This window comes from Sceloporus undulatus, chromosome 2 (genome assembly GCF_019175285.1).
Source record: "Sceloporus undulatus isolate JIND9_A2432 ecotype Alabama chromosome 2, SceUnd_v1.1, whole genome shotgun sequence".
NCBI lineage: Eukaryota > Metazoa > Chordata > Lepidosauria > Squamata > Phrynosomatidae > Sceloporus > Sceloporus undulatus.
The window spans coordinates 194,018,637-194,081,721 of NC_056523.1; the positions used below are offsets into that span (position 1 = coordinate 194,018,637).

Here is a 63,085-nt window from a genome sequence, read left to right on the forward strand (position 1 = left end):
CAGGCCAGGCTAACAATACAACGGGTCCTTGTTATACGCTGGGGTTTGGTTCCAAGATCCTTCGTGGATAACAAAATCCGTGGATGCTCAAGTCCCATTAAATATAATGACATTGCAAAATGGTGTCCCTTATAACAAATGGAAAATCAAGGTTTGATATCTGAAAATGCCAGCCACAGATGCTGGCGAAACATCAGGAATAAACTCTTTTAGAACATCACCACATAGCCCAAAAAAACCCACAAAAAACTATGGATGCCAGCCATGAAAGCCTTCAACTTCACATCAGAAAAAGGGAAAGCAGATAAGCCTACTTCGCCAATGGCTCCCAGTGTGCTAAATAAGCACAGAGGTACAGGTCTGACCACCAAAATGACAATTACAAGAAAAGTAGAGGCTGACCAAAGTAATCCATGGATAGATTTTGGAGGAAGACTTCATGTGGCCTCTAGAAGATTCAAAATGCTTTTGTTTACTTCTGCAAGACTTCCTTGACTTGACGGTTTCATTTCACATGTTTACGTTGTTAATTTTGAATGAAAAGTTTGCTGAAACATGTTGATCTGCTCTTTTTGCATGTGGTGCGGGAACCTATCCCTGTGGTTTCTGTGTTATTTCTGGCTCTAGTACCACATTTTCTATTAAAGCGGTGCCTCCCAGGAATGCATCAGCTTCCTCAACTGAGTTATACCTGTATTGACCTGCCCTACTTTCTTGAGTGAGGAGACATTCCAGGGAAAGCGCTTCTGGCTCCACACATACCTTTGGATAAGGAAAAGCAAGAGAGCCTGAGATCTTTATAAAATTCTATATACCTTGCAAATACTAAGGCAGAGCATTTTAGCTAGCAAAGCGACACTCCTACAGTCTGCATCTGCTTTACAGAAATAATGCAGTCTGACACTGCTTTAACTGCCATAGCTCAGTGCTACTGAGTCCTGGGATTTGTGGTTTGTTGTAGCACCAGAACTCCCTGACAGAAAAGGACACAAAACTACAAATCCCAGAATTCCATATAATTGAGCCATGGTAGCTAAAGTGCTGTCAAACTGTATTATTTCTGCAGTGTGTAGGCAGCATCAGAAAGCAGAAAACCTGCTCAGAAAAATCAAGCCTATTTCATTGATATTTCATGTTCGGTGTCAAGTCATCGCTATCTGTCAGTTTCTCAGTTCAACCTGCAGCATGAACTTGATTCCATTTCCAAACCCTGCCACTTCCCTTTTTTCACATTCTACAAGAGCTTTAGGCTGTGCATGATGTGTGAACACCCTGTGACCCTCCGGTTGTTGGACTGCAGGTCCCAGCATTCTTTGCCAGCTACAGGGTGGCATGATTCTGACCCCTTCACTAGAATATTCTTCAAAAAATAGGTGTCGGAGATGTGGCCCAGGAAGGTTTTGAAAAGAGTATGGATAAGGTAAGTATGCTTTCTTTTACAGTGCAAGAGTTCTCAGCTATCAGCAGGACATTTTCTGCCATTAGTTTCTATTAATGGTGCATTACTCAAGCATTGTAAACCATTTAAAAGCCATTAGCCTAACAAAGCATGATCACTCAGAATTCAGAGCACTATTTTCTATAGGTTTTTTTTGGGGTTTTCCATACCCAGCCTCACTGCCAGTCACCTTCATTTTTTATTAACAGTGTAATTTTTAAAATGTTTGCAAACTTGGACAGATCAGATTGTGGCATGAAATAAAGCTGGAGTTGCAAAGAACCTTTCTGTTTGCTATCATTTTTTGTTTGCGGGGAAGATATTTGCCCAGCTACCAATAAATTTTAATTCTAGAAATTACAGATGATTTCAATGAGTAGCCATTCCTTCTCTACCAGTGAATATGAAAAAAAAAGAAAAATGAAAAACAGGAAAGTTTTTTATGTGAGTGTATCACTCTACATTTGTCTTCTCCCTATGGCTACTGGGGGTCTGCTAGATGTTGTTGGACTGCATCTCCCAGCAGCCCTTGCCAATATAGCTAATAATGAAGGGTGATGGAAGTGACAGTCCACCAAAATCTGCCCACACCTGCCCTAGGCAGGCATATTTTTCAATCCATAGTTTAGAAATGTTACTTTTTGGGACTCCCATTTCCAGAATTCAACATTCAGCCGGCTGGGGAGAACGACTAATCCCCCAAATACTCAAACTCTGGAAATCATTGGCTGAAAGCACCTGGAAGGCAAGAGCAAATCATTTTTCACAAAACACTTTCACCAAATAACTCAGGCCCTGTATAGACAGGCCAAAATAAAGCTGCTTTGGGTCGCTTTGGAGGTATACTATTTAAATTATCCTTAGGACTGGAACGTGGCTTTGGTGTGGCTTCTGGACTCTTAGGAGGCATACATCATTAAAACAACATACCTCCAAAGTGACCCGAAGCAGCTTTATTTTGGCCTGTCTGTACCGTGCCAAAGAGACATTTTGCATTAAGTCTCAAGTTCTAGAGGGGCTAGAGATTTGTTACTTCCAAAACAAAGAAAAGCTTGCAATCCACACCTGCTAACAATGTAAACAGTAACTGGATGGCATAGCTAGAATTTCCATAAAACCCAAGAAGTAGGTGAAGGTTTTAGGCCGCGGTCTGCAGAGTCTTGTGACTATGTTAGAAGATAGTTGGCATATCACCCCAGAACCTAGAAATGTTTTGGTTTTTTTAGGCTATGGCTCCCCAAAAGGTGAGGTTTTTTAGTTTTAAAAGTAACTTTTCCAGGATCTGGATAACCTATCTGCTTTGTCCTCTGAAAGGAAACACCCCTGGCTTCTCATTTTCCTTTCCTCCCATGGAGCGTCTAAGCTTTCAATGAATGCCAGCATATAATAGGATAATAATAGATAATAGCTACCCTGGAGTCCTGGTAACTGATACCCTCTGAAGAGCATCCCATGAACTCATATGGTGCCAGTCTGTTCACTAGGCTGGAGCACACACCAGCTACAAACTGTGTTTTGTGGAGCTCTTGCCTCTAAGGATAAAACATTGCAGACAGCAGGGCAAGCAGTAAAGGAAGAAAGAAGCCCAGGGACTCAAAAGCTTCTCATCTGGAACAATAAACCACCCCTAGTTCCTGACATTCATTCTCTTATTTCAGACCTGGTAGCATTCTGCTTTGCTTTTCATGTTCATCCTCAAAAGTCTGAAAGTCCCCATGCACCGGGATAAAAAATTGTGTGGCCCTTCAGATGTTTCTGACTACAACTCACAGCATTCTTCACCATTGGATGTGCTAGCTAGGGCTGATGGGTGTTACAGTCCAACAATATCTGGAGGGCTCCATAAGTCCCACCTCAGCTGAACACAGTATTTTGAACAAAAATCCATCCGTGATACCTTTATTGGCCAACCGAAATGCACAATATACTTGGCCAATAAAGGTATCACTGATGGATTTTTGTTTATATTTGTTAAATGGCCAACACAGCTACCATTTTCAAACCGTGGATGCTTGAATCCATGTATAAAAAATTCATGTATAAGAAAGGCCGACTGTATACAAAGGTTAAAAGCATAGCATGCCTTGTGACCCAGACTGGAGCGCAGCTTTGGTGCAGCTTCTGGCCTCTTAAGATCCATGTGTCATTTAAACAGCATACCTCCAAAGTGACTTTATAAGCAGCTTTATTTTGGCCTGTCTGCTCAGGCCCTATGATTTCCTTAAAACGATCCAGCTTCAAACCCATAGTCATGCAACCGACTTCTTTTAACAAACCTTAAGTTAGCATTACTATGTGATGTGGAATTCAGATGACATGATAAATCAGATCAGGACAAAGCTGGCTTGGAACTCCCAGTACCCCTTGCCACTAGCTGTGGCTGATGGGAGTTACTGTGTGACAACATCAGGAGGCCTGCACTCTGACCACCTCATTGCTAAACTATGGTTAACCTAAAGAGGACGCTTTCAGTCTCTTCCTGACATCTGCACCATCCACCAGAAGATGGATGCAAACCTGAGGTGTATTTGTCTTAATGTTTTAGTATAACTTATCACTGAATGTAGCCAACATCTAATTTTTAACTATAGGCTACTAATCCTGTGCATGGCAATTTATGAGTAAACACTAATGAAAGCCACTGTGGTACAACAGATGGAGATCTGGAGACTTGGAAATCTCCACTGAACCATGTCAGTCACCTTCTCTGAGCCTGTCTTACCTCACAGGGCTGCTGTTGTAAGGATAGGGGGGAAAGAGGGGGTTTTGCCCTGAATATTTTGGAGAAAATGTAGGATATAAGTGTAGTAACTCTATATACTCATACATAAGTCTAGAAATTTAGGTTAAAAAATTGACCCAAAAACCTGAATCGACTTATCCATGGGTCACTGTAAGTACTATATTATATATATATATATATATATATATATATATATATGGTGAAAGGCAAGAGTTTAATCAGCTCTGGAAACACTGACCCCCTTCTACTTTCTCATCCATCCAGCTTTTAGTATCAGCACTTTGGCATTGTTTTCCCTTGCTTCGTCCTTTACAACCTTCATTACATGCCCCTAAGTTTTACCCTCGACATGGTTCATATCAAAATCCCTAACTTTGGTCCCCAAAACCTGCCTTTGACTTATACATGGGGTCAGCTTATAGTCGCATATATACTGTAATAAGGAATAAATCATATCCACATTTTCCCAAACACTGGGGTCCAGGTAATAAATAATGATAATAAATAATATTTTATTTATATTCCGCTTCTCCCTACAGATTGAGGTGGGTTACAATAACACATAAATAACAATAAAATACATAATACTTACCCGCAGCCCCCTCCCTACCTTAAAAACACACACCTGGAATCCTATATAGGACAAACGACTGCGGAATAAATTAAAATGGCAAGTAGAGGTAAGATACAGATCTCCCTAAGCATGGAGGGTATTTGCTCACCCCCCCTTTTCATCAACAGGGGAACAGGCTCTCCTTCCAAAAAGCACAAATATTTCTGGCTGAACTACAAAGCCGTTCTGGGTCCATGTACCACTTCCTAGTGCCAGGCTGGCACACACAGCTCTACCAGCCAAAAGGACCAGGTAAGGGCACTGCTGTATGGTTGGTGGGGAAGTCAGAGTAAGATGGCAGTCCAGCTTGCTTCTGGACTAAAAAAGACAAATTGGGAGCAACAGCCAAGGGATCTCAAGGGACCTTTGATCCAAGGGGCTGCCAGATCCCTTAGAATCATAGAATGATAGTGCTGGAAAAGACCCCAAGGGCCATCCAGTCCAACCCCATTCTGCCATGCAGGAACTCTCAATCAAAGCAACCCTGACAGATGGCCAGCCAGACTCTGTTTAAACACCTCCAAGGAGGGAGACCTTGGCTCACGCTCCTAACCTTTCTCTTTCAGGCGAGGGATCTTGCAACCCTTTGGAGCATGGCTGAAAGAGAGAAATTGGGAGCACCAAGCAAGGGATCTGAAGGGATCTTTGATCCAATGGGCTGCAAGATCCCTTGGCTCATGCTCCCAACCTCTCTCTTTCAGGCAAGGGATCTAGCAGCCCCTTGGAGCCTGGCTGAAAGAGAGAAATTGGGAGCAACAGCCAAGGGATCTCAAGGGATCTGAAGGGATCTTTGATGCTCCCAACTTCTCTCTTTCAGCCAAAAGATCTGACAGCCCCTTGGAGCCTATCAGTGTCCCCATCTTCTTTCTTTCAGTGAGGCTCCAAGGGGCTGCAAGAAGCACTCACTGATGCCCAAAGCATGAAAGCCTTGATTCCTTGGCAGCATAGCTGTATTGCCCCCAAAGGGTGAAGCAAACATCCCTGCCTCTGAGCATGTGCAGAGGGCCTTGGCTTGGCTGCAGGAAGGGAGGGGAGGGCTGGTTGGCGCCTGCGCAGTGTCTCCCTTCCTTTGGCCCTGCCCTTCCCCATTTAAGGCGCAGCAGAGGAGCAGGCAGCCAGCAAGAGCTTCCAGAAGGAGATTCGGATCGGATCCAGGAAAAAGAAGAAGCAGCCACCATGAGGGAGATCGTCCATTTGCAAGCCGGCCAGTGCGGCAACCAGATCGGGGCCAAGGTTAGGGATGGGGGCACAATCCATGCCCTAAGTAAAGTTTTGTTTTATTTGGGGGGAGGGAGGTTCCTCTGGTCTCTTCCCAGCAACCTTCCTGGCTTCCCTCCATGGAAGAAATCCTTTTTTTTTTTTGTAAAAAAAAAATTGGATTGCAACTCTCATCATCCTCTGCCAGCCTTGTAAGGGGATGCTGGGAGTTGCAGTAGGGCACAAAAAAGGCACTCTCAGGGACTCTTAGCGCCATCTTGTTGGGAGACGTGGCAGAAGGAGTAGTAAAGATGGAAGCCATCCTGGCTGGGGATGGTGGGTGTTGTGTAGCTGTGCGTTGTTGTGTTGAGATTTGTGTCCTCCTTGTTGCCAACTCTGACCCAGGATGCTTGGATTTTGGATCATGGCTGCCCGGGATCCAGAAGTGGGGATCGATCCTTTTTTTTGCTTTCCTGAGGATTGTTGTGTTTGTGTGTTTTTGTGTCGACGACACACACTGGGTGCCTCTCTCTCTGCAATGCGGCCGCCAACATGGCTCCTTGGCGAAGACATAAATCCCAGCCAGTGGGGGGAGGATGGGAAGGGCAGTCCCTCTCTCCCTGCAGCCCAGTGGGACTAGATTTCTAGAGATCTGGGAAGAAGATCCTCCCTCCCATGGCTGCACACCTTGGTTGGAGATCCACTAGTCTAAACCCAGGAAGAAAGCATGGAAGAGAAGCCTGGTGGAGGCACCTTATATGGGATAGGGCTGTGCTGAGCTAGGCATCTGGAGATGGTGGGCTTTGAGTGACTAGGGACCCAGGCTGGCAAAGCTGAAAGATTTCCTCTTTAAAATAAAGCCTTGGTTGAACATCTTCCCCGTAGATCTTCCCAGGAGTAGGAAGGGGCCAGGATTAAAACAGGTTTAACTCCTTCATTCCACAGAACAAATGAAATGCATTAATTTAATTGCCCCTCACCCAAAAAGGACAGCTTGCTCACATTCAAGTGGTCAGAAGTTACATTTAATTAATTATTAATATTATGAATAATGATATTTTTGATATTCATTCCATACTTGTCCGCCTGGCCCTTTCCTCAAGAGCAAGCTGAGCAGCAGAGGAGCACTGCAAGTGCCCACTCATCCTCTCCACCTTGCCTTCTTTCCTCAGGAGAAAGCCAAGCAGCAGAGGAGCCTTGTAGGATAAGTATTTGCCCACCCTCCTCCTCCACTGCAGTCCAGTCTCCTCTGCTCAGGAGAAAGCTGGATGGTGAAGGAGCCTTGCTTGGCAAGCATTTGCCCACCTTCCTCCTCCTCTGCTGCCTGGCCTTCTCCTCAGGAGAAGGCTGAGCAGCAGAGGAGCCTTGAAATCATTCCACATCCACCCAAAATCCTTTGGCGGGCTGCATGTGGCCTCCCCTTGGCCATATGTTGCACAGGCCTGCCATAGAGCATGGATAGGACAGGGCTGCAGCCACACAGGGGAAATAATCCAGGGTGCCACAACCAACTGCCATTCCCAGATTTCCATAGCCATGAGCCAGGGCAGTTAAAGTGGTGTCAACCCGGATTATTCCCCCAGTGTGGATGCAGCCTAGAAATCCAAACTCCCTGTAAGGCAGGCTGTTTTGTCCTCTAGGAAGCTGACCCAGCCCTGGATTCCTTCTTGTCAATGCAGCCTGGGCTTGTCAAGAGAACATCAAGAACATCTGTGGGGCTCTTATCTCATGTGCAGCGGAGGGAGGTGCGCAGAAAGGTGGCCCATGGAAGAGATTCCTCCCTTGGAGCCATTTTGTTCCCCTCCCCACTCTCCTAGGTCCCTCATTTCCACCGTCTGTCTAGGAGGCATTCCAAAACGTCCTCCTTTTTTAGCAGGATGAAGAAGCGTGGGTTTATATTCCAACAAGTCTCTTTTTTCTCTAAGGTCCTCCATTTTGTGGGGCCTTGTCCTCTCCTCCTGAAGGTTAGGTCACCCTGCCTTCATGAGGTCCAAGTTCTGAGATGCTTCTTGGACTGTGTCCAGTTTCATAAACACCCCTAAAAATTGTCACCTTGACTAACAAGTTTAGTTTCCTTAACTGGGCCAGTTTCTCTAACTTGCCATTGATTTTTCTGGCTTGGGCACCTCCCTTGCTGCTTGAACATGATGATGGTTTATAATCAACAATGCACAACATCAGTTAAAATGCACTGATTAAAACATGAACAGATTGAAAGAACAAATAAGACTTTGGTCCAAAATACATGGCAAAAATGATCCAGTTTGAGATGGCTGAGTGCTAGGGAATCCTGGGAATTGTAGTTTATTGTGGCACCAGAGCTCTCTAACAGAGAAGGCTAAATGTCTCACAAAGCTACCATTACCAGAATTACATAGCATTTAGCCAGGACAGTTGAAGCGGTCTCAGACTGGATCATTCCTCCAGTATGTTTTGGACCATAGACATTTTAAAAGAGTCCACAGTTAAGATTCAGCATCGAAATTCACAATTTAAAAATCATCTGGATAAGCCTGCTGGAAGAGACACGTCTTTAATGGTCCTTTAAATTCGGACAGCATCTTCAGCTGTGGAATCTTCCAGCAGGTCATTCCACAGTCGAGGGGTGGCTGAAGAAAAAGTCCTCTAGCTGACCTGACTGTTGCCAACCTAGTCCTGGCTGACTGGAGTAAATGTCCACCACGGGATCCAAGAACCTCTTAGTCCTGGGGTGCCTTCTCTGTTGCCAACAAGCCTCAAAGATATTCCCCAGAATATTTTACCAAAATCCCCAGACTTCCCCAATGTTTACTGGAATATTCAGTTAAAATCCCCGGAAAGAAATTAATTAAATTCCCCAGATTCCAAGGAAATTGGCAACTCTTCACCTGAACTCTGTTGAAAGGGATGCTGCATGTTTGCACATTTCTGATAGGGCCCACGTCATACTGCTTTAGAAAGACCTGACTTGGTGCAGTTTCCTGGCTGTATCCACAGAACTCCTGGCATGGCCTAGAACCAGTCCTGTTAGGAAAGAGATGCTGCCTCTCACTCTTCTGGTCAGAGATGCAGCACACCTTATCCTCCCCTACAGAGATGGCCCACCCTTGTTAGTAATTCAGAGCCTAGCCATTGAAAGGGCAAGGAGTGGATCTGTGGGTAGCACAGGCTGATGCCTCTCCCTGTGGATCGAACTCTTACTCCAAAGCTGCTCCTCTTGAGTTCCACCATCACTCTGTAATTCAGGTTATCTTCCATCTGGTAAGACTAACCCAAACCATCTGATTCTCAGTACTGTACTAGCGTCCAAACCACACTGCAGAAATAATCCATGTTGACACTGCTTCAACTGCCCTGACTCAATGCTAGGGAATCTGGTCATTTTGTGAGCCATTTAGCCTTCTCTGTCAGAGAGTGCTGGTGCCCCAAAAATTACAGATCCCAGGATTCCCTAGCACTGGGCCAGGGCAGTTAAAGTGGTGTAAAACTGGAATATTTCTGCAGTGTGTTTTGGACCTAGGCCAGTTTGAGGCACACAGAGGCCTAGTTGTGTCTCTTAAGACTGGAGGTAGGCTTCCTTATAGAAAATCTTTTCCTCCATGCAAAAGAATAAAATCAGGGAGAAAGTCTCCTGCCAAGAGTTTTTATTCTTGGTTGCCTTCCCCCCCCCTTTCCCTTGTGTGAGTCTCCACCTGCTGCCTGACACTGCTTGATCCCTTCGGTGAGAGCCGAGGCCTGAGTCACCACTGCCAAGTTCAGCTTTCTTGTGTTTGATCCCTCTCCCTCCCTTGCTGAATGCTCAGTCTATGAATAACCCAGAGCTGCTAAAATGGCAGGGAATGGGAGAAGGAGAGCCTGGACAGTTGGGCTTCTGCTTTTGGAGACTCTTCTAGCCTGATATGGCCATTACAGTACCCAGTGTCTGTTAAGACTGACCACTTGCATTTGACTGGCAGCTGCCTTGCTGCAATGCCCTCCTAGGGTTATGTAGCGGTTCTCCGGCATAAGACAGCAGTTGGTCTCCTCCCCACCCTCTGCTTTGCCTTCTTGTCTTAAAACATCTGCCAGACTTTGTAGATAAACCGAGTGGGGATCTGAAGGCATTAATAATGTTAAAAATCGGGACAGTTTAAAAAAAAAAATCACAGGAAGAGCTTAAAAAGACTTATCTGCTCAGCATGCTTGGGTGGAGGCAAACGCCTCTGCAGACATAATATGCTTCCTTGGGGACTGAGGATTCATCCTGACCTTGAGATGCGGGGCAGTTTGCAGCCGCAGAAAGGGAGAATTCAGTCGCTGCATGTTGGTCTTTGGTATCCGATGACTGGGGTTTGGTTCTAGCAACCCATGGATACCAAAATTTGTGGATGCTCAAGACCCATTAAATGCAGTAGCATAGTAAAATGGTGTCCTTTATAGAAAATGACAAAACTAAAGTTTGCCTTTAGGAATGTATATGTTTTAAAAAAAACATTTTCAAGCCATGGATGGTTGAATCCATGGATAAAGAATCTGTGGTTACAGAGGCTGACTGTACTATATTCACACTCCTTTGCCCACTGTGCCAGGCAGTCCAGAACCAAGCTGGCACTAGTAGTAACCTCACCCTTTTTATGGTAATAAGATCTGGCTAGCTGTCCTCTCATTTATACTTCTCCTGCAAAACAAAGGCAGCAGCTGCACTCTCCCAGCCAGGGGTTTAAGATGTACATGGCTCTGTGTCCTTCACCCTCTCTTTCTCTCACTCACTCACATGCTCACACACAGTCTTAAAGGTCCGTCTTCTTGAGCCTGGCCTAAAGGATACTAAATAGATGTCTCTCAAGGTTGATCAAAATAGGATTGTTTTGAGGCACTGCCACCAGGAGATGGATGGGGGTGGCTCAAGAACTACTATATATAGTCATGTATAAGTCTAAAAATTTTACTCAAAAAACTGATCCAAAAAACCTGAGTCAACTTATCCATGGGTTGATGTAAGCACTGTATTTTAACTCTTATTTTTTTAAAAAGGAACCATCTCCTGATGAAAAGAAAGAATGTAATCTATCCTGGAAACACTGACCCTGCTCTCTGTCATCTATCTAGTTTTTAGTATGAGCACAGTTATGCCTGCTGGAATTTTGTAACTTCTTTGGCAGTGTTTTCCTTTGCTTCATCTTTTAGATCCTTTGTCACATGCACCTAAGTTTTACTCGACATATCTACAGGTCATGTCAAAATCCATAATTTTGGCCCTAAAACTTGCCCTCGACTTGAACATGAAGTTGACTTATAGTCGAGTATAAGCAGGAGTTATCAGAGCTAGCAGGGAAAGGATTTCAAAGACAGGGGAAACTAAGAGTTTAATCCCTAAAAAGTGGAAAGGAATTCTTTGGTAAAAACAAGAACAAAATCCACTTGTCCCCTAAATTCTAAAGGGCAGAAGGGTGAAGAAAGCAGATTTTTTTGAGATTGCTCAGTGAAAACTTCTTGCAGCAGCTAAGCCCCTTCTTCCTGGAGCTGGCGAGTGCCGAGGGAAAGCTGATCAGCCATCTTTGCTGGATTCTTTCAACAGATCAGGTGCCCAGACAAGCGGAAGCCTGCTCTCTGTGCTAGATATGCCACTGCGGTGTTTGTCTCTCCTTCCTGGCTTGGCTGCTTTCTCCGAAGGGTGTGCGCCTGGGTGCATGTGCAAGAGGAGGTTAAAGTAGACAAGGGCTTTGGCATCCCCACCCTTCAGCCTCTCCTTCTCTTCCACTCCACAGGCGTTGGGTATAAATAGAATATGCCACTCAGGCTGCTCCTGTTCCTGCAGCAGCATGAGGCGGGCAGAGACTGACACAGACAGTGACGACTCCATTTTAAACTACCGTGTCTTTCAGAAGGCATTGAGAAATGGCTGGGGACTGGTGCCCTGCCTACTGATGGTGGGAGGTGGGTATGATGTGATGGGGAAATGCAGAGAGCCCCATTTGTGGACCTTCTGATGTTAAGGCAAGGTAAAATATCATCCCTTTGGGGCTTTAATAGGAACAGCTTATTGTCAGGGCAGAATCTGATACTGGTGGGAAGAAGGGAAACCTGTAGTGGGATAGATTTCTGGAAGCAAGTGTAAGATGCCAAGTTCTGTCCCCACCTTTGGGAAAGAAGTGTTACATTTGCTTAATATTTGGCAGTTGTTGTTATTGGGCACCGTCAAGCTTTTTCTGACTTGCGGCAACCCTAATCATGGGGTTTTCTTGGCAAGATTTGTGCAGAGGAGATTTGCTCAATGTAGTGTAGTAAAAGCGTATGTATCAAAAGCACCTCTATTCTCTTGGGAATCTGTACAACTGTCTAAAAAGGAAGGAAGAAGGAATCTAACAACATTTAAATCAGTCTTAAAGGTGCTGCTACATTCTTTCCCCCTCCTTTTCATGCAACAAATTTACAGTTGCCAGCGAAAATTACAATTATGCAAGGCAGGTTGCCATTTTCATAGTTCATAATTTAAGATGGGATTGGATGGGGATGGGGGCAGCAGAATATATGTTTTTTCTTAAAAGGGCAGTCCTACCCCATAAAGTAAGGACTCTCTGATCCACAGCCCAGCTTTTGGAGCACTGTATTGTAGTAGCGTTCTCTAGGTGACTAGGTCAGTTTGAGATTTTCCTGCTCTCTGTAGCCACTGTGTGACTAAAAAGTGAACACTGCTTTTTCTTGTATGGGAACCTACAGAAGGAGTTTTTGCAAGTGCATGCTGAGTTTACTCAGCAGGTGGCTAATATTAGCATGGTTTTTCTGAGGCCTCCCTTCACTTTCTGTACAACCCTGGACTCTGGGTTCTCTTGGGTAGTCTAGATCCAGGTGATCTGCGTTCATACAGTCACATGCAGTGACATAACTGGAGGGGAGGAGAACAGGGAGCAATTTGGTGGTAAAACAGAGCTGAGGTCCTTCACTTGCAGCTGATTTCTTGGGGCTAAAATTATTATATTACACTAGAAATATTATATCATGTTATATTAATACTAAGAAGTGTAATTTACTTAACACTAAAGGGGGGTTATACAAAACTCTCCAGGCATGGGCAGGTGAGTAGGTGTGTAAATCCAACAGCACACTGCACAGCACTTCTCTGGATGCACGCAAGTGTAAATCTTCACACGTGGAGAACTCATTCTCACACAAGTCTCCACTAAATTTACATTGAGGCAGTGCTGCTCATAGCAGTGGTCTGCAAACTGACTCTGGTCCATGAGCCATCAGCTCTTGGCCATCTGTGCCAACTTTCCAGCAAACCATATGGGCACAATAATATGGCACAAACATAGCAGTCCCTGCCACATCAGACAGCTTGAGCATCAGGTAGATGAGGGTGATCCCACTGAAAACCCTTGCTTCTGAGATGGTATAAAAACATCTAGAATTAGCTTTCCAGTGGGCCATTGACTCATGCAAGTGTTGTTACTTCCATTTGTGGGCATTGTGGCATGGCAAATAGATAGAGATTAGGTATGAGGTAGAGATTAGGGGTGTGTATTTACAGATGTGTTCCAGATAGATGCTCTGCCTATTGAAAACCACCTTGATGAACTAGACTACCTGCAGAGAGCGGTGGGAGACATTTTAGTTAAGGAGAAAATGACTGGCCTTTTTTTTTTTCTCCATGCTGGCAAAGCTGCAGCTCCACCCCACCTTGAAGGATATTGAGGCTGACACTCATAACAGGATGATGGGGCAGGCAAGATGATCTGTGAGCACAGACACTATGGAACTACTATCCTACAATTACTATTATTATTATTATTAGTAGTAGTAGTAGTAGTAGTATTACATACCAGTTTTCTTCAAAAATGGGAGTCAAGGCAGCTTACAATTTAAAAACAATACAGCTAAAACATACAAGGAAGTGAATATCAAAATATGATTAAACTGTGTGACACTATTAAAATGATTTAGAATTAGCACATAAAAAGATAAAATGTCATTAAAAGATTAAAAGCAATTTAAACAATTCACTATCAAACAATACAGCATTAATGCATTATTTCAATGCTTTTCATTTTTAAATCTTCCTGAATAAAAAAGACAACAAGGAAAGGGCCATTCTGGCATCCCTGTGAACAGAGTTCCAGAGCCTAGGGGTAGCCACCAAGAAGGCCCTCTCTTGTGTCCGCACCAATCATGCTTGTGATGGTGGTTGGACTAAGAGAAGAGATCTCCTGAGGATCTCAGAGCCCTTTCTGGCTCAAACAGGGAAATACCGTCTGTAAGATGGCCTGAATGAATCCCACTGAAATGGATCAGTGGTGCTGTTACATAGCTCCTGTCCATTTCTTTGGTGTCTGGACTCACCAGTAACATGGGTTTTCTGCCTTGGATGCCAGAATAATCTAATAATGGCTGCGGTTACCAAGATAAGTGGAGCTCAATGAGTGATATACAGTACAGACAGCTCTTTGCTAGGCTGGTGCCCACCACATGCTTTAAGACCATAACTCCAAGCATGTTCATCCAGCATGGCTGTTGGCTAACACATCTGGAAGATACCAGTTTGGGGAAAGATTGATATTGGGCACCATCTCTCAGTATTAGGCTGATGCTTTTGAAAAGCCCTGGCTTGGAGGTGATAGAGAAAACTAGCATTAGTTCTGTGATGGTCATTGTCTTTTGCAAGTGTTGTCACTTCCAGTGGTGGTATCTCAATATTATCCATGTGGTATTATATGTATATCACATTCCTCATGTATTCCTCAACACCATTCCTCTCGGTATCATTTCTGTAGCTTCAGAACTACAGATGGTCACTTTACTGTGGACTAAGCCTGACTTTGGCCACTAGAGCCAATGGAAGAATCTGTTGCTTAGAAACATGCCGCATACAGGTAGCCCTGGATATGCCCAGGCTCATCTGCCTCATTGCAGGTCTGTCTTTTATAGTCTGGCACTGGTACCTGCCATTTGGACCAAAGGGTGGCTGTGAATCACCTTGTCTTGTTTGTGCTCGATTGCCTTGGTCTACCTGTTCCCAGGTGAAGTTGTTGCACCTAGATATGTGCTCCAGTCTGTGGATCAAATGTCTAAAAACCTAGACTGCAGAGCTGTAATCTTCTGGATTAAAATTGGAGATATATTTCAATCTTGCAAAAAAAAAATAAGTGTTTTCTTACTTGGATTACAGAACAATGGGCAGATATCCTTTCTCTCTGGGGTTGCAGGATAGTTCAGTTGATGTTACCAAACCATCCTCCCTCCCCTCAACTGAGGCTCAGAGACAGCAGGTGCTTTCAAAGCAATGGCCATGCCTCTGAGGTTCTGCCTCCTTCAATTCTGGTGAGGTGCCGTGCAGGTTGCATTGAGGAATCCCAATGAGTATCATCTCACAGGAAAAATAACACTGCAGTACCTGTTTATTGGAAGGTGCCAGGAGGCTAACCCACCATGCTTTTTAAAGATTCTAAAATACCATAAAGTGTTCTTAAATGCTTGTCCTCTAAATCCAGTCTAAACCACTGGTGGCAAGAGCTGTGAGAATGCCAGACCAGCAATAAGCTGTTTTATGTTAAACCCAGCCCTTTGTGGCTAAAGGCACCACTTAAGCACTAAAGGAAGGAAGGAAGTTGCCCTGACTCAGCTAATGATTTGGTACTGTGTTCCTTCCCATTAGCATCTACTGAAGCACAGAGGCCCAAGCATCCACTCATGTGTGTTCTGGTAATGTTGCCCTCTCTGTTAATCATCCATATAATGGAAAGGACCTTCTATGACTTCTGATCTTTTCAGCAGTGTGTAGCAGGCCTCTTGCATACTTATTCCCTGCGGCACTGACTTCAGAGTGTAACTTCAGCTTCCCAAAAAACACCAGCCAATATGGATGGTGATGGGAAATATAATGGAAAGTTGTAGTCCAAAATATATGGAAAGCCAGAGGTCTCCATCTCTGGAATACAGTATACAGCAGCTAGGTCTCCGTTATGCAACTACTACTCTGGGCATATTTTAGCTATGTTGAAGCCCACATAGTTCTTGCATAACGGAGACCTAGCTGCTGTATATTCCAGAGATGGAGAACCTCTGGCTTTCCAGACATACCCATCAATGATGTGGATTTTCTGTTCTGAAGAACAGAACTAGAACATTTTCCAGAAAATTTCCCAAATAATTTCCTAAGTAATATTATCTGTTTTAGCATGCCTGGTTTATATATTCAAACATTTTTCAAAGCTTTATGTGGAGGTTATTTTATTGAAATACTTGCAATAGTTTGAAGAGAATACCATATACGCTCATTATCACATTTAGTCTTATCTACTTGTACTCCTGACTAAGAAGCAAATGATTTAGTGAAATAGAATTAAACTTAGCAGCATGTTCATTTGTTAATCTATTGCTCTGAGAACTAGGGATTCTCAGTGCCTGTCTCCTTAGAAGAATAACTAGAACAAGGCATCAGAACATTTCCTGGAAAATGTTCCATCTTGGAAAGTTATCTGTGGATAGCCTACAAGGAAGTTTCCACACAAACCATTGAAGGCCTCTGAGTAAACAGTAACAAACCACAGATGCAGGTGTATCATGTATGATGCAGGTATATCATGTAAATAAAAATACAGTAGCTAAGTCAACTATGTACAGCTGTTTATATACATATTGAACGAAGTGCTGTTAAGGAAGTTTTTTTCTATTGATTTTTTTTCTATTGCATATACATAGTTGAATTAGATGCTTTTTATTCACATGATATTTGTATTTGAGGGGAAATACCCACCTCATATCTCTGCCATCTGCTCAGGCCTTGCTGTGTCTTGTTGATTTCATTAGTCAGTCCATTGGGTCCTCTATCTCAATAATGGCTAAAGACAAGCCCTAACTGCCAAAAGGGAAATCAGTAGCATTGCGCTAAAACATGCTATCGGCAAAAGAGCCCCTGCTTCCACTTTTGTAGGCCTCCACTTCACTTGTAGCTCCAAGCATCTTAGTCAGGGTGAGTTGTCTACTAGTTGTACTTCTTACTCCTTCTTTTGCTTTATTTCTGGCCCAGAGATGGTGGGTGCAAGGTCTCAGGATAATAGCTGCTTTGTAGAAAACTTTGTGCCTGTTTGCATGAACATCCTAAGGTGGTGGTTGCTTTATTGCTAAGACCATGGTCCTTATGGGGAAAATGTAGCACCAAACATCTAGAGGGCACCCCATTGCCTACCCCTGCCTTAAGGTTCTCTGTATCTGGATCCATAAAAACAGCCTAATTTTAAAAATGTGTTGAGGGGTACCTTTTTTCTCACAGCTGCAAAACCCCAGAAACTAAGGCGCGTTACAGACCACCCTAAAGCAAGCAGTCTGCCGCCACCGTCATTAACTACACCGAGAAGCCCCAGTGGCCAGTCCGCGAGGCTTCCCGGCGCAGCTAAAAAGGAGTGCCAAAATGGCGCTCCTTTTTGGCCCCTGGAAATGGCGCCGTGAGGCGCGCACTCACGGCATCACTTCCGCCGCGCCACATCCGGACGCTGTGCATCCGAGACATCAAAATGGCGCTTCCCGTGTGGACGGCAACCGCCATTTAGTACACGCTCCGCGCGTACTAGACTCGGGCCATGAGGAAGGTAAGACCCTTCCTAACCCTAGCACGCCCCTTTGTAACCTTAGCACGTGCAGAGCGCGTGCTAAATTGCCGTTTATAACGTGCCTAAGCTTACTTTGGTTGAACAGCAGATGTTGGAATCAAAATGGACTATAACTTCCAGAGCAACCCAACCAGCATGGTTATGCTGGTGAGGGGAAGCTCTAGGAAAAAGTGAAGTGAGGTCTCCCAACTCTTTAGTTGGCCTTTTTCTGACTGTCTTCTTTAGCACATTTTTTTCTGGCTGATGGTTGGCCTGCAAGCCCAGGTAGCTTCTAGTGACAGAATAAATGGACTTTTGAAAGCAGCTGCACCTATACCAGATAGTGACTTGATCTCTTGGTTCAAATGACTGTGTGATGACAACTTGCTGAGTTTCCAAAGTAGGGCTGCTTCCTGGGTTACTTTTAAGACATGGGTGTGGTTTCAGCAGTTAAATCATGTGCCTGAAATATGACATGAGGAAGGATATCATATTACTTCTGAATAAAGCACCGTGTGCACAGAGCTGTAGTAAGGGTGTATCTGCCTTGTGCAAAACAGGCAAGCAGAGAAGTGCTAATGCTGTCAGCAGCTGTATGTGTTGAAATTCTGGTCTCTCTAACAGTCTGTCTGAACATGCATAAAAGAATATGATATTTAGGGAACATAGTAAGTGCCTTTACACAGTGTAAGGCTCTTGGTTCCACTAGCACAGTACTGGGGGCACTTACTAACAGCAGCTACCCAGAGTTTCAGATGAGCATCTTTCTCAGTTCTAACCTGAACGTTGCAATCTTCTACTTGCTTACCTTTGAGCCCTCCTCATAATTAGATTGTGTCAATTGGTGCAATGCATATGGGTGCTTGAATATGTCCCATAGGAGATGCCTTATGAATAAGTTAATCGGTCCATTTGGCCTAGGGGTGATGGAAACATGGCATCCAGTAGCTCTCCTAATTCCCCCCCAAACCAAAATATTTACAAGCAAAAACAAAACAAAACAAAAAACAGAACATTGTTTCTGGTGGTGATGGCCTTCCAACTCTCCCAAAGCCTCATAAACTGGCTAAATCAAAATTTGATGTAACGGGACTTGATTTTTAGCTGCTTTTGGTTTTCATGGTGTCAGGTTGATGAAATATGTATAAGGATAACTTCTGGCTGAGAAAGATCTCACCAAGAAGCCTCTATCCTGATGTACTGGCTTTCCATATTCAAGGGTATTTTATGTAGGAACCATGGACGAGAACCACACATACATTTTTGTTGTGGTGGTGTAGCCCTTGTGAGACTGTTGTGCATCCATGCCACAATGTCAGATGATGTAGAAATGACTTAGAAAATAATTTCTGGTTTAAAAACAGGAGTGGTGTCCAGCAAAATAATTATAAAATTGTTGTCATGTACTGAGGATTATTTTCACAAGATGAGCTTAGCAGCAGGAGTGATGATCTGCAAGATGGCTGACTTCACTGTTGTTTCCTGTTGCCCTTTTCAAGTTGTACCTCCTTTTGATAAGAGACATTCTTTCTTCTGCTATCTTAACTGAGGCCTGCATTGCTTACTTGGCTCACAGCTCTGTCTTTCAGCAGCTTGTCGCCAGTATCTGCTTCCTGGAGCAACTTCTCCACTCTGGCAAAGCTAGACCTAATCATGGAACATGGGGTAATAGTGGGGAGTTGGTTGATTATCAAAGAAGGAAACACAAGAGGAAATTCATTGCCTAGATAAGACATGACACTGGTAAGGCATGGTGTCATTGTCATCATGCCTTATCAAGGGCCAAGTTGGCTAGGGCTGATGGGAATTGGGGTTCAACAACATCTGGGTGCCCCTATATTCCTCAGTCCTGAAGTATGAATTGGCCCAATGTGCCTTGTAGAATATTTCCCAGAATCCTCTGTAACATGTAGTGGACCCGCAGTATTTGGGTTTTTCAGCTATGTGGCCATGTTCTAGAAGAGTTTATTCCTGGTGTTTTGCCGGCATCTGTGGCTGGCATCTTCAGAGAATGCTGGCATTGAAATTAGTGGGGTATATATACATGGATATTGTGTGACTCTAGGTTGGGAGGAGTATATGAGCTTCTATAGCAGGGTAGGCAATCTTTTTCAGCCGGGGGCCGGGTTGCTGTCCCTCAGACAACTGGGGGGCCGAAGCCAATAAATAAATAAATAAATAAATAAATAAATTTTTAAAAAATTAAATATATAAATAAACCAGGACAAATGTAGGACAAAATTTTCAAATGGAAGACACTTTTTAAAAAATGGAGGACACGTGAAAAAATTGCTGATTTTTTTTTTAAATGTTAATATAAATGCATGTTTCTGAGGCTTCTATAGACAATTGCCCCCCAAAGGCCCCAGTGGCAATCGGCGGCAGGACCGGGCTGGGGCCGGTCCCAAGGCCTCGCCGGGCCGCATCCGGCCTGCGGGCCGCAGGTTGCCTACCCCTGTTCTATAGAAAACATAACCTAGAGGTAGAGTCTATGAAAGCTGATGAGCCCACGGCTGTGCTCTAGATCACGCTCTGTGAAACCAAATGCCAACTCTAATGCAAGTTCCTTCAGAGGTCAGAATGACAAATAGGCTGTGCTGAATGAAGAGCAAACCATACTCTTAGACAGCCAGTGCTTCAGCTAATTGGTAGCAATTCCAATATATGCCATCTGAGTACTACTGAAGCCAGTGGGGGTGATTCTGATACTGTACCTAGTCTTCCCCTCCTCCAAGGTATCAGAGTTCACTGCTCTCCCACATGGCAGGTGTATAGTGATGGTGACTCCTGGCTGTCAGCCACAGCTATGAAGAAGACCTCCCCTTGCAGTGTCTCAGGGACCAATGTAGGGGAGAGATCTCATGTGTCTGGTGATAAACCTGGATAGTATGCTGCATGATACCATGCGATACCAATCCACTGGGATGTTCTCCTGCTTGAGCCCAACTGCAATTAATCATAGCTCACATCTGTGGAAAACATTCATGGGTGATAATTCCCAAATCCCCAATTGGCTGAGGGATTCTAGGAGTTTCCGTCCTAAAAGGTAACTTTTCCAAGCTCTTCCAAGAACATTATTGGTAAAGCTTTTAAAACTCTCTGGAGTCCACCTGCTTTGTTTGCTTCCTCCTTTCACGGATCCTGGGCTACAGGTATGTTTGCAAAAGGCTTTTTGTCACATGAGGGTCCCTAATGCTCTTGCCTTTTCCTCTCTACCTACAGTTCTGGGAAGTCATCAGCGATGAACATGGCATAGACCCAACTGGCACCTACCACGGGGACAGTGACTTACAGTTGGAACGGATCAATGTGTACTACAATGAGGCCTCAGGTTTGTTCTGGGCAGTGCCTGTGTTTCTTAGGGCACATTTATATTATCACACTTTAGCTGCCCAGCTTCCATGCAAGCAATTTATCTGTCTATTCACTTAAATCATTTTTACACCACCACTACCACTCCTGCAATCTCAAAAGGCACAACACAAGGTCAAAGGAATTGGAGGGGGGCTAGCGGTCTTTCAGCAAGGCTAGTGAAATATTGGAACTGCCTCAAATGGTGGTGGATACAGATTTGCACGCCAAGAGCTGAATTGACACTCCCAACTTTCCTAGTTCCTAATTAAAATTTTCTGCAGTTGCAGAACAAAAGTGCAGCTCAGAGACTAGAGAAAAGTAGTATCTCTGGGTTTTTTCTACCCAGTTTGCCCAGTGCAGGGCAGCATTCAGTTTGTGACCTTGTTACAATACTAGAAACCAGTTTGTTATTTGCCCTCAGTTCTTTTCATTGTAATGAATTTAGCCACTTGCCTCCCACTGTCTTCTCTTATCCCCCCCCCCCCAATTGAACTATATCCTGACCTTGGCTGAATCCACAATGCAGAAATAAAGCAGTTTGACATCACTTTAACTGCCATGACTATCCTACAGAATCCTGGGATTTGTAGATTGGTGAGGCACCAGAGTGCTCTGACAGACCAGGCTGAATACCTAACCAAACTACAAATCCCAGGATTCCACAGGATGGAGCTATGACACTTAAAGTGGTGTCAAACTATTATATTTCCAAAGTGTGATACATCCCCCACTGTCTTTGACTATCCATTTATACATAATAAATAGAGGTGCCAGGTGACAAACAGGAGAGGGCTTCTATACCTTTAATATTTCTAGAACAGGATGTTTATCGCTGCTGAAATTCCCTCTTCTCCATAACTATTAGAGGTACAGGAGCTTTCTTTTGTTTTAGACCTGACAACCCTCATTGTAAACACACTGGAATTGGGGAGAGATGCTAGACTAAATTCAATCAATATGAATGCTGTCATTGGATGTTTCACAAAACAGTCTGCCTGCTTTCTGCACCTGATCAGCCACTGTTATAGGAATGAATGGAGTAACCTCTCTATGAACTCTGGAGCTGGGGAGAAGAGGGCAAGCAGTCTGTAGCAGCTGCCTACCATTTCTGCAGCTGCTACAACTGAACAGTTGTTGGGAAAGGACGGAAAACACCAGAGAAGCATCTCATCAAGCTTGCCATCTCAGTGCTGAGAAACCAGAGGGTGGACTGAAGATTTAGGACACATTTTTGCTGCTGGAGTGAAGCAGCCTCGATCCTGAAAGCTGCTTCTGAGTTTTTATCTTCTGAGACCAATTCAGAGGGAGAGCTTAGGTACACGTGACCAGTAAACACAAATAGGAACAAACCACGTCCTGCTTTGAAATGGTTGATTTACTTGACATGTGTTTGCCTGAATAGACATCAGAGCCATTCTCTTGGGAAGGGAGGACTGTTGCCACCTGGTGGATTTTTAACCAATTCCTCTAAAAGCCCTCTTTATATCTCTCTCCTCAGGTGGCAAGTATGTGCCCAGAGCTGTCTTGGTCGATCTGGAACCTGGCACCATGGACTCAGTCAGGTCTGGACCTTTTGGGCAAATATTCAGGCCTGATAACTTTGTCTTTGGTAAGGAACAATTGCGAAGGAGCAGCGATAGTCTGCCCTTGAAGACACTGCCCATTAAATTAGAAAACTACCTCACTCTGTGTGTTTGTGTGTGTGTCTGTATATTTGAATCTGAGTTATTTAGAACCTAAAGTTATTTATATGTTGACATTACAAACAGCTGTTTTCCAAAGTGAACAAGGTCGGGGGAAACTTTTTTTGCAACCGGTTATTATACTAGGTAAAAAGTGTCAAAACATGGACTGTAGGGACCAAGGGGAGACCCTTTGGTTCAAGCATGAAGCTTGGGAGTCACTGATTTGAACTCAGAATCTTATTTTTATTAGTGTAATTGCCTCTTAAGGTCATTCTAAGGATAACAGGGAGAAAGGAAACCATAGGCACAATTCCTTGTGGTGCAGAAATAAAATTAAAATCATTTACATCAAGGATGGGCAGCTTAGTGTCCTCTATATGTATTGGACTGAAATTCCCATCAGTCCTTGCCAGTGGGCAGAGGAGTAATAGTGAAAAACATTGGAAGGCTGCTTTAAGGTCTTTCCTGTGGATTCAGGACTGGCAACAGTATGTGATGTGTGCTGCACTGTTGTTCATGTTGTGAATCAGGCTGTTCTGTGAAGCTTCAGCCAGGATACCTACCCATCCCTGCAATATTTAATTACAAATAAAATTCTCAGAATTAGCCTGAGAAAGAGAACATGAATTGCCCTGGCATTTCAGGACATGCCAGTTTCAGGCTGTTTCTGGACACTAAAAAGAATTTGGTGTGCCAGACTACCCCAGCCTGGTGCCCTCCAAATGAGTTGTACTAAAATCTTCCCACCATCCTCATTCAGCATGGATAATGGGAGTTGTAGTCCAACACAACTAAAGTACACCAGGCTGGGAGAAGCTGCAGAATACTCTGACCCCATAGCATCTAGTATTTTCAATGTATTCTTGCCTTGGAGTCCAGCAAGGGAAACAGCCTATGGCTTTGAGTACTAAGTAAGTCTTAAATTAAATCACCTTCCATTTGTGCCTGGAGGAAGAGGCCAGAATAAAACAGTTTTCATCTATCTCTGTATAAGATTGGATTCCACAAGTACAGACATAGCCTAGTGTCCTATGTCCTGGGATGAGAATCATACTCTTTGTGCAGACTTTGGACTGTGACCTTGTTGCTAGGAGTAGGATAGAAGCAAATGAGGTGAGTCATCCTAGAATGGGAGAAGGTAATGGCCATCTGGAATAGGAAAGTTCTTGGGCCGAGGAACTGTAATTGCATTTGGTCATGCAGAAAGCCAGCTTTTTATTGCAACTGCAGTGTCCTTGCTTCTGTGGCAAATTGTTTTTAACTGCTTACCCTTGGACCCTATTTAGATAATATAAATCTAGAGTGGGAGTTTGAATTATTGCCCATCAGCTTGAAAACTACTTAAAGGAAAGGTTTGTAACTGCAGTGATAGTTTTCACAGAACATCTCTGTGCACAAATATTTGGCTTACATTTTACTTTTAGATACTTCATTCAAAAGGAGCACAGGGCTTTTTAGAACTTATATTTTGCAAGACATGTTTTTTCTTTGTATGGTGCTTGTATGGTGCATGATGGGAGATACTATTAGTCACACAGGCAAGAAAGCCTCACACCCTGAGCACAAGAACTCTTGTAGATGCCACCTTCAGTTTTCCTATAAATCATAAAGGCTAGTAACCACTTGCTGTGATTCCTTATCAAAATTTAGATCTGCTGACAATGTGACAAAATACTGCTTATATAGGAGGGCTTATTCCCAGAACCTGGGAGGGATGGTTTTAATATTTTGAAAAGCACTTAGTTAACTGAGCATGCTTTTCTCTAAGACTTAATGTTTTGCTGCATGAAATAATCAGAGTTTAGAGTTTTAGCTGAAAGAATGGGATAATTTTGCAGCATGCTTTTGTTCCTCATTATAAAGGGGTGCCTGTTGTCTTTCTAAGAGGCATGAAAAGAAGAGCAAAACTTGTTTGCCTCTTCCTAGAGAATGTTGTTGATGGCATAATTCCTCATTCAGCAAGTCATCTCATGGTACTGTCTGTGGATGATGTTACAGACTACTTCCTTAAAATAACTTCCCCAAGAATGGGGACAGATATTACTGCCAGTAGGTAACTTCGTCCCCATCCCAGGAGCACTTTTCTTCTGGGGAAAAATGCCACGTCATGGCATCTTTCACTGAAAAAAAAGTGAGCACTCACATTGATCTGTAGTTTTGTTCAGGTTTTTATTAGCACCAAACAGGCAGGTTAATTGGAGTTTAAATAATATAAGCATTCAGTTTTAGAAATGTATTCCTGCTCTCCTTTTTTGCACAGTTGTTTATAGACAGTGAAAAATTAGACTTGAAACAATTCACTCACCAGGGGAGTACCGAGTTCCATTGGTCAGCTCTAAGTGTCTGTGGGGAGGTGGTTTCTTAGAGAATGGTTATGTGCAGTGGACCCTTGGTATCCACTGGGGTTTGGTTCCAGGACCCCCCATGAATACCAAAATCCATGGATGCTCAAGTCCCATTAAATACAGAGTAAAATATTTTCAAGCTGTAGATGCTTGAATCCATGGATAAACAATCCATGGATATGGAGGGCTGACAGTAAATGTGACAATGCATGAATGTGAGAGAGCCAGCACACTAGTTGAATTGTTCTTATAAAAATCCAATAATGAACCAAGCAACTTTTCATTTCCTTCTCTCCACCACCCTGCCTCTCTTTCTTTGCTGCTCAGGTCAAAGTGGTGCTGGGAACAACTGGGCCAAGGGACACTACACGGAGGGAGCTGAGCTGGTGGACTCCGTCCTTGATGTGGTCAGGAAGGAAGCAGAGAGCTGTGACTGTCTCCAGGGCTTTCAGCTGACTCACTCACTTGGTGGGGGCACAGGATCAGGGATGGGGACTCTGCTGATCAGTAAGATCCGTGAGGAATACCCAGACCGTATCATGAACACCTTCAGTGTGGTGCCATCTCCCAAGGTTTCAGACACAGTGGTGGAGCCCTACAATGCCACTCTCTCAGTGCACCAGTTGGTGGAAAACACAGACGAGACCTACTGCATCGACAATGAGGCTCTCTATGACATCTGCTTCCGGACCCTCAAGCTCACAACTCCCACCTATGGGGATCTCAACCACTTGGTCTCTGCAACCATGAGTGGTGTGACCACCTGTCTCCGTTTCCCTGGCCAGCTCAATGCTGACCTTCGCAAGCTGGCTGTGAACATGGTGCCCTTCCCTCGCCTCCACTTCTTCATGCCTGGCTTTGCCCCATTAACCAGCCGTGGCAGTCAGCAATATCGGGCCTTGACAGTGCCAGAGCTAACACAGCAGATGTTTGATGCCAAGAACATGATGGCAGCCTGTGACCCCCGCCATGGGCGTTATTTAACTGTTGCAGCAGTTTTCCGAGGCAGGATGTCCATGAAAGAGGTAGATGAGCAGATGCTGAATGTACAGAATAAGAACAGCAGCTACTTTGTTGAATGGATCCCCAACAACGTGAAGACAGCTGTCTGTGACATCCCACCTCGTGGCCTCAAAATGGCTGCCACATTCATTGGCAACAGCACAGCTATCCAGGAGTTGTTTAAGCGTATTTCTGAGCAATTCACAGCCATGTTCCGCCGCAAGGCTTTCCTCCACTGGTATACGGGTGAGGGCATGGATGAGATGGAGTTCACAGAAGCAGAGAGTAATATGAATGACCTGGTCTCAGAATACCAGCAGTACCAGGATGCTACTGCCGAAGAAGGAGAGTTTGAAGAGGAGGCAGAGGAAGAAGTAGCATGAAGACCTCCTCACTCTTTCTCTCTCTCTGTCTCCTTTCTTCCTTCCTCATGACTACTCCTCCTTATTCCTACCAGTCTTCTGAACCAATGGACCATATCACCTGCGCTGGCATAGACTTGAACATTCTTGGCCACCCTAAAGGAGTCAAACCAGAGCTGCATGTTACATCCTTCCCACCTGCCCATCCTAAATAACACATGGTGAAATGAAAGATGTAGGTTTACTGGGGGTGGGGTGTGTCGGGGGAGTATAGCAGGCTTTAAAGTCCATGTTCAGGAATAGCAGATGATAATATGTCTAGCTTAAAAGCACTATCCGGTATGTTTTCTCATCTCTCCACTCACCCACCCTGCCTGCTCTGCATCTTCCCTGCAGTGCTGTGCCCCTAAGTGTTCTGTATGGTCGTGTGAGTTTTTGTTTTCAGAGATGAGTATGCACTAACTCAAAACTTGCATTTGGTTTTTAGTTTCTTCATCCATGCTGGGCTTAAAGAAAAGGTTACTGGATCTGGGTGGGAGGATGGGGATGCTTTGAGGGCTGGGTGGGGCTCTGTCCTTTAGGGTGAAATGTAGTCCCCCTTTTGAGTGTGTTTGCTGTCAAAAGCAGTTATACGTCTCCGCAATAAACTACTGAATAATGATTTGTGACTAATGCTGTTTTTTTAACTTGGCTTGTTCAATCTCCCTTAAAAGCAGGATTAAACTGTTGTGCCCAGGTGCAATGGTAGAGAAGGAGGAGCATCAACAGTGTATAAGTGTTGCTGGTACCCTTCTCTCCCTGTAAGAAGCTAGTCAGCATTTTCCTGGCAACCTCAAACCTTCCTGACTATTATAAGAAAGGAAGATCTGCAGTAAAAGAGAAAAAACTGTCCAGCTTTCTTTGTTATGAATTCAAGCGGAGATGAGAGAGATGTGCTTTATAAGCTGCTGAAAAAGTATGCACATTGTTTCACTCGTTATTTCCCCTGCATATTAAAAATTCTAGTAGTGTCTTTATTCCATAGCACAAGTCCTGTGGTTGAAATCCTGGTGTGTCTTGATCTTTATGACAATGGATTTGCAAAGGCAGAGTGCCTGTGCCTTCTGGCAATGTAATGTTTAAATAGTTATTAAACCATGTTCCACTCTTGATCTTCCATAAATTGTTGCAGTGTGCCTCCCTAGTTTTTTTTTTTTTTTCAGAGAGGATTTGCCTTTGCTGTCCTCTGAGGGTGAGACTTGCCCAAGTTCAGTGAGTTTCCATAACTGAGTAGGGATTCGAACTCTGGTCTCCTGAGTCGTAGTCCAGCTCTCAAACCACTACACTGTGCTGGCTGTGCCATAAATAGGCTGCATCATAGTGGCCAATTTCTACTAGTAATGTTACTGTTTAGCATAGCAACAAAAGTTGTACATGCAAGAGTCATTATGCGTATGCTTCGTAGCTGTTAAGAAGGATTTCTTGCCAGCTGGATCCCCCCACTCCCATTTGCTCACCATCTTCCTTTGCATACCAATATTCCAAACCAACATGGCTATGTTTCTGAATTACACATCTTGACCATTTCATTTTTTTCCCAACACATGAAGTGCAAGCCTTCAAACATTCTTTGTTGTTGTTCCCTCAAGTTGACCACGACTCATGACAACTCTATGACACCTCCAAGGCTTCCTGTCTTCCACTTCTCTGCTTAAGTTCTCCAGATTCATGCCCAAGATCTCAATAATATAGTCCAGCCATCTAGTGTGTGGTCTTCCTCTTTCTACTACTCTCAACCTTTCCTAGCATTTCTGTCTTTTCTAATGAATCTTGCCTTCTCCTGATGAAATCAAACTTTCAATTTGATCATCTTGACTTCTAGGGGTATTTCAGGTTTGAACTGTTCAAGGACCCCTTGGGCTGTCTTTGGCTCTCCACGGTATCCTCAGCACATTCTTTACCTCCATAAAATTGTCTAACATAAAGTCAAATGGTGTGTGTTCCCGAGAAACCTACAGCTTCTAAATATATCCTTCCTAATATACCATCTTTACTAAGGACTGAAACAACAGTCTCCAATTGTGTTTTTCCCCCTCCTGTTTGGTTTGTAGCATCTTACCTGATGAAGAAACCTGTGGAGCTTCAAAAGCTTGCAACAAGGATATTGTGTATTTCGGTTGGCCAACAATAGTATCACTGCTGGATTTTTGTTTACAGCTTCAAAGGTAAGTTGCATAAAAGTAGAGTGGCTGTAATCTAAGACAAGAATGTGTTCAATTAAACTCTTATTTGCTTCGTTCAATCCATTGTTTCCTAAAGTACACACACAGGGTTCCAGCATTAGAAGTGAATCCAGCCGGAGTTGGAACATGAGTACCTTTCACTGACACGCTTGCATTTTTGAGTTTCCGTACATTCCTCTGAACAAAACTCTGGGCTCGACTGCATGACATGATTGCCTCGTGACCTCATTTTGTCATTTGGAGGCTAATTGATGGTTCCATTCCCCACAGGTGTCCTTGTGGGGCTACGAATGTCTCTACATATTAAGGGAAATGGAGCAACTAGCAGGGTGTGCTGGCTGGCAAACAGGTTGTGGTGGTAGAGCAGGCTTGCCTTGCTTTTTGGTTCCTGTTTTGAGTAATGCAATGCAGCTCCCATTGGATAATTACCCTAACAGTACCCTTGAGCACTTTCCATTCATTGCTCTCATTCATTTGTTCAGAAGCCTGATGGCACTGTTTACTAAGAGGATACAGTGGAGTATTGATCACTGTGGTGGTGGTGGTGGGGGGGGGTGATTAGAACAAGGATTCTAATGACTTCTTGAGAACCTTCAGCTTGCTAGCCTTTTTTAAAAAAACAAAGATGTGTGGCTTTTACTGGAGTAACAACAAGGTTCACATTACTGAACATGTGGCTCTGTCCACTTTGCATGGATTCGCATAGCTGCACATTTTCTGCAGGAGGAGGGTGAATAGATACAAATTTGCATATGAAAATGAAGACAACCATCAATGCAAATGTGCAAAAATCTGCAGCAATTTGCATAGTACACCTAACAAGTAGGCTAGCCCTCACAAACAGGAGCCTAGGCTGGATCTGCATAACTCAATTTTCTTTTTTCTTCAAAGCCCGCCTACTCTTTCTTCCATACAATTTAAGGGAGGAAAGAATAAGAGAAGATTGACCCCTTACTTAAGTCTAGTTTATCCCCATCCTTATCCTCACAGCCAGTCATCGGGAATGGTCCCATTTAGTTAAATTGCATAACTTGAGCATTTCTCATTCAAGTGGTTGTAAAGATATTAACTGCCCTTGAGTCAGCGACCCTGTGAAATAGGACCCCCTGTTTTCACTGCTTTGCTTAGTTCTTGCACATTTGTACTTATGTGACCTTCTTAACTGAGCCGATCCATCCTCTCATCCACCTTGCCTAGTATTACTGTTTTTTTCCAGTGAGTCATGCCTTTTCATGATGTGGCCGAAGTATGAGAGCATCAGTTTGATCACCTTGGCTTCTTGGGAGATTTCAGGAACAAAACTAGGCCCTTAGAACTGTCAGCTTGAAATCTTCATCTGGTCTATAGTGGTTACTTATTTATATTCCACCTTCCAGTGAACTCAAGGAAGCATATCAAGTGCTTCTTTCCCCCCACTTGCTCTTCACAGCAACGTGAAGTAGATGAGACTGAGTGAGTGGTTGGATGAATGGCTAGTCAGCCCACCCTCCAAGTCACCCAGAGAGTTTTCATGGCTCAGTGGGAGTTCAAACCTGGTCCTCCCAAGTACCTGTCCAGCCCTCTAAACCACACTGACTGTGTGCGAAAATCCATTGTCCATCTATCTCATTTGCTCAAATGTTACACAATTATATATAAATATTTTCTGAAATATGAAATCGTGGGTGCAGTCTAGCGGTGTCACTGCAGGGAGGCATTTTACCTTGATGGAAATGGTGTCTGCCATTCATATTGTTACCAATGGTGAAAGAATTCAAAGATATAGCCATGTCAGTCCGGGAAATCAGAATGCAAACGGATCTTGCAACATCTGCAAGAGACACTGAATTAGTCTCAAAGGTGCTGCAATATCCCTTTGCAAGGTGTTTATAAAAGAGACAGGAAGACACTCTAAACCCAAAATTGGCAAGTCTGTAGTCTTTTTTTCACTTCCAGGTTCCACCAGAACTGTAACTTCTAGGACAATACAGTTGGCCCGCAATATCCACAGAATCAACCATCCATGGCTTGAATGTGTTTTTAAAAAAATATAAACTCCAAAAAGCAAACCTTGATTTTGCCATGTTATATAAAGGACACATTACTAAGCTACTGTATTTCATGGGATGAGCATCCACAGATTTTGGTATCCACGGGAGTAGAGGTGGGTGTCCTGGAACCAAACCCCAGCAGATACCAAGGGCCCACTGTCTCCTGAATCCCTTCATCTAGGCCTCTATGCTGCTGCAGGAACACACACAATGTTTTTTTCCTTCCTCAGCCTACATTGCTGTTGGCCTCCCTTTGCAAGGCTCTGGGTGCCAATTTTCTCTGTACAAAGAGAGCATCGTGATCCACTTGTTCCATGGAAGTGTCTCACCATCACAATGTGCCTCTTTGTGTGGCATAGAAAGAGAGGACTAGGCACCACCTGTACTGTGCTCTTTTGTCCATGTTCCTAAGATGACATCAGTTCAATTTTGGGTAGTAGGAGATCACATCCAACACAAACAAGGCGTGCTTGATATTCGAGTGCTTGAGGCAGAAAAAGAAAATGGTGCCTCTACTTACTAACTAAAATGGAGCAACCTCCCACTGAGAGGTTGTCCTGACAAGCCTCACTGATACTTTGAATTTCATGACTTATCTCCATATCCTGCTTTTCCTCTGATGAGCTGAAGGTGGCACATACAGCTCATTTTATCCTCACAACAACCTTATGAGGTAGGCTGAGGGAAATAACTAACCCAAAATAAAACAAGTCTTGCAAGGAATTTTATGAAGGTGAAGACTGAGATAGGTTCGTCTTAGGATTGCAATAAGTTGGAAATGACTTGAAGGCACACAACACACATGAAGACAGAATCAGGATCTGCCAAGCTGCAGTTCAGTAGACCATTATATCACAATGGATGAACAGTGACAAACAAAAATGGTGCAGAAATCTGGGTATTAGCACAGCTCTCAAGGGACTGAAGGGTTTGGTGAGGCATCAGTTAGGCAATGCTTAAAGGAGAAAGTGATTCACACTTTCACAAAGATAAATATGGTTTTGTATGCCATATATAGCCTAAAGATCCATTACAACATCCGTACCCACCCCCACTGACTGACTATTCACATTGACTTCCTATTCACTAACACAGTTCTCACTGTTTCCATTGTACTGGTATGTGATGCTCCCCTAACTGGCCTATTTTAATAGGACATCTTAAATAGCCACTGTGCACATGTTAAGAGTAATACACATGTTAAGGCTTTTTTCGTTTATGCTTAAAGTAGCTCTAACACTGCAGCTTTAAGATAATTGTCTATTCTGGAAAGCACAATCTTATTGTTTGCAGGAGAACAGCCTCTAGTCTGCTGCACAAAAACCAACAAGGAATTGTGTGATGCTTCAAAGGCATCTGAGGAAAAAGGCTGTAAACCTCAAAACCATGTGCTAAACAAAACCTGTTTTAGGGAACCACAACAGTGTTGTTTTTATGCTATTGTAGTTCACCAGGTTCTTACAAATCCACCACCAATACAGGAGTTTATTTTTGCTTTTTCCCCCCGAAACGGAGTGAAAGATAGGAAGCCATGAAAAATACTCTACCCTGGATTCACAACAAAGATTCATAACAAAGGCAGGCTACACACCGCCCAAAAGCACGTGCTTGGCACGTACTAGGGTTAGGAAGGAGCATCCTTTCCAGAGTTGATCATACCACAGCGGCAGCCCCGGAGGCCCCGATCCACCGCTTTTCCTGGCCTTGGGGAAGCAGCAAAATGCCGCTTCCCCACAGCCTGGAAAGGGGTGTCCTTGGGGCTTCGTGCCCCAAGGACACCCCAACAGCAGTGGGGAAAGGGAGAAAGGGGCCACTCAGCCCCTTTCTCTCTGTATCGCTGGCGTGGCCATTTAAACACTGCGCCAGCGATACACATGGCACTCCTTCTGGCGCTGCCAGGATGTGATGCTCGTGTTGCGTTGTTTGGACGCGGTGCATCCGTCACGTCAAAATGGTGGCGCCCATGTAGACAGGGCGCCGCCATTTTGACATACAGAGTATGTCCTTGGGTTGCAGGGCATCTGTAAAGGACGCCCCAAGGCAACCCTAGTATGTATCCAAGCCGGCACTTTGCGCCGGTCTGGATACCGCCTTAGTGATCCTGAAAAGTCATTGATCTCTCAAAAATATGCTAACTCTAAGTACAATATGAAATACTGGGACCACAAAATATAGCACAGGGTATGTATGGCATACTAACAGTCTATTATTAGCTCTGTCTAAGGAGTTGATCATACCAGACAAATCCCATGCAGAAACTACGTTTAAACTGAAAATGTTGTTTTTCAGATGACGTTTGGGGTTAACCCAAACAGAAAGTTGAAAAAACATGCATTTGCGGGATGTTTTTCAGAAGACATTTGCTCGGAAGAGAAATAACACGAAAAAAACCCAAATGCAAAGTCATCAAAACCAAGTCCTTTTTATTTTCGCTAAATTCTAAAAGTACAAAGGGGTTTTCCATTCTGATTATTTTCATGTTATTTCTCTTTCACACCAATTCATCTGACAAACAACACCTGGATTTTAAAATCCTGTTTCTGCCTGGGATTTTACCAATTCGCCCTCCGTGTGATAAACTCCTAACAGTGTCGGAAAGCCCAGCTGACAGCACTGGGGAGATTTGGTGGTTGGCAATGTACAAGGAAACACTGAGACATTTGGAGAATAGGGGCTCATGCAAAGAAAAACATGACAGTGGAGGGCTTTAATCGTATAATACAGCAGAAGTGGGCAACTGTTGAAGGCTACAGGATCACATTAGTCCCCCAAGAGACCTTGGAAGACCACACCTCTCTACCGCACCTGTTCCTGTAAAAAGAAAAATTCCTCCCCTCTCTAGGCTGAGTGGAGGCATTTTCACCATGGTTTGGGTTCTTCCTGGGCCTTTTAACAACAGGAAGGTTATATCCTATGCATTTCCTATTTCGAAAAAGCCTGGTGGCTGGAAAATGTGATGGAACTGCACCTCTTTCCCCCTAGTGGACACTTGGATGCATTTCATGATTTTTTAAAATTGCAAATGTTGTTTTTGATGTGGGGTCCATAGATGCTCCAAACATGGTGGAAATGCCCTACATACACCCCTAGAGTTTATCTGGGTGCATTCTGGAGCTGCAAAAATGGCCCTAAGAGGCTGCAGTTTGTCCACCCGGTATATAGAGTATATGTGTCAGGAGAGGAGATATCTATGCAAAATAGTGAAAACCTAAGTTCAGTTTTATACTACCCATAATGTGTAAAAAATGTATTAAATAAAGTGAACAAATTCGGCCCAAATCCAGTTACTATACCCAGCTAGAGTAGACCAATTTAATACCTGCCTAATGTAAAGTTCATTGGTTCAGTGGGACCTCTGAAATAATAAAATTGGAAGTATGGGATTTTTCTTTGAGGCAACCAGGCTGCTCTCAGCCCCAGGATACAGCAGAAATTGTGGGTGGTAGAGGGTTATGACTACAAAGTACTTTTATTTAGACCAGCGGTTCCTGACAATAGTGTGCCCTGACTGTTTTAATTAACATGTTTCTAGTCCTCATAGCCAAATATTGTAATAGATGACTACTATTTTTTTCTGTTCCAGACTGGAGTTTCCATACTTCCAGGTGGAACCTTGAAACCCTATGAAATTCATGGGGTCACCATATATTGGCAGGTGACACACACACACTTATTTTGGAAGTCATTCGCTAACATCATGGTCAGCCTACATTATTTTTTCGCCTGAGGCAAGGGAGGAGAAGAGAGAACCGCCTCATTCTCTTAGGTACAAAAAGAGATAAACAGTTCAAACTTTTTCATCACTATTGACAAGACAGTGTATCCCATTGCACATAAGGTCAATAGGGTACATTGGGAGGATTAGGAGTGACACCTGGTCAGGCCTGCATCCATGCAGAAGGAGAAATTGGTAATTTCTTCATAATCTATTAAATTTGATTCATTCTGTTCCCAAATACTGTATCTATGAATTTTACTGTCAATGAATTCTTAGCATCAGCAAAATCTATGCTGAGTCAGAAGTTATTTTTAAGTTTGGAAAGGTTCACTCATTTATATTGAAAACTTGCATAGTTAAATAAAGCACCCTGCCTTGCCACTGCCTTATTCTCATTATTTAAACAGAAGCTATCATATCAAAAAAAGAAAAGAACATTTTCCCAAAAAAGAAAGAAAAGAAAAGAAAGTAGGTAGGTAGGTAGGTAGGTAGGTAGGTAGGTAGGTAGGCAGGCGAGGTAAGTGTGCATGGGGTAGATCACTTGGGGCATTATCAGGCGACTCAGTGCATTCAGTGGCTTGACCCAAGTTACACCATGTTCAGTTCTTACATAAGGCAATCTGGGTCTCATTGGAAACAATAGTTTCTTGCCCCAAGATAGCAATTAATTAACTTACCATTCCTAAATTGATTGTGTTAACAGCTAACAGGGCCGTTGTGCTGCTTCTGCAAATGTATGTGTCTGTGCTGTGTGGCTTCATGTCATTTCCAATTTATGGTGAACCTATTATGGAGTTTTCTTGGCAAGATTTGATCAGAGAAGGTTTGCCATTGCCTTTCCCTGAGGCTGAGTGAGTGTGACTTGCCCAGTGTCACCCAGAGGGTTTCATGGCCAAGCTGGGAATCAAACTCTGGTCTCCAGAGTCAGTCCAACACTGAAATCATGACACCCCATTGGTTCTTGCTTCTGCAAATACTCAAGCTCTAATTGTTAATGTCTACTCTTGGTTTGTATTTCATTTCCTTCTGACCTCGTTGCATAGAATTCTTACCCATTACCCTCTCCCCCCTCTCTCTTTCCATAAATGTCCTCCTGACAGCTGAGGATAACCTTACAGAGTGGACCCTAAACCATTCTATAACATGAAAGCTTGTGCCCATTAGAAAGAACTTCCTGACAATAAGAGCTGTTTGACAGTGGAACACACTCCCTTGAAGAGTAGTGGAGTCTCCTTCTTTAGAGGTCTTTAAACAGAAGCTGGATAGCCATCTGTTAGGGGTGCTTTGGTTGGCGTTCCTGCATGGCAGAACTGGATGGCCCTTGAGGTCTCTTTCAACTCTATGGTGCTATAATTCATTAGCCTTTAAAGGCTCTTTCTTATGTTGCTACTGCAGACTTCCCTGCTTAGCACTGTTCTCTGTAGCACACTGATGTCCAGATTGCAGGGAGGCAATCCCTGCAGTCCTGCCCTGCAAACAGTTGCCATGAGGCAAAGTGAAACCTCAGACTGCCTCAGACAGCAGATACTGAAGATTTCCACAACTGGCTGCATCACTGCTAAAATGTCTGTCAAACATCCTTAAAAGGTGGAGGAAGCATGCATGTCTGGAAGCCAGACACACTTCATCAATAGTCAGGGAAACATCGCTCCCTCTTTAGCATTTCTGAATCATTCCTGGGGAGTGGATTTCTTTGCATTCATAGAAAATCCGCTCCCCTTGCAATGATTCAGGGACACTAGAGGGAGTGGCGATTCCCTGATGATTGAGGAAGTGCACCTGGCTTCCAGAAACGCACACTTCCTCCACCTTTTAAGGACGTTTTAGCAACAATGCAGCCAAGTGTGCAAATCTTCTCTGAGGGGCACAGAGCCATGTCATATTATCTCAGTGGCATCCCCAGGTTTGGTGTTGCCCGGTGTATGGGGGATTGCCGGGGGCAGGGATGGTCTCCACTGCCCACTTGCTCTGCCACCCACTTACCTGGGCTGCAGGGGACAGCAGCCAGGCAAGCAAGGGAGGGGAAGGAGGCTCATCCCTCCTTCACCTCTGTATGGCTACTTCATAAAATGGGAACCGGATGGAAGCAAAGCCAGGAGGGGTACTCACCCTTCCTCTTCTTCCATTGCCTTGGCTTTCTCCTCAGGGAGAGAGCCATTGCAGTGAAGAAGAATGGACGGGCACTGGCAGCAGCACTGCAACAACCCCCTCCCTCCCACACACACACAGATACCCACATACACAGGAGGAGAAGAGCCCAATCATGTGTCACCCCTCTTCTAAGGTATCACCCGCATCCCTCACACCCCCTAATGACACCACTGCCTGCTCTAGATGCCCTCCTCCCAATCTACCCTTCTGCCTTTATTTGCAGTGGGATACACTTTTCTTCACTTTCTTTTATACTGAAATCCTCTTTTATGGGTTAAGAGTGACAAATTTGACTGTTTCTGTTCAGGCTGCCAGAAGCAAATAACATAATACAGTGTACCACTATTATTACTATTTTTTAGATCCTGCATGTAGAAAACTAGCACACCAATGAGAAGGCTAGGCAACAACCTTTTCCTTGACATACTGGGTTTTGTGACGAGGTGATATTTTCATACAGAGAGGTCTTTCAGCATGTGAGCCCCCTCGTGCATCCTAACACAGGTTACCATCACAATGAAAAGGGGACCACTGTTTTGCCTCTTGTTTCCAGGCATCATTATTTCCCTGCAAATATGTCCAGAGATCTGGCTGCTGAGCAGCTGCTTAAGAGCCTGCCTGGGATTTTTGTCCTGACATCCTGTCACTGGTTCCCATGACCTGAGATCCCCTTTGGCGCACATGCATTAATTCTTGCCCACAGAATACCGCTGCTTAATACTGTTCCAAATCCTTCTGGTTCTCCAGTAACTGAAATGCACATGCCCTTTTTTCCAGTATTACAGTCAGGAGAAAAACAATATGTTGGGCTAAATATACACAGCTAAAGACTGTAAAGAAATACAGAGCCAACTCAAGTACATTTCATGATTTGTTTTGACATGTAAATACAGTACCTTTTACAAAATAAGCCAGTTTTCCAAAGGCTGTGATATTTCTAGTACAATAGTACTGGTGAATCTTGACCATTGCAGAGTGTATATACATGCATGTCTGCATCTGCAGTGATGATGATGATGATATTTATTTATTTATTTATTTATTTCTCACCTTTTCCCCAGTTTAGGACTCAAGACATTTTGGAACAGTTAAAACAAACGTTGTTGAAATTAAGGGCATACCTAAATTAACAAGTAATTAAAGGGTTGGATTTTAAGTGTTGTGTAAGGCTTGTATATAGTTTTATATAGAGTTTAAAAATTTTAATGTTTAATATTTTTAACTTTTTAAAATTGTTTAATTGTTTTTTTAAAACTTTGTATTTTTAATACTTTGTATTGTTTTTAACTTGTACTGTTTAATTTTTGTTCGCCACCTTGAGTCTCTATACTAGGAGAAAGACAGGATATAAATCATCATCATCATCATCATCAAGACTAACTGAAAGAAAGAAGTTGGCAGCAACATAAGCTTTCATAGACTTAAGTCTACTTCCTCAAAAAGCTCATGCTTCCAACTTCTTTCTTTCACTTAGTCTCAAAGGTGTTACATGATCTCTTATGTGGAATGATTTCACACAACATCGCACAAAACCCACCATTACAGTGGTCAGAAAGAAGCATTAATGTGCATCTTTTTACTTTCAGGATTTCAGCGACAATGTATTTCTGATATCACTTTATTTGAGCAGTTGGGTGTGATAATCATTTGTGCAGTTACTCGCCATTTCCACTTCATTTACAGGATGCTTTAAATGCACTTTTATCTCTCTTTAATGCTGACATCAGCCCCAGTATGACAAATTCCTTAAAAAGAAAAGGAGGATGGGAGAGAGAAAGAGAGGAATGGAGAAGGAGGAAGAAGTAAAATATAGCCAGGAGAGCTGGAGAAAGGGAATTACAGAATTACAGGAAGATATCTTGCAACCAGCAGATGTGGGGGGGAAGAAAAGGAGAAAGAGAGAGAGAAGGGAAAGAGCAGACATTTAGCAAATAATTGTAGCAGGAGGGGAAGGATGAGAAAGTGTGAGAGAGAAAACAAGAATTAAAAGATTCAAACACATAAGCAGTGCTGAAGAAGAAAGGCTTTTTGTGTCCATCTTTTGGTAAGAATGATGCAACCCATGTGTGCCTCAGACCAAGAAAGGAAATGGTACTACAGCTTCAGCTATTTAGGTTGAGGAAGTTGAAGATGGGAATGGAACTGGGAAAGTTAATAACAAAACAGGGAAAGACACAATATAGCAATATTGTTCAGTGATTCCTGAGGCAGCGCAGTATTTGCTCCCTCGGTACCAGCTGCAGTTTGATAAATTTGAGGAAGAGGAGGTGATCCCTAGAGAGGCTATAGCAGTCACTTTGAAACTGCCTGCTGCAACACATTTCCCATGCAGTTTCCCCATGGAGGCACAAAACCAAATCCGTATTGGCACACTCCAGGAGCCCCAACCAGGCATGTTCCATCTATTACCCAAAATACGTGAACAGGGCAGCCCTGAACAACACATCGTCTCCAGCATTGGAACACTCACAGTTGGTGCCTCCAAATATATGGACAATATCCTTGAACCATATGCCACCAACACTCCCAGCTATGTGAAGGACACCACAGGCTTTCTACAGAAAATACGATCTATGCACAACCTTTCAAGAAACACCCTCTTAGCCACTATGGATGTGCAATCTCTATACACCAACATCCCACACAAAGATGGACTATAAGTGGTCAGGAGCATCATTCCAAATGGGATCAGACCTAACTACCAAGATCTGCCAGCTTGTTCTTACACACAATTACTTCACCTTTAGTAACAATATATACCTTCAAGTTAATGGTACAGCCATGGTGCCGTGCATGGCACCACAATATGCCAATATCTTCATGGCCAACCTAGAACAACACTTCCTTAACTCCTGCACACAGAAACCACTCCTCTATTTTAGGTACATTGATGATGTCTTCATAATTTGGACTCATGGAAAAGATTCACTCAAGACATTCCACCAGAGTTTCAACAACTTCCACTCCACCATCAACTTCAGCCTGGAACTATCTACAGAACAAGTTCACTTTCTGCACACTGCGGTACAGCTACAAAATGAACATCTAAGCACCATACTATATCGCAAACCCACTGACCGTTACATGTATTTACCTGCTTCTAGTAACCACCCTGAACACAGCACCAGATCCACAGTCTACAGCCAAGACCTCCAATACAATCATATCCGCTCAGACCCCCAAGACAGGGATGCCAAACTCAAAAATTACAACAAGCATTTGTCAAACTACAGTAGCCACCACATGAAGTGAAAAAACAAATAAATAACACAAGACTTGTATCCAAACTGAAGAGAGAAAATGACAGAACCCCACTAGTGGTTACATACAGCTCCCAACTGGGACCTCTCAGACATGTCATCAATGAACTACAACCCATTCTGGACAATAATGCCCCTCTTTCACAGGCTCTTGGTGGCAGACTTTAACTTGCCTACAGACAGCCTCCAAACCTCAAACAGGTACTCACCTAAAGGAAGACACATGACACAGATGGGGGCACAGGTACTAAGCCTTACCAGAAACCAAAATGCCAACTCTGCCCACATATTTATCCAGGAAATGTCATCACAAGATCTAATGGCATCACCCATAATATTAGGGGGACCCTCCTTTGCTCATCCTCCAATGTGATTTATGCCATTGATTTATACATCAATGCCCATCAGCACTCTATTTCGGGCAAACAGGCTAGTCCTTGTGCCAGAGGATAACTGGACATAAATCAGACATTAGGAATGGGAACACACAAAAATCGATAACAGAACATTTCAATCTCCCTGGACATTCCATCTTAGACCTCAGAACAGCAGTCCTTGAACAAAAGAACTACAAGGGTAGACTGGAAAGAGAAACAGCAGAACTGGAGTTCATCCACAAATTACAGTCCCTCAGCAATGGATTGAACAGAGATAATGGCTTCCTGGCACACTACACACATTTCAACACTATCTGACTACATCCTCATGGGTGCGTCCTATATTCATCTATTCTCTTCATCACAGGCTAGTTCTGTTGCCAAACTGAAATTGCTATTTCCACACACAAAGGCTAGTTCACAATGCCTTTGTTCACAAATGACCACAGTTAATGCACAAATGATTTGTAATTCAAATTGGCATTCTCATACATCTAGAGGATATATAAGTCTGTCCCTGGCTTACCACGCCACCAAATGCAGCTGAGGAAGTAGATTTTAGTCTGTGAAAGCTCATGCTGCCAACTTCTTTCTTTAGTTAGTCTCAAAGGTGCTACAAGATCTCCCTACATACTACTGCAACACAGTTTGAGAAAACCTGTGGATACTGAAGGCGAACTGTCCTGATTATCCCTAAATGGTCGGCAAGTACTGTAGCTAGTAGAATCTGATTACCTAACAATCCTACCAATATAATTTCACAGTCTCCTGTTTTCCCCTTTGTAGGAAGTTTCTGCAACACCTATTATTACAGAAATGGGAATGATGGAACCCTCCATACATTGTTGGACTGTATATTTCTAGCCATCATTGTATTTTATTCTTGTACTGGCTGTGTGCCATAAATAAATTGTTGTTGTTGTAAATTTCAGAACTTATCACTACTGACTATCGTGGCTAGTGGTACTGGGATCTGCAGTCCGAGGGCCGCATTGTTTCCACCCCTGCTACTACATCACTTTATTGAAGAAGAAAGAGTATGGGAAGCTTACTTTATTTCTGAGGTTGGGTTGGTAGTTGTGTTAATCTGTTGCAACAAAAGCAACAACAAATGATCTAGTTTCACCGTAAAGGCTAATGTTTATATTTGGCATTGCCTATTGTGGACCACAGCCCACTTCCATCAAATGCATCATCAGATGACTCACTTGACAGATATTAATATACTGTACATTCCTAGGTGGGTGGATAATTTGGGGGAATAGAAATAAAAAAACATTACTATGTATTATTATCTCAACAATCATGTATTTAAAATAAATAGAAATTGAGAGGTAATGTGTACATCCTAGTCTAAATAAAAAGATTAACACATATAAGCTTATAAAAAGCCTTTGTGTAATCCACAACATATAGAGTTACATCTATTTTATTTTAAAACATTTCTGTGCCATTCATCAGACGCAGCATACCCAGGTAGTGTTTAAAAAAATTAAACTATCATATGTTTACAAATTGTTGTTCTGTGCCTTCAAGCTGTTTCAGATTTATGGTGACCCTAAGGAAAACTTATACTGTAGTTTTCTTGGCAAGCTGCTTCAGAGGGGGTTCACCATTGCCATCCTTTGAGGCTAAGAGAGCATAACTTGCCCAAGGTCACACATGGGTTTACATGGCAGAGTCAGGATTTGAACCCTGCTCTCCATAGTCTAACGCTAAAGCCACTATGCCACAATGGCCAAGCTGTTTCTCTCCCTTCCCTCTCCATCACACACACACAGACAGACCTCAGCCCCAACCCAAGCAGATAAGATATGTCAGAGCTAATAGTCACCAGAAATCAAAAGCCATTCATTACTTATATCTAGCAAGTATACAATAGCTTTGAGAGAGGGCAAATTTGTATAGTGGACCCTTGGTATCCACTGTGGTTTGGTCCCAGGACCCTGCATGGATATCAAAATCTGTGAATGCTCAAGTCCCATTGAATACAATGGCACAGTAAAATGGCGTCCCTTATATTAAATGGCAAAATCAAGGTTTGCTTTTTGGAATGTATACTTTTTGAAAATATTTTCAAACTATGGATGCTTGAATCCGTGGGTAAAACATCTGTGGATATGGAAGGGTGACTGTATAGCCGCAACTCTGCTTGATCCTCTGAATTGACTGTAACCTTAAGCTGAATGTTCAGGTGAGCAGAAAATACCAGAAAGGGACCAAACAACAACCAGCTCTCCCCTCCCCCTAGTCCCTGCAGCTCCCACTCTTGCAGTGAGCTACGACAGTCACAGGCTTCATACTTCCTCTCACAAAAAGCCACAAAAGGAAATACTACTTTAGAAATGCACCAAAGTGAGCTCTAGAGAGATTTTTCAGTCTTCAGGGCTTCAGTCTTCTGGATGGGTAGAGACTGCCTGTTTTGGTGCTTCTGTTAGATGACCATGTGAAGGAATGAACTGAAGGCAATGGGATCCCGCTCCCGCATCAAGTAAGGCCTTGGACTAGCCGGGTGGGTCAATCTGTCAAAATTGCTTTTTTGCCTGCAGTTTTCTTCAGCTCTAATGCTATGGTGCTGAAAAAGCAGTTCAAATATCTTATACGCTGGTCAGATGGAAAATGAAACATTTTGTGACTTTGGGTGGTTTGAGAGCTGTGGTTCAACAGGACGTCAAAATCCCTCCTCTCATAGCAATAAAACATGCTACCTATATTGAATGAGATCTCTTAACTGGTTATTGATCATAGCAACTGCTTAGAGAAGTGATTGCTAAATCAGGCTCAATATCCCTTGGAAACCCTAAGAGCTTCCCATTGAACCAAGGCTGCTAACTTTGGTTACTTAGGTATTTGGGTTGACCAGGGGAAGCTCTCAGTCTGCATGGGCATCACTAGGAGGGTGCAGAGAACACTGGCCACACCAGGTGACAACCTAAGGGGAGGTGACACCACTGTCCCCAAACATTTGTCTTTGGCAGGAACAGGGTGCGATGTTCCCCTGCATCCCTTTAAAATACTGAAGAGATGGTATGAGTCGGGTGAGGCTCATGGGAGGAGAAAGAAGAAGCCCCAGATTTTTCTTTAAACATTGAATTTTAATTTTTAGTGTAAAAAATTAAAAATTAATAATTTTTAAAATTATTTTTTATTAATACATTTTACCAAATTTTCACCTTAACCACATGAAACTATGTGCATGCAAATACAGTTGGCCCTTCTTATACACGGATTTCTTATACACAGATTCAAGCATCCACAGTTTGAAAATGTTAAAAAAAAAAGTATAAATTTCAAATATCAAACCTTGATTTTCCATTTTTTATAAGGGACACCATTTTGCTATGACATTATATTTAATGGGACTTGAGCATACACGGATTTTGTTATACATGGGGGATCTTGGAACCAAACCCCAGCGTATAACAAGAGTCCACTGTACATTTATGCTGTCATATGATATTGTAATTTAAAGGTATGATTTAAATTTTGCTAGTTGTTTATGCCGCTATTACCATTATATCCGGTGATATATGGGAATTACGATTTATGAGTAACATTAGTAAAAAATAATAATTACTAAGAATTCTGTTTGCTGTGGTATAGGAGGAAGTCAATTGGGAGGAGGTGACACCATGAGTTACCACACCAGTTGATGCTAACTCTAGTGACACCACTTTCAGCCTGTAAAAAGTCTAGGCCAGTTTGTAGTGAGATTGTTGAAGAAACAGTAACAATTACAATAGTTCAGACCTGGTAGGCAGTTTAGGTTGAGAACTGTTTGTGAGGCTTTTTACTGAGTCAGATGAAGCATTGAAAATGTACTTTTCTGGGCTAAAATTTTGCAAATCCCCTAGCCAGTGTGGCCACTGGGATTCTATGATCAGTGCACAGAAAGATGGATGAACTGTGTAAATAATATCCTTCTCTATGATATCCTAACATCTTCAAAGTTGTGTACCTCCAAACTTAGTGACCAGTGGGGTGCCACAGGGTTCTGTCCTGGGCCCAGTGCTATTCAACATCTTCATCAATGACTTGCGAGAAAGAATTGGGGGCCTGCTTATTAAATTTGCAGATGACACCAAATTAGGAGGTAATACCCCAGAGGACAGGATCAAAATTCAAAGTGACCTTAATAGATTAGAAAGCTGGGCCAAAGCTAACAAAATGAATTTCAACATGGAGAAATGTAACGTACTGCACTCAGGGTGGAAAAATGAAATGCATAGATATAGGATGGGTGACACCTGGCTGAATGAAACTACGTGTGAAAGGGATCTGGGAGTCCAAGTAGACCACAAGTTGAACAGGGACGTAGCTAGGATTTTAGGAAGGGGGGGGGGGGCCAGACAAAGGGCCCCCTTTTAAAAGGGGGTTTGAGTGGGGGGGCACAGCAGCACACACCTTTCATTTTTCTAATGGAAGGGGGGGGTCCGGACCCCCAGATCCCCCCACCCCGGCTACATCCCTGAGTTGAACATGAGTCAACAGTGTGAAGCAGCAGTTAAAAAGTCCAATGCGATTTTAGCTGTGTCAATAGAAGTATAGCATCTAGATCAAGGGAAGTAATTGTGCCACTCTATTCTGCTTTGGTCAGGCCTCACCTGGAATACTGTGTCCAGTTCTGGGCACCACAATTTTAAAATGATGTTGCAAAACTGGAGTGTGTCCAAAGAGGGCAACTAATGGTGAAAGGTCTGGAAACCATGCCCTATGAGGAGAGACTTAGGGAGCTGGAGATGTTTAGCCTGGAAAAGAGAAGGTTAAGAGATGATATGATCGCCCTGTTCAAATATTTCAAGGGGTGTCATATTGAGGAGGGAGCAAGCTTGTTTTCTGCTGCTCCAGAGACTAGGACCCGGAGCAATGGATGCAAGCTCCAGGAAAAGAGATCCACCTCAACATTAGGAGGAACTTCCTGACAGTAAGGGCTGTTCAACAGTGGAACACATTCCCTTGGAGTGTAGTGGAGTCTCCCTTCCCTGGAGGTCTTTAAACAGAGGCTGAATGGCCATCTGTCGGGGGTGCTTTGATTTTGAGTTCTTGCATGGCAGAGGGTTGGACTGGATGTCCCTTGCGGTCTCTTCCAACTCTATGATTCAAATATTGTGCTGTTCAGAGAAGCTGTGGTTGAGGACTATGTAGCCTTGAATATGTTGTTAGATTGCAACTCTCATCTTTCTTTAACACTCCAATGTTGGGACTAATAACAATTTAAGTTCAAAACATCTGGAGAAGGATATGTTCCTTACTAGTGATTTAGACTGAGGGGCTATATATGTTCCTGTATATCAGGAGTACAGAACCTCCTGATGTACTGGACTATGGTGTCTTAGCATTGTCCATGTGGGCAGGAACATAGCCAAGGGGGGGGGTCTTGGGGTCCAGACCCCCCCTTCCATTAGAAAAATGAATGGTGTGTGCTGCTGCACCACTGCGCCCAAGACCCATTATAATGGTGGCACTTAGTCTGGACCTCCCCCTTCCTAAAATCCTGGCTATGTCCCTGATGTGGGCTGTGGCTGATGGAAGCTGATATCCATATACAGTACTAAGAATTCCAAATTATATAGAACTGAGTTTTCCTGTATCATTTTAGGTGACCATCCTAAAGTGTAGCCAGGTCTGGCTGGCCATCCTAAAGTATGGCAAAAGTATTGAGAACCAACACACAAGTGGGTCCAGAATTCATTTGCACTTTGTGGGTTGTGCGGCACCATAACTGGATCACACATATTCCTGAACTAAAGTGGATCACACTGGGAGAGCTGATATTACCATTCACTACATAATAATTGAAGAAAGGAGAAGAAACAGACATTTTCAATACAAAGTCACAAGTGGATCTCATGTTTTTTAAACAGGCATGGAACAGGTTGGCATTGGAAAAGTTCTTCAATGCCACTGTTACAGACCCTGTGAGGCCAACTGCTTCTGCATTTTGGAAAGGACCCATAGCACTGACATCTAACCTGCTCCTGCCATTTATGTGGCTCCCAAGCCTGTTTTATTTTTGTTTGTTTTTTGCCTGTGCCTAAGCCACCTTTGGATCCATTCCTGATTCTTCTCTCCTTAGGGAAAATCCACAGAAAATATTTGATCTTTTCTTCGAAGCTGCTTGTCCAGTGCCTGGAGATGATGGTGAGTTGTGACTGAAACAGGCAGAGTTACTTTTGCACTCATATTACTACTCAATTATCATTACAAAACTATTTTATACAAAACTCAATTATAAAAACTATCCAGAGCAATGCAACCCTAAACTATTGAGAACAACTGATCTGTTTTAAAGTACACATGGACCAGGAATGTATCTGCTTTTCAAGGAGAAGGACTTACTCTATACATGTTCAGAGGTGCTCTGCCCTTAGATGTGACATTCAAAAAATGACTAGCAGAACCCAAATCAACCAGGATAACAAAACTAACCCAAGAAATAACTTGAGCCCCTTCCAACCATGAAGGTAAAGACAGAGAGCAGGGGGGTGGAGAGTCACTTACAAAATAATATCTTGAATGACTGTTGGGTGGTAATTGCTAGATAGGTATGCTATATTTCATGCCTCGTTGCAGGGCCATCCCAAGACATTTTGCTGCTTGAAAGACAAAAAGCAAAGTTGTGCTATCCAAAGAAGCTGGTTTGCATGCAAAGCCCCACCCCAATTGTGCTTGGAAACAGAACAAGACAGTGTGAAGCTCTTTCATCATCTCCTGCCAGCCTTTCTCCTTCCACTGCATGAATTGGTTAGTTTGTGAATACTGGGCATGCAGTCTCATGCATTCCTGTCTAGAGACCTTGTCTGAATCCCAAGTGCAAGATGGCTGTGGATACTCAGTGGCATATCTTTAAAATGTGCTTGTACCCATTCCATTTACAAAAGCAACTTGGACTGGCAGTCAAACCCTGGTGATAAGATAGCATCCTCCACCATACCTGACAGCAACACAGCTAACCTTAGTGGTTGCAGGCCACTCAGCACACAATTCTTGCTCCATCATCCTACTGATGCTTCGCAGCATCTTCCACTTGACTCTGCCTAAGGGTGGGACCAGCCCTGTTCAGTATGTGAGGTTCATGCTCTTGTCTTTTGCAGGATCTAAAGCTGGCTTAAGGCAACAATCTAGTCTCCCCCATCCATCTGCATCCTTTCCAGTTCCATGTGTTCCTATTTAACAGAGACAGTAATTTTGGCACCCTCCCCTTACTTCTTTTGATTTTCTTCAGAAGGCTTGAGGTAGTAGTTGGGTGGCTGTTAAAAATAAGAAAAAGAAGGGAAATGGGAACTGCTGTTTAAGTTGTGCTATCCAAGGAAGCTGGTTTGCATGCAAAACCCCACCCCAGTTGTGCCTGGAAACAGAACAAGACAGTGTGAAGCTCTTTCATCATCTCCTGCCAGCCTTTCTCCTTCCATTGCACAAATTGGTTAGTTTCTGAATACTGGGCATGCAGCCTCATGCATACCTGTCTAAAGCTCTTGCTCTGAATACCAAGTGCAAGAGGGCTGTGGGTACTTAGTGGCATATCTTCAAAATGGAGGTGTTTTATGTGGTTATTTTCCATGCCTTCCTGAGTGTTAACATTAAGAATGGCCATTAGAGCTGAGCATGCCAACTCCTGGCCCAGATTTTAAAACTGCATTTTGCAAAAGATAATTAAGGTCATAGGCCTCATGGTTCAGTGAACACGGCACTGATATCAAGTGTTATTGCTCTAGAATATAGACTCACTTTCATTTTCTTTTTCCTCTGTTTTTAAGGCTTTGGGCAAATATGAAATGCTCCAAGGTAAAAATGCATATAGAGGGGCTTATGACAGTGTGGTTTCTTATTTTGGGGAGAGACAGAGGGGATTTGTAGAACTCAGGAAGGAAGAACTTGCAGCAAATGATCTGTATTGTATCCACCACTAGTCTAGAGTTTCTCAGTGTTTCTGTAGCATCTATGGCCCGCTACAGACCTCCCAAAAAGGGAGGTCTGCCAGCACCTTTTCCCCCCCTCAGGGAAGCCACAGCCGCCAAACCGCGCTTCTTCCCTGCGGAGAAAAAAGAGCTGCTCCAGTTAAGCTCAAGTGCGCCAATGGTGCACTAGTGACATAACTGGTGTGGCGCAACGTGCAGACACTATGTATACATAGGGCGCCGCCATTGTTACGGCACCACACCATACTAGGGTTAGGTACCATGCAGTTGCCATGCGGTCCCTTAACCCTAGTACATTGCCAGCACGGTGCATTTGGCCTGTCTGGACCGGGCCTAAGTTAGAAAGGGAACTGCACGCTGTCTAGCATTTCACAAATAATAAAAAGTGAAACATGCCTTCTAACATCATATTCTCACAGTGAGGATCACTCTGCTTTCTAGCAAAATGTCCCTTTGTATTGTTCTCTGCAATAACCCACTGTGTCCTGGTATCTGGTGAAATAGAATTTTCCATGTCTTCCTGAGTGCTAACATTGACCATTACACATTTGCTTAGTAAACTGTTTGATTCTACTGTGGAGCCAACTGTACTTATTATAGTTTCATCCCAAGCTCACTGGCAACATGTCCTTATATCACCTAAATATCCAGTTACAGAGGGGATAGAACATGGAAAGCTGCTTTATACCAGGTCAGATTATTTATCTCCCTGGCCTTGTATTGCATTATCCTTACTGGCTGCAGTTCTCCAGGGTCTCAGACAGATGCCTTTTTGTATAACCTGCTATCTGATCCTTATAAGTGGAAATGTGTCATCAGTTGGACCTGGGCTGTCTTCACAGCAGATTCTCTGCCACTAAACTATGTAGAGCTCTTTCAGGGAAGCAGTATACTGATACTTTGGGGCCAGTTTGCAAACCAGTTTAAAAGGTGGTAGTTCGCACTTGTGCTTGTTTTTCCTGACCCAAATTCAAGGAAGACCAGTGCAAATCCCTGGATTTTCCAAGAGCGAGTCCGAAACACCGGGTTTTATCAGGGTGCCACCAATAGGAACTTGCTCCCAATCCCATTCAGGACATCCAGGAGGGAGGGTTTAATGTGCAGAGGGTGGATCACACCCACCATTTTGCTCTCTTCCTGCCAGCCAAGGCCATTGTTTTTTCCTCTTGGCACTTGGTTGTAGGAGTGAAAAAAGCAGCTCCAGAAATGCAGCCCAGCTTTTTTTCTCTTCTGCCAGTGATTTAGTCCCCTTATCTGCACTGATGTCTGATTCTCAGAGTTCACCAAAGCCAGGGAGGGGGTTCTCCTGGGAACATCATTAGGCTGTGTTTTTTTTAAAAAAAAATTTGACAGCTTATGCACATATGCACTAATGCATGGCTACAGTAGACAGCACCTTTAAATACTCACATTATCAGTATGACAAAGGTGTGCATGATTTGCTTGACATTTTTTAAAAACACCCTATCAGGGTTTAGGAGTCATTTTCCCCTCTTTCCCAAGAAATAAAACCACAGCAAACTCTGCTCCCTAGGTGGTGCAAAGTAAAGCTCTCACACACATATTATATTGCTGAGAGATTATATTATTGTTATATGGCTGACCTCCAAGGCTAACCTATTCCAGGGTTCCTGCTAAGGGTTGTTCTGAGGGGCTTGCCGTTGCCATCCTCCAAAGCTGATGGGAGGGGGGAGGATTCCCCCAAGCAGTGTGACATAGATGTGCAACATTGGATTGACAGTTTTTGAAATGACAGGTCCATTTTAAAATGATATAAATGGTAATGTGAACTTCATCAGGGTTAAATTGCCATGGAGAGATTTGATCGGGGTAAACATAGTGGGAACTTTGATTTGGTGTTGCATCATCGAATCTCCCCGGTTCTACTCATCACAAAAACGTTAGTGTGAACGGTCCCTTTGCATCTATGGGTGGGCATTCACATTTGCTGTTGTCAACATTCTGGGAGTTGTGCTATTTTTAAAAAGGCAATATTTCCAAGTTCTGTTCTATAGAGAGGATCCTAGGCTTCCCAAGCAGCTGGAGCAGTGGACTAGAGCCTTATGGCTCATCTCAAACAAGCCCTGCTTCCCTGTCAATTCATTAGAAAAAGAATGTATCTGAATGACATTAGCTGATCTCTGCTCTCTTTCTCTGCACAGATCCTCAAGTGCTCAGACAGTTCCCGCTGGAGTTCGATGACCAGGTCTGTCATCTTTTGCAAGGTTGTTCTCACTAACTTTGCCATTCCCAGTTGCTTAACATCCCCAAATCACTACAGGGATGTGCTAGAGTTGCCACTGTTTCTCTGCTTTCTATCTCTTGGCTTTAAAAACTACATGTTATGTTTAGGTACAATACAATAGTTAGCCAGCATTCTGTAAGATCCACAGGCTTACTGTTAATGAGATGTCCTGCTGGTGAACATGGCTTGTTTTTCCAAACTGCTTTTTCTTGCAAGCAAGAGTAGCTCAACCATAGAGTAGAGCAACTTACTTGTAGATGGCTAACTTAAATTTCTTCTGGACCATAGAATCCTACAGACTGGAAGTGCACAGCATCTCCTTTCCTTCCCAAAGAGATCAGATGGTGGGAAGAGTGATTTTATTAATATGTTGGCACTGAGTTTCAGTGGCAAACTTTTAGTGGAAGCACCCTCAAATGTTTCAAGTTCTAAAAAACAGGAGGACATATGTTGCCAACTCCTAGGCCAAATTACCTAGAAAGTCTTGTCACTTGAACCAGGGCTCCTGCCTCTCAAGTGACCAAGATTCATATGCCAAGAACAAACACTGGTGTGCAATGCTGGGTTGTAAAGGAGGTAACAAAACACATCAAGAATCTGGGTTTGGTTATGAATTTATTTTTCTTTCCTTTCCTCACCCTACCCACCCAATTTGGCAGTCTTAGCCATAGAATATTGTTTGGCAACTCATAATTACACTGATAGGAATATGAAGTTATTCAGTAGCAATAATAGGTCTTGTCTGCTCTGACCAAATGAAACAGCCTCCCTGCTTGCTTTTCGCAGGGAATCTGGACAATGCAAAGCTCAAACCCCGGTTCTGGTGCTAACAGATCAGATGATGTCCAGCATGTTCAGCACCGGAACTGGGCTATAACCCTCTCTTGTAACTTGTTTTAAAACTTTACTTTTTACTCTGGATCTTCTGGGAATACCTCTGTTCCAGCTCAGGGTCAGCTGTTTGAAATACGTCCTGCCACCACCACATATCACTTAGTCTGAGGTCAGAATGAGGTGCCTAGCCATGTGATCAAGGCTGGACACCTTGTTGTGATTTCAGAGCAACACAACCTGCAGGTTGCTGTGCTGGGTGGCAAATGTGAACAGCTAGTCCTGTGCCAGAATAGAGGACCAGGTAATAAGGGCAGGTTGGGCAGGCTGAAGCTAGGATACTCCGGGCTGCCTTAGAAGTATCCTGGTCCATGCAGACAAGGCCATAACCACAGCCTTATATATAAACCCACAAAGTAACTAGCCTGAAATTTTTTAAAAAGCCGTGACAAGTAGCCTAGAGTGAACTTCTGTTGAGTGAACTTGTAGGGAAGGATGAAGCTGCCAGACAGACTTCCCCTTCCTTTGTGTCTGGCACAAAAACCAAATAGTGGACTCAGGGGAGAGATAAAAATTCATTCCTTCTCCTCCTCTGCCAGATCAGTCTCTTGCCTGCTGAAACTGGCTCTCTGGTAACCTATTAAATATAAGACTGCATAAATGACACAGAAGGCAATAAGATAAAATATTGCACAGTGTCAAGGAGAGTTTTGCAAGAGTGGATGGGTGTTCTGGAAATGATAGAAAAGCCTGGGGTAACTCCTGCATCCCCAAGCATGCAGATAGAAAAGCAGATAGTCTCGCACACTTTATAAGAAAGCCATGCTATGTCTGGGAGGGAGGGACACACTAACCTTTTGTCATTAGACAAAAAGGAGTAGTGCTGCAAACCCATATATAATGCAGATGTGGACTATATTAGCGGCTCTTAGTGCCAGTTAACATCTGTAGAAAGTTAACTTGGTTAACTTTTCTTATCAGTTTCAGTGGGGCTTAAATGTGAATGACATCACTTGGAGACAGGACAGTTGCAGCCAAATAAGCTAAGAGCAATAAGCCCTCTGAACTAAGACTAACTTCTTAGTCTCCAAGGTGCTACAAGATCCTTTTGCATACTGAATGCTATGTCTTTGAATTGTACCACTATGGAAAGCACCAAATTCAGCTGGATGTAGTGGCAATCCATCAGGCAATTTAAGACGCTTACACAGGTATAGACAGACATCATCTTTCTGAATCCTAAACTTTGCATACTAATGTCTGAGAATGCATGTTATGCTCTACTTGCCCAAGGATTTTCCTTGCTGCCCTGTTTGATCTAAAGTCTTTCTCTAGATGCTTAAATGGGAGACCTAGTGTTAAGCCTGATGTTTGCCCCATAATAATAAGGATTCCTTTTCTTTCCCTGTAGGAATCAGTCCAGATGCTGCCCAGGTTTTGCTTCCCCTTTGATATTGAAAGGTACACAAAACCTTGCAAGGATAATTTATGTGACATATTTTACATTGCTCTGCTTACACTTAAGATTGCCAGTTATTCAACCATGTACTGCATCTATGCCCTGAGCAGAGATTTGGTGAACAGAATTTCATATCATGTATACAACTTTGCTTGTTAATTTCTTCTGGTCATTTTTCTATCAAAGGCAAAAAGAGAGTTAGGCAGGATTTCTATTTTTCTTTTTTGGTCAGTTGGCAACAATCACCCAGCTACGCCATGCACAGAAGGCACCACTGCCGTAACAGCTTCCCATTTTCTAACTGCTAAGAACAACATGTTGGAGACTGAGATCCCTCCTTGTGTAACAAGTTCCCCACTGCCATCACTTGTGTAACATTTCCCCTTTTCTAGAATTAGATGTGTAGAATTTTGCCTCAGCACAGGGATTTTCTCAGCCTTTTTTTGACTGTTATATACCCACCCCACCCCAGCATCATGGGGTCATCTGTTCACACATACAGCTACATCATGTGCTCTCTTCTTCCCATTACATACCGTCTACTGTTTCAAGGCTGAAATCACAAACTATTCTTCATTAATACATTTTGTATTTGAGGTGATATGAAACCTCTGAGATGGTTCTTTATAACCAGAAACTTTTCACATGGCATGTAATAATCAAGGACAAACATGAATGGATAATGTCTAAAACTGGGGAGTAATGGTGGTTCGGATGTTCTCTGACATCTTGGAGGTGACATAGTTTGTCTGTTTTAAAAATGCAGATAAATAAGATGCTAAAAATGAAAGCATGAAGAACTCAGTGGAACAAAATATTGGTCTTCTGGGCCATCTGTTGTTGATCTTAAATCCAAAAGCAAAAAATAAAATAAAGTCTGCATATGAGTTTAATGAAACTCATCCACTGAAGAGGATGCCAGAGTGTCTCCATATGATTCATTGAGCAATGTTGTCTTCTAATCAGGCTCTGTTGGAGAAAGAGAATTATTCTGTTTAATCAAGTTGGTTAGTTCAGTCACTCCACTCAGGATGAATGATCTTCATTAGACTAGGTCTAATGGTTTGACATTGCAGGAGACTGAATCTTAGAAGGAACTTCTTGACAGTAAGAGTAGTTTGGCAGTGGAATTAATTACCTAGAGAGGTGGTGGGTTGCCGTCTCTGGATATCTTCAAATGAAGCCTGAACAAATAAGAATAAATATAGTTGTTGTTTATATTTGTTGTTATTTGTTGCATATATCCTTTTGTCTTTTGGGTTTTTTTCTTTTTTGTATATATTTCTGTCTTTTTTTAAAAAAAATCTTTGTATGCAAATTTGAAATAAAAATATATATCTTAAACAAAAGGAGCCTGGAACTCTACTTGCTAGAGATGCTTTAGCTGGAGATTCTGCATTGAGCAGGGGGTTGGAAGCAATGGCCCATGAAATCCCTTCCAACTCTGTGATTCTATGTTTCTATGTAGTCAAAGAAACATTTTTTCTTTACTTCTGTTTAATAACTGTTCTGACTTCTCTCCTTCCATCAGGGGACTCCTCCAGAGAACACCAAAAGGAGGGAGAAGGTTCCTTTGTGGACCAGAAGTAGGAATTGTTTGATCCTCCCAATGTCATTAAACTGAAACTCCCAGCAGCTCTAGCTGGCATAACCAGTGATGAGGAGTGCTGGAAGTTGCAGTTGATCCACCTTTGGAGGGCAACAGAATCCTCTCCTATCTTGGATTTAAACATGCTAAAAAGTAAACATGTTTGGATGCAAGAGAAAAGTTTATATGCTACATTTAATTCAAAAGCTAGTGTTACACAGCTGTTATAATTTGGGAAACATGGATGTAAAACAGGAGCGGGCAAAAGCTGTCCATGTACTGGTAGATTAGAGAATTATGGCAACCCTACAAATTGGGAAGGCCTTCCCAAAATGTTTTTAAAGCAGTATGAAAATCCTAGACTCCACTTAGTGCATGTTGAGCCTCTACTAAGAACAAACAAATTCTGTAAAGCCAAATCCTGTCCATTCTCTCTTGAATAATACAAAATGATTTCAAAGTGCGCCTCCAGCATGGAACAGCTGACCCAAACCATTTTGTACCCCTCTGACACCACATTTAATTGTTTGTTTGATTTTTCTCCTGTTTTTCTCTCAGGGTGAGATTTAAAGTATTTTACAACATAATTAAAAAGCTTTCAATATAACAAGCCTTAAAGCATATTAAAATAGAAATGAATTCAATTATATTATTAAAACAATTTTAAAACATAGGCTAATAATATATAATCTGTAGAATATGAAACACATTAACTTCTCTCTTTCTTGGCCACTCTGTCTGTGTGTATATGTGCCTTGAAGACTTATGGAGGCCCCATAGATTTCATAGGGTTTTCTTTGGCAAGGAACAGTAAGAAATAGTTTGCCAGTTCTTTCCTCTGAAATATAGCCTACAGAATCTGGTGTTCCTTGGTGATCCTCCATGCAAGTCCTAAAAAGGACTGATTCTGCTTAGTTTTTTAAGATCAGAAGGACCAGGTGCTTTCAAGGTAGTTAAACTTCTGTATACAGACCTGTCTGTATTCATATACATATATTTCACAACTTAAGTAGACTTTTTAGATTGTAAGCCTGAGGGCAGGGAACCATCCAATTAAAAAGATTGTATGTACAGCGCTGTGTAAATTTACCGTGCTTTATAAATAAAGGTTAAGAAGAAGAAGAAGAAGAAGTAGTGTCGGCTTTGTACTTTTGGAAAAGAAGGGAGCATATCCAGTAATCAATCAATTAGCACAGAATATAATTAAAGAATGCCCTTTTGTTTTAGATTATTTATTGTATTCTCCCTGCTGCCCATCACAGCTTTCACACTGTTCCTCCATTCCCTTTTAAGGGTCCTGGAAACCCCCACAGTCCAGCACTTTACTTTTGCACTCACCGACATGGAAGGCAAGCAGCGTTTTGGTTTCTGCCGGCTGTCCATAGGCTTCCATACTTGTCTGTGCATCCTCAGGTATGACAGTTCATTTTTGTCTCACCTTCTTTCTCAGGTAGGCTTTGACATGTCTCTGACAGCAGCATTCTTCATTACTTGGTAATCTGGAAACAGAGTATTGATGTAAAGGTCTACAAGTCATTCCTTTTTTTCTAGACTTCTAGGGCTTGGAAAGGTTACTTTTGGGGAACAATAACTTTCAGAATCTGCAGCTAACATGGGCAGTGGCTAGGCTGACTGAGGGATTCTAGTTGTTGTCACCTAAAAAGGTTACTTACACAAACTCTGAGTACTTCTTCCTGCTGAGCAAATATATTATGTGATGAAAGTTCAGAGCTCAGTCTCTTAGTTGCTCTTCAAAAATTAGATTTTAGATCTTGTGGGAATAAGAATGGATTTCATTATGCTTTTCTAATCACCAACTATTGTTGTAATTTCTAACTTATGCTGACTCTAAGGTAAACCTATCATGGTGTTTATGTGGCAGAATTTGTTCAGAGGAGGGGTTGCCCTTGCCTTCTGCCGAGGCTGAGAGAGTATGACTTTTCCAAGGTCACCTAGTAGGTTTCCATGGCAAAGCAAGGAATTAAACCCTGGTTTCTGAGTGTCCTAGCCCAACACTCAAACCACTACAACATGTTGCCTCTCTTCAGCACAGAGGAATGTCATATGTAATTCCACTCTGAATTTTCAGGCAACTGTCAGTCTCTTCTCAGATTCTGTTTTTAGCTACAAACTATATAAAGTAGTCAGTTGGACAGGTTGCTGAATCTTATTTCAGCCATGGTAATAGGACAACCTAGACAATGAGGAAATAAAAATATTTAAAGATTTCTCACACCTTGGATTAAATATTGATCAGAATGGAGATAAGTGAAGAGATAAGAAGAAGACTAGGAATGGGAAGGACAACCATGAAAGAACTACACAAGACATTTTGTTGTTGTTATCCACCCTTGAGTTGCTCTCAGCATATGGTGACCTGTAGATGAGATGTCTCCAAGACTCCATATGCTCCACTGCTCTGCTCAGGACCTACAAATTCATACCTATGACCTCCTTCATAGAGTCCATCCATCTAGCATTGGCCTTTCTCTCTTTCTGCTTCCCTCCACCCTTCCTAGCATTACTGTTTTTTCCAATGAGTTGTGCCTCCTCATGATGTGGCCTAAGTATGGCCATCGCAGTCTAGTCATCTTGGCTTCCAGAGAGATTTCTGGTTTGATCTGCTCTAGGACACGTTTGTTCGACTTCTTGACTGTCCATGATAACCTCAGCACACTTCTCCAGCACCACATCTCAAATGAATTAATTCTCTTACCAACTCTCACATCCATACATGGCAATGGGGAACACAATGGCTTGTACGATTCTAACTTTCAGGCTCAGTTGTATGTCTTTTCATTTTAGGATATTTTCTAGTTCTCTCATAGCTGCCCTCCCCATTCTTAGTCTTCTTATCATTTCTTGACTGCAGTCCCCACTCTGACCAATATTTGATCCCAGGTATGAAAATTATTTTACTATTTCTTTTTCTATTTCCTCATTGTCTAAGTTGAATCTGTGTAAATTTTCTGTGGTCATGATTTTTGTTTTCTTTATGTTCAACAATAAGCCTGCCTTTGCACTTTCCTCCTTGATTTTCCTTAGTTCGGTAGTTGTTCCAAGTCTGTGATGTTTTCAGCTACTAGTATGATGTCGTCTGCATAGCTTAGATTGTTGATATTCCTTCCTCCTGTTTTCACTCCTCCTTCTTATGTGTCTAATCTTGCTTTTCACATAATATGTTATGCATACAAGTTGAACAGATAGGGTGAGAGGATGCAGCCTTGTCTGACCCCTTTGCCAATTGGGAACCATTCTGTTTCTCCATGTTCTGTCCTGAGAGTGGCCTCCTGTCCAGAGTAAAGATTCCTCAGGACTATCAGATGTGTTGACACTCCCATGTCTTTAAGGGTGTTCCATAGTCTTTCATGATCTATGGCTGGAAACACAAGACATTAAAGAGCAAAAATATACAAGTGAACACCAAAATTAGACTCATCCAAACCTGATATTCCCCATCACTATATATGATGTGAGAGCTGGACAGTGAAAAAAGCAGATAAAAAGGCATTCAACTCATTTGAGATGGGGTGCTGCAGAAGAGTGCTGAGGATACCGTGGGCAGCCAAAAAGACAAACAAATGGGTCCTTGAATAGATCACGCCTGAAATTCCCCTAGAAGCCAAGATGATCAAATTTTGGCCGCATCAAAAGAAGGCATGGCTCATTGCACAAGACAATAATGCTGGGGAAAGTGGAGGGCAGTAGAAAAGAGGAAGACCACACATCAGATGGCTAGACTCAATTAGGGAGGTCAAGGGCACGAATCTACAAGACTTAAGCAGAACAGTGGAGAACAGGGGATCGTGGAGATGTCTCATCCACAGGGTCGCCACGAATCAAGGCCAACATCAATAGGGGTGGGGGGGTGGGGCAGAAATCTTCCACTGCCTTTGAGGCAGTCCAGGAGAGTCTATGCTGTCTTTCAATGTCTTGCTTATGTGATTTCCCCTCAGTCAGCTGCTGCCTGAGCCAATATCACTTCAGTCTGCCTAATGTTAGGGCTTTCCCAAGATCAATTAGATGAGACAGTACCCTAGAGCAGACTCTGGGGCCTTTTATGTGCCAAACATCAGGTGAGTGGATTACAGCTTCTGACTCTGAGCCTGGATGCCCAGGTTTCAGCAGTGGCCAAAGGTGCATTTACACAGTTAAAACATTTGAGCCAACTGGACCCATTCCTTGGGACACCAAATCTAGCTACACTGACACATGTTTTGATTACACCCTGTTTGGACTGCTGTAACTCACTCTACATGGGGTTACTTTTGGAAACTCTTACAGGTCCAGAATGATGCAGCCAAAATGCAGTTATAGGGAGCATATTATTCCCTTGTTGAAACAACTTCACTGCCTACCAGTTCATTTCTGGGGACAATTCAAGGTGCTGGTTATGATCTATAAAGCCCCTATGTTTAGGACCATACTATTTGAAAGACTGTAGCTCCTATAGGAACCTAACAGAACCCTAAGATCTTGGGAGGAAAGTTTTCTCTTGGTCCACCATAATCACAGGGTCAGTTGGTGAAAACGCAAGTCTTCACAGTGTCTGCTCTCATCCTCTGGAACTCCTTCCCACTTTTTGTTGCAGATATAAACCTTTCTTTTCAAGCAGGATTTTAATATGTAATGGCACCCAGAGAGCTTCTTATTGGACTGTTTGCATTTGTCTATTTTTAATGGTTTTACTTTATTTTATTTTATTACTTTGTATGGTTTAATTATATTTTTAACTTGTTATATTAATGTGGTGTTTTTATTCCTGTTTTAATATTTTTACCAGTTTTAATTATCTTTTGTGGGTCACCTTGGGTCCAATATAGGAGAATTAAATGAGGGCTTCTTCAGAGGCCGTAGGAACATATGCAACAGGGATAAGACACCTGTGACTCTCCAGATTTTCTGAACAACAGTTCCTATAAGTCAAGGTGGACCTGGAGGCCAACAATATTTGGAGGGCCTTGATGGCAGAAGTAAAACCTTGATCCATTTCAGCTTAGTAGCAGTTCCCCTGAACTGGAAATGGGCTGCTAAGAGTCTTTCTCAGGTCTGAAAATGGCAGAGAGTGAGAGCACAATCTTCCTCACCCAAACATGTGCTTATGATAAATGGGTTCTCCGTTGCTTCTTTTTTTGCAGCTATTTGCCCTGGTTTGAAATTTTCTACAAGATCCTGAACTACATTGCGGATAATTTATTCAAGAAGCAGGTGAGGAAGAGAATTCTGCAAGTCTGCATCAGAACCTGATAGGAGTCCTCTGTTACCATCTTGCCCTGTATCCATGCTATTTTTTTCCATCCAGAGACTGATTTTTTCCCCTTTTACCTCCACCACCAGTTGATGGAACTGAATGAATTCTTGTCAGCACTGCATGTCCACCCTGTGCCTGACCTCAGCAGTCCTATCAGCCTTGAATTTGTAAGTACTGTATGTTTTCAAACAAGTATATGGAGAGGCTGCAGATTAACAGGTGGTAGTCCTCCCTGCATAAAAAAGATCTGGTGGTGGGAACAGTTTCATTCCCTAAGACATTAGAAGTTATTACATACTCAAGGAAGAAAACAGAGATGGGACACCAGGGGGATGCTGAAAGTAGCTAAAAGTAGTGAGTGATTTTTAAAATATATAAATTTTGATTATAGAATTTCATGGTCCAAAATATACTTTAAGAGATACTTGAAATAACAGCTTATGCTACAGCAACATTTGGTCAGTTGTTTCCACTGCAGCAAACTAGCACAGCTACTCCTTTCCACACAGAAAAGGCAAAATTGTAACTCAAAAATACTTTTTAATATTTTGTGTCTGTTGCCACCCGGGTTTTTGGCTTGGCAAATCCATCAGATCTTTCTGAGTTCCTTTGTAACCACTTCTGATTGTCTTTCAAGGACCCACAGCTGACCAAATTGAAAATTTCCACTGAGAAGAATCGGAACTTAGAAGGCAGGAGCCAGGATCCTGGGACAGCCCTGGTGAGTCAGATGCCCATCAGATGTAGGCTTAAACCAGTGGCTGTTAGCCATGTAGAATTTCCTCCATTTTCCTATATGATGTCTGCTCAGCATCTTATGTACCAGTAAATAGAAAAGTTGATCAGAATAGGTTGTACCACTTCAGACTGTGGGTGTGATAAATCCACTGGTGCCTCTTGGCATCCCTGTCAATGGAGCAGTGAATCTAGTTCCAGCCTGCACTTTAAAGGAACTATCCAAGAATGATCATGGATGGTACCCCTTTCATAGGTTCAGCATCCTTTAAAGTTCAAACTAAAACACAGGGCAGAGTTAAACATCTCTGCCTTCCAACTGTAGAGGAGCTGTAGAAGTGTTGAGGGTTAATGTTCTGAAAGGTCCCAAATTTGATCTCCAGGTCAGACTGGGGAATCCTCTGTCTGAAATCCCAGGGAGCTTCTTCCAGTCAGTGTCTGACTTGCTATAAGGCAGCTTTCTATGTTTCTAATCAAATCATCACCAACATCTCCTAAACAGTTCATTTGTTCAAAAAATACTTTGATAGTTCAGTAGGAAATTACCTGGTATAATGTATTATTTGGCCCCCAACTAACCTTGCTAGTCAGTTCTGGCTTGTGGCCAATATTGCTTCCTCCATTCATTTTGCTTCATTCATCCACCCATCCTTCCAGCATGGCCTGATCATCCCTTCCTTTCTTCTCTATTCCAGGCTTATTTCATTGCCCCTGACCACGGTAAACTGCCAACCATCCCTGAAAATGTAAGTCATACAGTGTTGAGTTTATCGTAGTGCTTTGAAGTAGGAGGTTAAGATTAATATGGATCATGTTTCTTCCCTCAAGGAAGAGGTACTGTATCAACTCTCATGGCTGTAAATATTATGCTTTTAAAGTTGCAAGTATGAGGTTCTGGGTGTGATTATTTTGTTGTGTAAAACACTCTCTATATGCTCAGAGACCTGAATAGAAATAGATCCAGAGTCTCAGCACAATTGGCATAAATTTGGGCATGTTATGTTGCTAAGGGGACAGCAGAAGCCATTCATGCCATGCTATTGCACATCACACATGACTAGGTATGCTTTTGTTTTAGATTAATTTAATATGTTTTCAGATGGTTGAGATTGCCCTTACTGTTTGAAATTGATTTTTTTATATACCATTCAGAATCGTGATACAGGCCAGGATATAGGTATTTAAATCAATAAATGTTCCCCCATCCCCAGCGGAATCTGACAGAGTTTGTTGTGGCCATGGATGTGAACAACATGCTGCGTCTATATGCAAGCCTGCTCCATGAACGAAGGATTCTGCTGACCACCAGCAAGCTGAGCACGGTGAGGGCAAGGGGCTGGAGAAGAGGAAAGGTCAGGTACTGGAAGAGCTGCTTCTGAGGCTCAAGCCCAGAAATGAAAAGGGCAAAGACTGGAAGCTTGGTTGGGCAGCTGCCTGTAGGATGCCAGTGCAGACATCTGCCACAGTGTGGGAATTGAAGGCTCTTCCTGGAAAATCTGTGGTGACAGGTAACTTTTAAAATGTGTGTTAAGGGGAAGGATTAACCTAGTTCTGGTATGGAATGTGCCGGATGACATCTGGACTGCTTGCACCAGAACTGGGTTTGGGATGTATGTCATCTGAACAGGATGATCCCAAAAGAGGGGGAGAGGATAGGCCTTTGGCCTTTGCAGACAGCCTAAGACACCTAAAGCACCTGAACCATTCCAGTCTGTTCCTTCATTCATCGTTGAAGAGCAGTCTAGGAACCAGCATGGCATAGTGATTTGAGTGTTGGACTATGACACTAGAGACCAGGGTTCAATTCCCAGCTCAACTATGAAACCCACACTCTCTTAGTCTCAAGGGAAGGCAATGACAAACCTCCTCTGAACAAATCTTGCCAAGAAAACCCCATGACAGAGTTGCCATAAGTTGGAAACTACTTGAAGGCACACAATGCACGCTAACAAAAGGCTTGTTTCTGTCTTACTACAGCTCACTGCTTGTGTGCAGGCATCTTCTTCCATGCTGTATCCCATGCACTGGCAGCACATCTACATCCCTGCGCTGCCCTCACATCTCCTGGACTACTGCTGGTGAGTGAGTCTTTGTATCTTCTGTGCTGAGCAGGAGAAAATGCTGGAAGCAGCAGAGGTATCCCAAGGAGCTTGAAGTCAATAAAAATGTTCTGGTATCAAAAGCTCTGAGGAAAGGTGGTGTCATGGAAGCTTAGCTAGAGGAGTCATTTAAGGGCCAGATTATAGACCATTTAGCAAGCAAATTTTGAAAAATGCATATAGCCAGCCTGTAAAATACAGTAAATGAACTGCAAAAGAGTTGTCTTTGCTCAGTGGTAGGGCACATGTTTTGCATGCAGAAAACCTTCAGATCAATCCTCAGCCTCATCAGAAAAGACTAGAGAGAAAACCCTGTTAGTCAGTGTTGACATAGGACTGGAGGGATCTCAATGGGTCTAAATCAGTGTAGGGCAATTTAGTATATGTGATGACAGAGCAATTTCCCAAAGCAGCCTCAGTGATGAGGGAAAGGCATCCTACTTTATTTTATGGTTATCCTTCTTAATTTTAATTCTTCTTGCCTTGAATTGCACAGAACCATTCCCTAGCATTGGAACAAATCCTAACCATCACCACCATCAGAGGAACATTTGGTGAGGATGTGGGAGAAACCCTTCTCAGTGGATGCTCCCAGTCGGAGGAACTCCTTTCCTCATGAGGCTAAGCCCCCTCTCTTCAGTAGCCAAAGACTTTTTTGTTTACATAGCCCCCTGACCGTTCTGCTGTCTAAGTTCTTTGAAGTGGGATGTGCTGTATTTTACAATTATTTTTATGTTTTAACTGCTGCTTGACATGATTGTTTATTTAATGCTTTAAAATATTATCCATTGTGTTTTAATTTGTTTTGTGAAGTTGCCTTAGGTCCCATATTGGGAGGAAGTTGGGCTATACGATAGATAGATAGATGATAGATAGATAGATAGATAGATAGATAGATAGATAGATAGATAGATAGAT

At 42.9% G+C, this 63,085-nt stretch overlaps 2 protein-coding genes across 2 annotated transcripts in view; both read left to right on the forward strand.

Annotated features, from left to right (window-relative positions):
* Positions 1–5,868: 5,868 nt before the first annotated feature.
* Positions 5,869–26,943, forward strand: TUBB4A (tubulin beta 4A class IVa). Its single transcript, XM_042451090.1, has 4 exons — positions 5,869–6,027; positions 20,757–20,865; positions 22,387–22,497; positions 25,246–26,943. Exons 1-4 carry the CDS (start codon positions 5,971–5,973, stop codon positions 26,301–26,303), a joined length of 1,335 nt encoding a protein of 444 aa, XP_042307024.1. The 5' UTR covers positions 5,869–5,970; the 3' UTR covers positions 26,304–26,943.
* A 15,503-nt stretch (positions 26,944–42,446) lies between these two features.
* The window catches only part of DENND1C (DENN domain containing 1C), a 42,794-nt gene continuing 22,155 nt past the window's right edge, over positions 42,447–63,085 (forward strand). The window contains exons 1-11 of the mRNA XM_042452232.1: positions 42,447–42,531; positions 46,117–46,181; positions 50,122–50,165; positions 52,447–52,496; positions 55,376–55,495; positions 59,221–59,290; positions 59,420–59,500; positions 59,971–60,054; positions 60,764–60,814; positions 61,280–61,390; positions 62,046–62,146. Of these exons, the coding sequence (XP_042308166.1) occupies positions 42,509–42,531; positions 46,117–46,181; positions 50,122–50,165; positions 52,447–52,496; positions 55,376–55,495; positions 59,221–59,290; positions 59,420–59,500; positions 59,971–60,054; positions 60,764–60,814; positions 61,280–61,390; positions 62,046–62,146 (800 nt within the window). The 5' untranslated portion in view covers positions 42,447–42,508. The remainder of the gene's footprint in view (positions 42,532–46,116; positions 46,182–50,121; positions 50,166–52,446; positions 52,497–55,375; positions 55,496–59,220; positions 59,291–59,419; positions 59,501–59,970; positions 60,055–60,763; positions 60,815–61,279; positions 61,391–62,045; positions 62,147–63,085) is intronic.

Excerpts from the sequence above, each read along its gene's own strand:
- TUBB4A (XM_042451090.1), top strand. The coding sequence starts at position 5,971 with ATGAGGGAGATCGTCCATTTGCAAGCCGGCCAGTGCGGCAACCAGATC. Across the intron at positions 20,866-22,386 it reads GTACTACAATGAGGCCTCAG|GTGGCAAGTATGTGCCCAGA; the intron begins GTTTGTTCTGGG and ends CTCTCTCCTCAG. Across the intron at positions 22,498-25,245 it reads GCCTGATAACTTTGTCTTTG|GTCAAAGTGGTGCTGGGAAC; the intron begins GTAAGGAACAAT and ends TTTGCTGCTCAG.